Genomic DNA, 72,089 nt, shown 5'->3' with positions numbered 1-72,089 from the left:
TCTATTTATCTCCCTCCTCTACCTTATCCTACCTATACTTATATATTACTTGTCTCTATCACCTCCTTTCTCTCCCTATCTTGTCCCCTCTATCTTTATATCCCTATAGATCTATCTTCATGTATATTTATATCTCATTATCTCTAAATCTCACTTATTCACTCCATCTCTCCCTCCATTTGTCTTACTCTCTCTTTCACTTTCTATCCATATCTATCTCTATCTCCATCTTCACATCTCCATCTCTTTCCCTATCAATCTCTCTTTTTATATGTTCCTCTATCTTTATATATCTTCCTCTATATATGATTAATCTACTTCTCTGTCTCTTCCTCTATCACCGTCTTGAAGTATCTTTCCCTTTCTCTACTTTTATCTCTTTATTTACTCCATCTTTATATATCTTTAACTCTCTCCCCACATCCTTCTCCATAGTGCCTTTATATATCTCTATATCTTCCTCTTTCTCTCTCTCCCTCTCTATCGATCCCTATCTATAATCTCTATCTCCCTTTCTCACTCTCTTGCATTATCTATATATCTATATCTATCAATATTTCTCTTCCTTTATATCTCTCTATCTATTCCTTTTTTTATCTCTCTCTTTATCCCTCTCTAACCATTTTTCTCCATCTCTTCATATATTTATCTTTGTCTTTACCTCTCTCTTTCTCTATATCTATTCACCTCCCTCTCCCTATATCTTCATTTTTTATCTCTATCTTCCTGTCTCCTTTTCAATATCTAGATATGTCTACCTCTTTCTATCCATCCTTATCCTTTAGTTTTTCTCCCTCTCACTTTATACTCCTTGATATCTATATCTCTATTTATGTCCTTGTCCTTTAGTTCTTTTCCATGTCTTTAGTTCTTCATCTCTCTTCACCCTTATATCTCTCTTTATTTGAAACTTAGTATACATGGTCTCCTGAGGGGTTATATCATGTCCTAAGGGGTCATAGAACATCATATGACCCCTTAAGACATAATATGACCCCTAAAGACACCATATGGTCTCCTAAGGGGTCATATGGTGTCCTAAGGGGTCATAAAACACCTTATGACCCCTTAAGACACAATAAGACCCCTAATGACACCATATGGTTTCCTACGGGGTCATAAGACACCAAATGACCCCTTAGGACACCATACAACCCCTAATGACACAATGTGGTGTCCTAAAGGGTCATATGGTGTCCTAAGGGGTCATAAGACACCATATGACCCCTTAGGACACCATACGACCCATAGCACCATATAGTGTCCCAATGGGTCATATGGTATCCTAAGGGGTCATAGAATGTCATATGACCCATTAGGACACAATACAACCCATGACGACACCTAAGGGGTCATATAGTCTCCTAAGGGGTCATAGGACACCATATGACCCCTTATAACACCATATGATCCCTTACGACACAATATGGTGTCCTAAGGGGTCATATAACACCATATGGTGTCTTAAGGGGTCATATGGTATCCTAAGGGGTCATATAACACCATATGAGCCCTTATAACACAAGAAGACCCATAATGACATGATATGGTGTCCTAAGAGGTCATATGGTGTCAGGAGACACTATATGACCCCTTAGGACACAATATGACCCCTAACGATACCTAAGGGGTAATATGGTGTCCTAAGGGGTTATATGATGTCCTAGGAACCTTTACGACATAATATGACCCCTTAGCACACCATACAACCCCTAATGACACCATATGGTGTCCTAAGGGGTCATAGGACACCATATGACCCATTATGACACAATATGGCCCCTAACAACACCTAAGGGGTCATATTGTGTCCTAAGGGGTCATAGGACATCATATGAACCCTAACAACACTATATGGTGTCCTAAGGGTTCATAGGACACCATATAACTTGTAACGACACAAAATTACACCTAACGATACCTAAGGGGTCATATGGTGTTCTAAGGGGTCATAGGACACCATATGACCCCTTAGAACATCATACAACCCCTAATGACACAATATGGTGTCCTAAGGGGTCATAGAACACCATATGACCCCTTAGGACACCATACGATGCATAATGATACTATATGGTGTCCTAAGGGGTCATAAGACACCATATGACCCCTTAGGAGACCATACGACCCATAACAACATAATATGGTGTCTTAGAGGGTCATAGAACACCATATGATCGATAACGATGCCATCTAGTGTCTTAAGGGGTCATAAGACACAATATTACCCCTTAGGACATAATATGACCCCTAACGATGTCATATAGTGTCCTAAGGGGTCATAGGACACCATATGACCCCTTAGGACACCATACAACACCATACCACCCTTTACGACACCATATGGTGTCCTAAGGGGTCATATGGTACCCTTATGACCCCTTAGGAAATAATATGACCCCTAATGATACCTAAGGGGTCATATGGTGTCCTAAGGGGTTATATGATGTCCTAGGAACCTTTAGGACACAATATGACCCCTTAGCACACCATACAACCCCTAACGACACCATATGGTGTCCTAAGGGGTCATGGAACACCATATAACCCGTTAGGACACAATATGACCCCTAACAACACCTAAGGGGACATATTATGTCCTAAGGGGTCATAGGACACCATATGACCCCTAAGGACACTATATGGTGTACTACGGAGTCATATTGTGTCCTAAGGGATCATAGGACACCACATGACCCCTTAGCACACCATACAACCCCTAATGACACCATATGGTGTCCTAAGGGGTCATATAACACCATATGACCCCTTAGGACACCATACAACACATAATGACACCATATGGTGTCCTAAGGGGTCATAGGACACCATATGACCCCTTAGGAGACCATACGACCCATAACAATATGGTGTCCTAGAGGGTCATAGAACACCATATGACCCATAATGACACCATGTGGTGTCCTAAGGGGTCATAAGACACAATATGACCCCTTAGGACATAATATGACCCCTAACGATGTCATATAGTGTCCTAAAAGGTTATTAAAAACCATATGACCTCATAGAACACCATATGACCCCTTAGAACATCATACAACCCTTTACGACACCATATGGTGTCCTAAGGGGTCATATGGTATCCTAAGAGGTCATATAAAACCATATGACCCCTTAGAACACACGAAGACCCATAACAACACGATATGGTGTCCTAAGGGGTCATATGGTGTCACGAGACACCACATGACCCCTTACGACACAATATGACCCCTTACGACACAATATGACCCCTAAGAATATCTAAGGGGTCATATGGTCTCCTATGGGGTTATATGATGTCCTAGGAATCTTTAAGACACAATATGACCCCTTAACACACCATACAACCCCTAACGACACCATATGGGGTCCTAAGGGGTCGTAGGACACTATATGACCCGTTAGGACACAATATGACCCCTAACAACACCTAAGGGGTCATATTGTATCCTAAAGGGTCACAATACATTATATGACCCCTAACGACATTGTATGGTGTCCTAAGGGGTCATAGGACACCATATAATTGTTAGGTCCCAGAGACAACTGAGAGGGGGGGGTGAATCAGTTGTCAAATAAATTCAAACCAAAAACTAATTAACCAACTTGATACTTAATACCGGTAAACCAGTTAAGCATGTCGGTAGACAGTGTTAACAGTAAATTATTATACCGATAAGGATTAATGCATGAAACATAAACATAAAGTCATCCACAACACATAACACCAATATTTGTACGTGGAAACCCTGTAAGGGGAAAAACCACGGTGGGAAACCTTACCCACAATCAGATGATACTATTGCAGATAGTAAGTGTACATAAATGGGGTATGCACATGCAGAAAGGCCAACAGCCTAGAGCTCACTGCTCAAACACAAAATGGGAGTCACACTAACTATAGTTGGATGGTTAAATCCAATAAGAATGTACTACACAAAATAGCATCTTCATATGCTGGATTCAGTACCGGTGTAATGCTGACATGCTTCTACAAAAACCTAGCTTCACCTTCAAATGATGTCTTTGTGTATACCTCTTCTTAATCTCGCATATACCTTCACTCAATTCTTTTTCCGCATTCCACACTTGATCTTACAAATAATATCTTACATTTATACCATACCCTAAGACCAATTTTAGTAGGTTGGCTCTACAAGATATTACAATAAAAAAAATTTACATACAATATAATATCTGATGCAATAACCGATTAAATATGTGTTAGAATATTTAATCTTTACTTAGCTTAGGTTTATTTTTATTTAGTTTAGGATATTCCTTTGGAATTCCTACATGTAATTTGTCCTCTAGTACATGTGTGAGGACAAGTCATTTCTTTTATTTTCCTTTATTAAGGAATATTAGATTTCCTCCATAAGAGGATGTGGACACATGGCACACACATTTTATGAATGGTGGCATTCATAGATTTGGGAGTTACTTTGTAACTCCTCTCCTCATCTCTATTTAAGAGATGCCTCCTCTCTCATTTCTTCTTAATGACAATATTGTAAAGAGCTTCTCTCTCTCTCTCTCTCTCTCTCTCTCTCTCTCTCTCTCTCTCTCTCTCTCTCTCATTTTTAGGCATTGCCTCATTCATAATATCACAAGGGGTTTTTCTTTGCTTTTCCCCTTTCAAAAGTTCTTGTGCCTCCTTCTTCACATTTGGGTGTTGCTCCAAGTTTATTGCTTTTCTCTTGGTAACAATTACTTCATCATAAACTTTCTTGGATTAATTTTCCTTTCCTTGCTCTTTTATTTCCTTTCATGGTATCAGAGCAGGTTTCTAATCCTTGTTTTAAGTTAACATTGATGAAGGTTACCATTCTGTGGAGTTCACCTTGTTGGAGGCATTCTTGAGAGGAGAAGAAGTTCTTTTACTAATATTTTCTATTGTGCAGGTTTTAGTTTCAGATTTTAATTTTTTTTTCAAACTTGTTAACAAGTTTGCCTGCAGGTTTAATCTCCTATTCTAGTTAGTTTTTTATTAAAAAAGGGCTTTGGAAGGCTTGCCGCCAAAGTTCCTCCTTTTTTAGTTTAAATTTGTATCTTTGGAAGGCTTGCTGCCAAAGTTTCTGTTTTTTTTTAGTGTGCATAGTTTGGAAGGTTTACCGCCAAACTTAGTCTCCTTAATTTATTTGGTCGGCTTGCCGCCAAAACTAATTTATCATTAAACTTCATTTCTGATTCACTTGCAGATTTTAACCTTTTTCTTGCTTACAACTATTCTGATTCAATTTGTTTAAATCTGCCATTCAGTCCTAACATCTTTATTTGCAGGTGTTATTGATAAATAAAAAGGATAATCTTTATTCAAACTTAAATTTGTTGAGGATTAAACTCAAACTTAAATTTGTTCTTCTTGTATGTTAGTATCTGTTTTGTTTTTCATAGTTCCTTCAAATTTTATATCTATATATCTAAGTCAGTTGGGTTTCTTAGTCTCAAATTCTTCAAACAATAAAGAAGATTAAAAACACTTTAAAGGAAGTCTTGTCCATTCTCCCAACAGTCTTCTGCAATATCAAACCACAGGATTATTTATTTGTCCTCTGCAATACTTTAAAAACAAGAAGAAGAAGATTACAAAAGAAAATATATTTATTTGGACTTCTGGTACTCCGTTAAATGTTGTAGCATCAGTTCTGTTGGTGTTACAAGCACATAAAACAAAGTCTTCTGTAAAAACTTCAAAAGCTGTGTTTTTAATTTAGTTTTTCTAGTGGTTCCATGTTAGGTTCAATGTGAATTAGTTCTTAGCTTTGCAATCGCGATTTTCTTTTTCAGGCTGTTTAAATTAGGTGGGATGCTTTGAAGAAACACCCATTTGCATTTCTTCACCAGATTTCATAGTTTTTTCCCTTAACAGTTACCTTACAGTCAAATATATATGCAATACCCGGAATAATTTATAAAGAATTGAGGGATTCTTTTGATAGAATCACATTACAGTTCATCACATTGCAATGCACTGAAGAACTCATAAAAAATTAACGGTTTCTTTTGATAAAATCACATTACAGCTACTCAAAAGAAACTGCAAAACTCATGCGGCTTGTTATCCTTTCACTGTAGCGAGAGGAAGGTGGTTGTTGCTCTGTCAAACCAGCCTCACGCGTTCCCCTCCACTTTAGGCTATAAGACAATTCCTCCAGCTACTCAAGGATGCATTGGTTGTTTATCTGGTAGAGGTGCTTAGCATTAGTTTATAGTTATACAGCTGAAATCGCTACTTCTCCTCGGCGCTCTCTTCTTTAGCGAAATAACTTAGTTTGCGGATCCTGAACTATACCTTGTTCCATAGCTTGGTGCCTCCACGCAGGATCAAACTGTGGAAAGTCTGTAACCCAAGCTTCACTGTTTTTTTTATCACCTCTCCAGCTCTCAGCGCCCATAGGGCTCTCTGCGCAGCAACCCTAGAAACTCAGGTGGTGAATTTAACAAATAAATATACATCTAAGCAACCCTAAAAACGAAGCAAAATAAAATGTGAGAACAGGAAAAAAAATGAAGCAGAATATATTTAGCCTTATACTGCATTAAAACGTTAGTTAAATTACTGCGTTTTGTATTCAAACCTGCGTTACCACTGGTTAAATGCTTAGAGCCTAAGGGAAACTAGTTGAGTTAAAAAAAAAAAAAGAATAATAGGTTGGTGTTACCTACCTGATCATTCCTCTGTCATAACGTTTCTTCCCTTTGGACCAGAACCTAAATCTAGCGCCTTAGACCAACTCGGCCAGCTCAACACAGTCATTTTTTATCATTCTTCAGCCACGTTTTGTTTGTCTTCTGCTACATTCTTATTTCTTCTTTGTTTTCCAACTGCCTTCTTTGTTTTTTAATCTGCTTTCTCTGTTAAACGTTTCTTTATAAAGTTTAAAATAAAGTTTTAATATATATAAAAATATATAAAAGTTTATATTTTGTTTAAATGTTAATATATATCTTTTTTTTATATAAAAAGTTTTTAATATAAATTGTTTTATTATTAATATTTTAAGTTTTTAATATAAAGTTTTTTAAGATTTGAAAATAATATTTTTTGTTAAATAGTTTTTTTTTTAAATTGTTATTTTAAAAAAAAGTTATTATTGAATTTTAGTCAAAGAGGTTAAAATTTTTTTTCATTTTAATCCAAGAGGGGATTTTTTTTTCAATATTAAGCATAATTTTGATCATTATTTTTTCTATCATGTCTACATTAATTCCAGAAATTAAATTAAATAGTTCCAATTATCATTCATGGAAAACACATATCTAGTTTATTTTTCATTTCAAACACCTTTTGGATGTTGCGACTGATAAAACCTTTGAACCCGCTACATCTGCTCCTCAAGCCGACCTAGATAGATGGAAGGCTCAAAATGAGGAAGCACTTGGTTTAATTGGTATTTCAATGGTTCCTGATTTGTATGTTTTAATTGGAAATTGTACAAAAGCGCATGAAGCGTGGGAAATTTTAAAAACTACTTATGATAGCTCAAATGAATCCCGAAAAATTCAACTTCAAGATCAACTTGAAGATCTAAGGTATACGGATTTTAAAACTATGGATGAATTCTTATTAAAGTTTGATTCTGTTAATAGTCAATTAACTGGTTTAGGAGTTACTCTAGCTGATTTACATTTAATTCATCTTATTCTTAAAAAATGTCTTCCTCGTCAATTTCAACAATTTATTACGAATATTCATGCTCAACTTGCTATTCCTAGCTTAGCTACTCAATTAACATATGATATTTTTCGTAATTTATTGCATCAAGAGGAAGCTAAATTAATTCAATTTGGTACTCTTAAAAGTAGTGAACATGCTTTTATGTCTAAAAATCAAAATCATAATAATAATTTTAGATCCAATAATAATAAACATAATCATAATCATAATAATAATCATAATAATAATCACAAATCTCCTATTTATCAATCTCATTCTAAATCCTATCATAATAATTTTTATAATAATAATCATAATAATAATCACAATAATCAAAGGAATAATTCTCAAACAAGACCCCATTGCACATATTGTGGGAAAGATGGACATATTACTAATAATTGTTTTAAGAAACAAAATGGTAAAAAGCCCATGAATCAAAATAATCAAAATAATCAACATAAACCTCATTATAAGAAGGGTAATAATAATAATGGTAATTCATCTCGTCATGCATTTACATGTACTTATAATGTTTCTCAACCACTTGAGTGGATTATTGATTCTGGTGCATCTCAACATGTTACTTCTCATAAAGAATGTTTTGAATCTTTGCATCCCGATACTTCTAATATTCCTGTTCAATTAGCTAATAATCATAGTTGTAAAGTTGAAGCTATTGGTGATGTGAATGTTCCTAATGGGAAATTACATGATGTTCTTTATGTTCCTGAATTAAAATCAAATTTGATTTCAGTTCCTAAACTTTGTCAAGATTATAAGATTAACTTTTATAGGGGCGTATGTTATATCATTGATCCAAACACTAATCATGTTATTGCTACTGCTAAAATGGATAGTGATAACTTATTCAAGTTCTATGAATTTGCTCCTCCAAAGTATTCTTTGCTTACTACTGTTGATTTTACTATATGGCATGAAAGACTTGGCCATCTCAATTCTGATTATATTTCATTGATGCAAAAAGCAAATATGGTTGATGGATTGCCTAGTATTGTTTCTTCTCAAATTGTTTGCAATGGTTGCATGAGTGGTAAGATGCATAGGGAACCCTTTCCTCATGGTCAATCTTGGAGGGCATACACTAAATTGCACCTCGTTCATAGTGATCTCTTGGGTCCCATGGAGAATCCCTCCATCCAAGGTTCAAGGTATGCACTTACCTTTGTTGATGATTTTTCCAGAAGAACATGGATATATTTCCTTCATAGTAAGGATCAAGTGCTTGATGTTTTTGTTGAATTTCATATGTTTGTAGAAAGGCAATTTGGTTCTAAAATTAAGATTCTTCGTACTGACAATGGAAGAGAATATGTCGATAATGCATTTAATGCTTATTTGAAATCTTTTGGAATTAAACATGAGCTTACCGTTCCTTATACACCACAACAAAATGGTGTGGCAGAACGGAAGCATAGGACAATTGTTGAAATGGCTAGATGTTTATTGCATGCTAAAAATATGGATTACAAGTTTTGGGCTGAAGCTATGGCTTGTGCAACATATTTAATTAATAGAACACCTACCAAAGCCTTAAAGGATAAAACTCCTGAAGAAGCTTGGTCTGGTAGAAAGCCTAATTTGCAGAATTTAAGAATTTTTGGTTCCATAGCTTATGTTCACAAACCTAAGGAGAAAAGAAAAAAATTAGATGCTAAATCTTCTCCTTTTATTTTTGTTGGTTATGATGAAAATACTAAAGGTTATAGAGTTTACAATCCTATTACTAACAAGGTAAAAGTTGCAAGAGATGTTTGTATTGCAGAAAAAGGCATTCATGATTGTTCTAAAGTGAAGGATGATGAACTTGGTCAAACCAAAGTTGTGCTTGTGGAGGACCAACCTCCTTCTCTTAACCCTACTCCTAATGCATCTCTTTCTATTCCTTCTAGTGATAGTGATGATGATAATAATAACTCTACTCCTCATGACTCTTCTTCTAGTGATGAATCCATTACTTCTAAAAGAAGACCTAAATGGTTTAAATCTTTAATTCAAGATAGTGATGAATACTTAGCTAGAATGGATAAACTTCAAGCTAGGAGAGTTAATTATTGTAATTATGCTTTAATGACTACTATTATGAACTCTAATGATCCTAAAACATTTGATCAAGCTAAAAATCAACCACATTGGCAAAAAGCAATGAAGGAAGAATATGATACTCTAATTTCTAACCAAACTTGGGATTTAGTTCCCTTGCCTCATGGTAAAAATCTTGTTTCTTGCAAGTGGCTTTATAAAACTAAATTGAATGCTAATAATCAAGTTAGTAAATTTAAAGCTAGATTAGTTGCTAGAGGTTTTTCTCAAATTGAAGGCTTAGATTATAATGAAACTTTTGCTCCTGTTGCTAAAATGCCTACAATTAAACTTGTGCTTGCTTTAGCTTCTAGAATGAATTGGCCTATTCACCAAATGGATGTTAAAAGTGCTTTTCTTAATGGTGATTTACATGAAGAAATTTATATGTCTCAACCTCCTGGTTTTATTAAAGAAGGTAATGAACACTTAGTTTGTAAATTAAAGAAATCAATTTATGGATTAAAGCAATCTCCTAGGGAGTGGTATTCAAAGATTAATGAATTCTTTCTTTCTCAAGGCTTTATTAGAAGTAAAAATGATCCTAACTTGTATATTAAACATAGTGAAGATGATATTATAATTATTATCTTGTATGTGGATGATTTGATTCTTACTTCAAGTTCCAATACTTTGATTTCTGATATTAAGTTTCAACTTAATCAAAAATTTCAAATGACTGATTTAGGTCTTTTACATTATTTCTTAGGAATGCAAATTTGGCAAACCTCTAAAGGAATTTTCTTATCTCAAAGTAAATATGCTCAAGATCTCATAGATAAGTTTAAAATGAATGATGCTCATCATGTTTCAATTCCTATTGAATTAGGCACTAAATTAATGCTTGATATGCAAACTCCTCTTGTTGATGCTACTTTGTATAGACAATTAGTTGGAAGTTTAAATTATTTAACTCTTACTAGGCCAGATATTGCTTATAGTGTTGGTTTGGTTTCAAGATTCATGTCTAAACCTCAACAAACACACTTTAAAGTTGCTAAAAGAATTTTAAGATATATTAAAGGAACAATTAATGTAGGTTTGTTTTATGATGCCAATTCTGATTTTACTTTAAAAGGTTTTACTGATTCCGATCTAGGTGGAGATCCCAATGATGGGAAATCTACTTGTGGTTATTGTTTTTTTGTTGGTTCAGGAGCAATTTCTTGGAATAGTAAAAAGCAACAATCTACCTCTCTTGGATCCACTGAAGCTGAGTACAAAGGATGCACTAATGCTTCCAAAGAAGTTTTGTGGCTTAGAAGATTACTTGAAGATTTGGGTCTACCTCAACACGAACCAACTCCATTGTATTGTGACAACCAAAGTGCCATTGCCTTGGCTAAAAATCCAGTTTTCCATGCAAGGACAAAACACATTGCTCTCCAACACCACTTTATTAGAGAACAAATTGAAGACAAGCAAGTTTCACTCCTCTATTGCAAGGGGGAAGACCAAGTTGCAGATATTTTGACCAAGCCACTTTGTAAAGAAAAGTTCCAATTTCATTGTAAAAATCTTGGATTACAACCCATTGAAGGGTTTGATGTAAGCTCCCCAAGTAAAGCTTAAGGGGGGGTGTTAGAATATTTAATCTTTACTTAGCTTAGGTTTATTTTTATTTAGTTTAGGATATTCCTTTGGAATTCCTACATGTAATTTGTCCTCTAGTACATGTGTGAGGACAAGTCATTTCTTTTATTTTCCTTTATTAAGGAATATTAGATTTCCTCCATAAGAGGATGTGGACACATGGCACACACATTTTATGAATGGTGGCATTCATAGATTTGGGAGTTACTTTGTAACTCCTCTCCTCATCTCTATTTAAGAGATGCCTCCTCTCTCATTTCTTCTTAATGACAATATTGTAAAGAGCTTCTTGCTCTCTCTCTCTCTCTCTCTCTCTCTCTCTCTCTCTCTCTCTCTCTCTCATTTTTAGGCATTGCCTCATTCATAATATCACAAGGGGTTTTTCTTTGCTTTTCCCCTTTCAAAAGTTCTTGTGCCTCCTTCTTCACATTTGGGTGTTGCTCCAAGTTTATTGCTTTTCTCTTGGTAACAATTACTTCATCATAAACTTTCTTGGATTAATTTTCCTTTCCTTGCTCTTTTATTTCCTTTCAATATGTCGGCTTAATGCATTTACATCAATAATAAATCATCTCCATATCGTGCCATGCTGATCTGGTAAAGATAAACCTGTCGGTGTAACCCTAGATAACCCTGGACCTATTTGCCGGTAAAAGCAAATATGCAAATATGAATATACCAATGATCAATTCTTCAAAACAAAGTGTCCACATGATGTCTTCGATATTACCAAGTGTCTTCCATATCATTCCAGGTACCGGTGAACATTATATCCTGCCGGTGAACCATATACCAGTAACTGTGCAATAGTTACTTGCTTGCCGGTGAATGTTGCTGGATCTCCAAAGTGCTTGTTTTCAGTAGGTGTTGACATCAATGACAAAACCATACCAAAATACCAACAATATCCCCCTTTGGCATTGATGGCAACACAAGATGGAAAAACCATCAAAGTGCCAAAACAGAAATGCCAAATACCAAAAACCAACAATCTCCCTTAGACAATAATTTCTCCCCTTGGGAGCAACATGTGTTTATCCGAAGATTTATTTCCAATACAAGTCTCTCCTAAAAAGATAATGTGTTTTTCCATAGATATCTCTCCCCCTTTGACATCAAATGCCAAAGTTACAAAAATCAAGTTCATACAAAATACCAACTACTCCCCCTGAGAAGTAGCTTCCTCATCAAAAGACTGGAGTAAAAGATTTGTCTTTTAATTCTGCCGGTTGATGACAATCATCAACTGTCTAAGTCTCTACCGGTGGTGGTATGATTCCAAGCTGATCTTTGAGATATTCAAAAGTCTCCTTAGGCAAAGGTTTTGTGAAAATGTCTGCAAGCTGTTCTTTAGTATTCACATAAACCAGTTTTATCTCCTTTTCTTCAACTTTTTCCCTTAGAAAATTAAGTTTGATAGAAACATGTTTTGTTTTAGAATGTAATACAGGATTTTTAGATATATCAATTGCTGCAGTGTTATCACAATATATAGTAATGGGTTCCTTGCATTTTACCTTTATGTCTTTCAACATTTGTTTAAGCCATAGTACCTGTGTACAGTTAGTTGCTGCTGCAACATATTCTGATTCTGCTGTTGATAAAGATGTACAACTTTGTTTCTTACTCAACCAAGAAACTAATCTTTTTCCTAGAAAGAATGCTCCTCCAGTGGTGCTTTTTCTATCATCCACATCTCCTGCCCAATTTGCATCTGTGTATGCACATAGATCAAAATTTTCATCTCTAGGATACCATAATCCAAGATTTGTTGTGCCTTGTAAGTACCGAAAAATTCTTTTTACAGCTGATTCATGATTTTCCATAGGATTACTTTGAAATCTAGAAACAATACATACTGCATTCATAATATCAGGCCTGGTTTATGTCAAATACAGTAAACCTCCTATCATAGATTTGTATCTAGTTGGATTAACAGGTGTAGATTCATCCCTTTGAGATAATTTGTCATTTGTAGTCATAGGTGTGCTTACCGGTTTAGAGTTCTCCATCCCAAATTTCCTTAGTAATTCTTTCAAGTACTTGGATTGACTCAAAAATATACCTTTATCAGTCTGTGAAATTTGCAATCCTAAAAAGAATTTTATTTCTCCAATCATAGACATTTCAAATTCTTGCTGCATTTTAATAGAAAATTCCTTACATAATCCATCTTCTCCTCCAAAGATTATATCATCAACAAATACTTCAATAATCAAGATGTCATCATTAGTTATTTTGTAATATAAATTGCTATCTGCATTTCCTTTAGTAAATCCAATCTTTAAAAAATACTTATCCAACCTTGTATACCAAGCTCTTGGGGCTTGTTTTAATCCATACAGAGCTTTTCTTAACCTGCAAACCATATCATTGTCATCTGTTAAAGAAAATCCATCAGGTTGTTCAATATATACTTCTTCTTCAAGATCTCCATTCAAAAATGCACATTTAATATCCATTTAATAAACTTTGTAGTCCTTGTGAGTTGCAAAAGCCAAGAATAATCTGACTGCCTCAATTCTGGCTACCGGTGCAAAGGTTTCATTGTAATCAACTCCTTCTTTCTGATAATATCCCTTACACACTAGTCTTGCTTTATTTCTGACAACCTTACCATCTTCATTAAGTTTGTTTCTAAATACCCATTTGGTTCCAATTACATTTTTATCTTTAGGCTGGGGAACTAATGTCCAAGTATTATTTTTCTCAATTTGTCCTAATTCTTCTTCCATAGCTTTAATTCAAAATTTATCTTCACATGCCTCATTGATAGATGATGGTTCAATTTGAGAAATAAGACATACCTCTTCATTTGCCAATCTTCCTCTTGTCATAACTCCTTTAAATTTGTTTCCAATTATCTGATCTTTAGAATGATTCAATCTTACATACCGGGGTGTCTTAGTTTGTTGTTATTCTTCAATTGTTGTGGAATCCTCTGATGATACCGGGGTAACTGGATCTTCATTCTGTACCGGTGGATTCAGTGTAGGTTCATTTGTCACAAATTCTGTTGCCGGTTCAAAGTCTATATACCTTGAAGTTCCTCCGAATTGTTCATCAATCTTTACATTTGTACTCTCAACAATTTTCTGCAATCTCTTATTAAAACATCTATATGCCTTGCTCTTAGATGAATAACCAAGAAATATTCCTTCATCACTTCTAGGATCAAATTTGCCAATATACTCATCTCTTCTAATATAACATTTACTTCCAAAAATTCTGAAATACTTAAGAGTAGGAGTATTACCAAACCATAGTTCATGAGGGGTCTTACCGGTTTCACCTTTGATGTGAACTTTGTTGAATGTATAGACAGCAGTGCTAACTGCCTCTCTCCAATACACATGTGGTAGATTTGCTTCAGATAACATACTTCTTGCTGCATCCAAGATAGTTCTATTTTTCCTTTCAACAACTCCATTCTGCTATGGTGTCCGAGGTGTTGATAACTGTCCTCTGGTTCCATTCACTTCACAAAATGTATTAAAGTCCTTAGATGTGAATTCTCCTCCTTGATCTGATCTTAAACATTTGATTTTCTTACCGGTTTCATATTCAACCATTGCTTTGAATAGTTTGAACTTTCCAAGTGCTTCTGATTTATCTTTGAGAAAAGTAACCCAACACATTCTAGAATAATCATCAATAATTAGCATGAAATATCTATCACCTTGTAAGCTTTTTGTTCTAGCTGGACCACATAAATCAGTGTGAATCAAATCAAGAGCATTATTGGATTTTTCTGGAATACTTTTGAAACTATCTCTAACTTATTTTCCAAATTGACATTCCTTACAAATTGTATTATGAGGTTTCACAATTTTAGGTAGATCTCTTACTGCCTTAAAAGTACTGATTTTTTCCATGCAATCAAAGGTGACATAGTCTCTTATGCCATAACCAACTTTCATCTATATGTGCAATTAAGCATGCCTTTTCACTGTTATTCAAATGAAAGATATTACCTCTAGTCTGATTACCGGTTGCAATTTCCAAACCAGTTCTATTCATGATTTTGCATTTTCCATTTTTAAATTGTAACTGAAATCCCTTCTCAACTAATTGACCAACACTTAAAAGATTATACTTTAAACCTTCAACATAGTAGACATTGTCAGTGTTATGCTTACCATCAAGATATATTGAACCCTTACCTTTGATTGAACAGGCTTTGTCATCTCCAAATCTTACTAAACCTCCATTATATTCTTGAAAGTTCAAGAATTTCCCTTTGTCTCCTATCATATGATGTGAGCATCCTGAGTCAATGATCCATTCATCCTTTGCTTCAACTTTAGCTGCTAGGGCTTGTTCTACCGGTCGAGCAGTAAGTGTTGGTTGATCCTCTGTTATAGCAACAAAAACCCATCCATTATCTGCTGGATCCTCATCAGAATCATCAGTCACACCTTCATCGGCAATGTAACAAGATTTGTCTTTGTTCTTCTTAAATCTGTATCTCTGATATTCAGGATTAGGCTTGTATGTTCTTCTTGCTTCTTCTCTTAGTCTAGCATGTCTATCAGGGCATCTTGAAGCCACATGACTAGTCTTATTATAGTTAAAACATTTAAAGGGTGCTTTACCTTCATACTTACTTCCAACTAGACCTTTTGGCATTTTCCTTGCAAATAGTGCTTCAAGTTCTTCAAGTTCTTCATTCTCCTTCCTGGTTTCTTCAAGTTCTCTTGCATAAAAGGCTCTCTAGTCTGATTTGTCAAATGATGGAGCAGATGATGTTGATGATTGAAAGGCCAAATCAGTATTTATAGTAGCAACAGGACCAAATTCCTCAATTTCAAACACTGAAAGTTTTCCAATCAATGTATCCCTAGTTACTGATGTATTAGGCATTGTTCTCAACTCATTTATAGCAGTAACCTTCATTTTATATGCCGGTGGTAATCCTCTTAAGATTTTTGAAACAATTTCATCCTCACTCAAAGTTCCTCCACAACATTTAATACCGAAAACAATTTCATTTACTCTTTCCATAAAAGTAGAAATCCTTTCATCTTCTTCCATTTTCAGATGTTCATACCTGACTCAGAAGCTTTCAAGTTTTGCAATCTTAACTGTGGAATCTCCTTCATTTAGTGTTTCCAAATGATCCCAAATAGCTTTAGCAGCAGACCTATCTGATAATCACATGATTTGTTGATCTGATAATGCGCTCAAAAGTGCTTCTCTTGCTTTGCAATCATTCTCTTCATCTTTAGCTAAGGTAGTTGGAGCAGTCTGACTAGCTACAATAGCAGTATAACCATTCTTTGTAACTTCCCAGATGTCTTTACCAATGCAATTCAGATGTGTCTCCATCCTAATCTTCCATATCCCATAGTTGGTTCCATCAAGTTTAGGACTGTCCTTCCTAAAATAATTTGTAGACATTGGATCTCCTCAAGTTGTTAAACTTCTGCAAAAGAGGACTAAGCTCTGATACCAATTGTTAGGTCCCAGAGACAACTGAGAGGGGGGGGGGTGAATCAGTTGTCAAATAAATTCAAACCAAAAACTAATTAACTAACTTGATACTTAATACCGGTAAACCAGTTAAGCATGCCGGTAGATAGTGTTAACAGTAAATTATTATACCGGTAAGGATTAATGCATGAAACATAAACATAAAGTCATCCACAACACATAACACCAATATTTGTACGTGGAAACCCTATAAGGGGAAAAACCATGGTGGGAAACCTTACCCACAATCAGATGATACTACTGCAGATAGTAAGTGTACATAAATGGGGTCTGCACATGCAGAAAGGCCAATAGCCTAGAGCTCACTGCTAAAACACAAAATGGGAGTCACACCGACTACAGTTGGATGGTTAAATCCAATAAGAATGTACTGCACAAAATAGCATCTTCATATGCTGAATTCAATACCGGTGTAATGCTGATATGCTTCTACAAAAACCTAGCTTCACCTTCAAATGATGTCTTCGTGTATACCCCTGCTTAATCTTGCATATACCTTTACTCAATTCTTTTTCCGCATTCCACACTTGATCTTACAAATAAGATCTTACATTTTTACCATACCCTAAGACCAATTTTAGTAGGTCGGCTCTACAAGATATTACAATAAAAACATTTTACATATAATATAATATCCGATGCAATAACCGATTAAATATGTCGGCTTAATGCATTTACATCAATAATAAATCATCTCCATATCGTGCCATGTTGATCTGTAAAAGATAAACCTGTCGGTGTAACCTTAGATAACCCTGGACCTATTTGCCAGTAAAAGCAAATATGCAAATATGAATATACCAATGATCAATTCTTCAAAACAAAGTGTCCACACAATGTCTTCGATATTACCAAGTGTCTTCCATATCATTCCAAGTACCGGTGAACATTATATCCTGCCGTTGAACCATATACCAGTAACTGTGCAATAGTTACTTGCTTGCCGGTGAATGTTGCTGGATCTCCAAAGTGCTTGTTTTCAATAGGTGTTGACATCAATGACAAAACCATACCAAAATACCAACAATAACCCCTAACGACATAAAAATGATACCTAACCATACCTAAGGGGTCATATGGTGTTCTAAGGGGTAATATGACACCATATGACCCCTTAGCACAACATACAACCCTTAATGACACAGTATGGTGTCCTAAGGGGTCATATGGTGTTCTAAGGGGTCATAAAACACCATATGACCCCTTAGGACACCATACGATGCATAATGACACCATATGGTGTCCTAAGGGGTTATAATATACCATATGACCCCTAACAACACTGTATGGTGTCCTGAGGGGTCATAGGACACCATGTGACCCCTAACAACACAAAATGATGCCTAATGATACCTAAAGGGTCATATGGTGTTCTAAGGGGTAATAGGACACCATATGACCCCTTAGCACACCATACGACCCTTAATGATACAATATGGTGTCGTAAGGGGTCATAAAACACCATATGACACCATACGATGCATAATGACACCATATAATGTCCTAAGGGGTCATACGACACCATATAACCCATTAGGACACAATAAGATGCCTAATGACACCTAAGGGGTCATATAGTGTCCTAAGGGTTCATAGCACACCATATGACCCCTTAGGACACTATACGACTCCTTACGACACCATATGGTATCCCAAGGGGTCGTATGGTATCCCAAGGGGTCATATAACACCACATGACCCCTTAGAACACAATAAGACTCATAATGACACGATATGGTGTCCTAAGGGGTCATATGGTGTCCTAAGGGGTTATATGATGTCCTAGGAACCTTTAGGACATAATATGACTCCTTAGCACACCATACAACCCCTAGCGACACCATATGGTGTCCTAAGGGGTCATATGGTATCCCAGGAACCTTTAGGACAAAATATTACCTACAACCCCTAGCAACATCATATGGTGTCCTAAGGGGTCGTAGGACACCATATGATCGGTTAGGACACAATATGACCCCTAAGAACACCTAAGGGGTCATATTGTGTCCTAAGGGCTCATAGGACACCATATGACCCCTAACGACACTGTATGGTGTCCTAATGGGTCATAGAACACAATATGACCCCTAATGACATTGTATGGTGTCTTAAGGGGTCATATTGTGTCCTAAGGGATCACAGGACACCATATGACCCCTAAAGACACAAAATGACACCTAACGATACCTAAGGGGTCATATGGTGTTCTAAGGGGGCATAAGATACCATATGAGCCCTTAGCACACCATACAACCCCTAATGACACCATGTGGTGTCCTAAGCGGTCATAGAACACCATATGACCCTAAGGACATCATACGATGCATAATCACACCATATGGTGTCCTAAGGGGTCATCGGACACCATATGACCCCTTAGGAGACCATACGACCCATAACAACAAAATATGGTGTCCTAAGGGACCATAGAACACCATATGAGCCCTTAGAACACCGTAGAGCCATAACGGCACCATGTGGGGTCTTAAGGGGTCATAAGACAAAATATGACCCCTTAGGACATAATATGACCCCTAACGATGTCATATAGTGTCCTAAGGGGTCATAGGACACTATATGACCCCTTAGGACACAATATGACCACTTAGGACACAAAATAAACCCTAACGACACCTAAGGGGTCATATAGTTTCCTAAGGGGTCATAGGATACCATATGACTCCTTAGCACACCATATGACCCCTAATGATACCATATGGGGTCCTAAGGGGTCATATGGTATCCTAAGGGGTCATAGAACACCATATGACCCCTTAGGACACCATACAACATATAAAAACAACAAATAGTGTCCTAAGGGGCATATGGTGTCCTAAGGGGTCATAGGACACCATATGACCCCTTAGGACGCCATATGATCCATAACAACACCTTATGGTGTCCTAAGGGGTCATAAAACACCATATGACCCATAACGATACCATATGGTGCCTTAAAGGATCATAAGACACCATATGACCCCTTAGAACATAATATGACCCCTAACGATATCATATAGTGTCCTAAGGGGTCATAAGACACCATATGACCCCTTATGACACAATATGACCCCTAACAATGTCATATAGTGTCCTAAGGGGTCGTATGGTGTCTTAAGGGGTTATAGAACACCATATGACCCCTTAGGACACCATAAGACCCATAACGACACCATATGATGTCCTAAGGGGTCATATGGTGTCCTAAAGGGTCATGGGACACCATATGATCTCTTAGGACATAGTATGACCCCTAACAAAACCTAATGGATCATATGGTGTCTAAGGGGTCATACGATGTCCTGTCACCCTTTACGACACAATATGACCCCTTAGCACACCATACAACCCCCAATGACACCATATGGTATCCTAAGGGGTCATAGGACAACATATGACCCCTAACAATACATAAGGGGTCATATGGTGTCCTAAGGGGTCATAGGATACCATATGACTGCTAACAATCCTAAAGGCTCATAGATCACCATATTACCCCTTAGGACACCATAAGACCCATAACATCACATGGTGCCCTAAGGTGTCATATGGTGTCCCAAAGGTTCACAAGACACCATATGACCCTTTAGGATACAATATGACCCATAACAACACCTGAGGGGTCATATGGTGTCCTAATGAGTCATATGATGTCCTATGTCCCTTTAAGATACAATCTGACCCCTTAACACACCATATAACCCCTAACGACATCATATGGTATCCTAAGGGGTCATATGATGCCATATGGTATCCTAAGGTGTTATAAGATACCATATGACTCGTTAGGATACAATATGACCCCTAACAACACCTAAGAGGTCATAGGACACCATATGAACCCTTAGGACACAATATAACCCCTAACAACACCTAATGGGTCATATGGTGTCGTAAGTGGTCATATGACATCATATGACACCTTAAGACACAATATGACCCCTTACCACACCATACAACTCCTAACAACACCATATGGTGTCCTAAGGGGTCATAGGACACCATATGACCCGTTGGGACACAATATGACCTCAAACAACACCTCAGGGATCATATGTTGTCCTAAGGGGTCATATGGTGTCCTAAGGGGTCATAGGACACCATACGATTCATGATGACACCATATAGTATCCTAAGGGGTTATAGGAGACCATATGACCCCTTAAGACACAATATGACCCCTAACAACACCTTAGGGGTCATATGGTGTCCTCAGTGGTCATATGATATCTTATGACCCCTTAGAACACCATACGAACCCTAACGACACAATATGTTGTCCTAAGGGTCATAGGATACCATATGACCCCCTAAGACACCATACGACCCATAACAACACCATATAGTGTTTTAAGGACTCATATGGTGTCCTAAGAGGTCATAGGACACCATATGACCCTTTAAGACACAATATGACTCCTTAGCACATCATGTGACCCCTAACAACATCATATGGTGTTCTAAGGGTTCATAGGACATGATATGACTCATTAGGACACAATATGACCCCTAACGACACCTAAGGGGTCATATGGTAAAGTTAGAGGTGAGGATAGGTATGACAGAGAGATGGCATTTGGGAAAGAGAGAATTAGAGAGAGTTGGGGGTAATTAGCGGTTGGGAGGAGAGGGGGGGGAGGGGGGGGAGAGGTGAGAGAGAGGCTGAGGATTAGGGGAAGAGTGAAGAGAGAGTAGCAGGGATTGGGTGAGAGGATGAGAGGGGAGTATCAACAAGAGGAAGAGAGTGGAGGTGAGAGGAAGAGGGGGGAGAGATGGGGAGAGAGCCCCCTAATTACCCTCTCTCCAATCCATCTCTTTGTTAATACTTCCCTCTTCCCCTCTGCTCCCCCTAATTTTCCTCTCTCTATCACTCTCTTCACCTCTCTCCATGGATCTCCCTCTCTCCTTTTGTTGATACTTACTCTTCTCCCTCTCTTCTTATCCGATAATTACAACCAACTCTCTCTCACATTATTTCTTTCCCTCAATTACCCTTGATCACCTCTCTCCTCTTATGGGTTTATAGATACTTCCCTCTCCCCCTCTCCCCACCCCCTAATTACTCTCTATGTCTCTCTTCACCTCTTTCCCCATCTCTCTTCTCTCTTTGTTGATACTTTCCCCTCTCCCCCTCTCCTCCTATCCCCTGATAATCTCAAACTCTCCCTCTCATTCTCTCTTCACCCCAATCATCCCTGCCTCTCTCTCTTCACCTTCCACATAATTACCTCTAGCTCTCTCTCTCACACTCTCTCTTCCCCCCAATTAATCTCTCCTTTTCACCTCTCCCCCCCTCTCCTTTTTTTGATACTTCCCTACGCCTCTCCTTGTCTCCTCTGAATTTTGTTGCTAGAGATGAGAAGGAAATGCAGAGAGACTAGTCTAGATCTTAGAGAAGAGAGAGTGACATAGAGGAGGAAATTATGAAGAGATAGAAATATAAGCACCTTGTAGAGCTCGAGAGAATGAATGAGGTATTCAATGATAGTTAGAGATATAGGTCTAGAGCGAGATGTATAAATACGGACAAAAGAGAAGGAGGAAGAAACAAGCAGGTGGAGTGATAGGTTTAGAAGAGAGAGGTGGAGAAAGGAGCAAACATAGATAACATGGTTAATCAAAATTTATCAAACTCAATAAAATTCATAAATTTTCTATTATTAATTACTTATTTAGTTTATTTTGAGATGATTGTTACAAAAATTCATGCAATGGGGAAATCATATGAAAAAGTCATGAGTTTTTTATGTTTTAAAAAAGAAGGATGAATTTAAATGAATTATAATTATTTTTGAAAACAAATAATTGAAAATCTACCTATTCCATATCATAGAGCTCTTAATTACCTTTCCAACGCCTATAAAAAATCAAAATTTTGATATAAAACGCAAAAGTTATGCCCAATTTACTAAAATATATTTTTTTATTTTTTCAAAAACGTATATCCGATTTTAAAACATAAATTTTTCCCTCCATATTTTCATTCGGGTTTGCTTTGGGATTTGGCTTGGAAGTGACAAGCCTGGAAAGTCAACTGAAAAAACGTGTTTTTCAGTATTCCTTGATTTTCCAGACTTTATATTGGTGGCTGATGACTTTTTATAGCCAAAATTGATAAAACAAAAAGGGTTTTTTAAGGACATTCTCAGCTTTCCAACAATATAAGGCTTGTCTTATTTCGACTTTAATAAATAATTATTATTTATTTTCTAATTGAATTTTGACAAAAGTCCTGATTGATAGATTGATTGAAAAACACTCATACTTTCAAACCGTATAACATTTTTTGAATCCAAAACATGTGTCACATCCTATGCTTCGTCTACTATAGGTAAAAAAAATTTAAAAAAATGAATTTCATAAGGTTTTGACCAAGTTAAGGTGGTCAGATGTAGGAGTTTCTGAATTTCTGAAACGCTGTAGTAAAAAATTCATAAATAATTATTTACCTTATAAAAAAATACGTGTCACATCTGGACATGAGTCTAATAATTATATTATAAATCTTGTAAAAAAATATTATGATTTGATTGTGATTAGGGTGGTCAGACATACACCCACTTCTTATCTTTTTCCTTAAATTTTAGTACCATTGCATTGAAATTTGAAATTTTCATCAAATAAGATTGTTTTTTTCAAAAAACAACTAGTATCTTAGAAACTATATTCAATTTTCTATAGATTCTCTTCTTACATATTTTAAAAATAATATTCATAACTTATTCAATTTTTCATGTCAAGTTGCATAACTCTGATTTTTTGAAATTTCATTGCCACTTAAGCGCCTGTTTTGGCACACCATGATCCTGCACATACCCCTAATCCCTATTAACATTTCCTCCAATTTTATATTCCCTGACTCATACTCTGTCCTCATGTCCCATCCTCCTAACTTTCCCACTTTCACTCTAAACTCTCATTACCCCACCCAATCACTCTTCTTAATCATTTGCACATTCCCAATCATCTTGATTAGAGATGGGTCAACTCTTTGTCATAAATGGATTTCCCATCTCATCCTCCAATCTTAAATTCTATCGACTTTGGTTCATTCAAGGAATTTCAAATTCTTAGAATATTTTCATGCCTGCTCTTCCCAAGGAATTTTTAATTCCTTTATCCTCCATTCTCCCCACACATCCTACTATTTGGAAATTTGTAATTCCTCTTGTCATCTCTCAAGGAATTTTATAATTTCTTTCCTCTCTTCCCAAGGTACTTGGGGAACTCTTCCCCGTATATTTGAGAAGTGTGGAGACAATGAATGCTCTTATGGAAAATATCTGGGATCTCTCATTTGTCCTCTCAAATCCTCTCCCACACACTTTCAATCCTATCCTTCCATTCCTCTTCAACCTTGGCCATCTATTTTGGGCCCCTCTAATCTATAAATTGGAGTCTCCCCTCCTCTCAAATCATCCACCTTTTTGCACATTGTTATGTTGTCACTTTGAGCAACAAATCCATCTATTGCATCCTTATTATGCCCAAATATTATATCATATAAGCCAAATCTATCATCCATCACATCTATCCAATATCATCATTATTGTTGTGTAGTGGAGAGAAATCCACATTCTTCAATCACAAGGAGCAAATCTAGTGGAGATTTTGGGTGCACACTTTCACTTCTCGCTCAATCGGAGGAGGTGGGAGGTGAAACAAGTTTATATTTATATTTTTATTCTTTCATTGTTTTTGATTGCTTATTAATATTACATGCTTGTGATTTGGCTTACCCTGGAATCCTCGTGCTTAGAATTACACGTCTAAATTTGAAATAAAATATATTATTGTTCTACACTTCATTCTTTGCACTTAAAAAAATTAATTTTTTAAAAAATTATTTTGGAGCAAGTTATGTGATGTGCATGGATTGTATCTGATTTTCAAGATGTGCCCACTTCGAAAAATCATTAAAAAAATGCTTAACAAACAATTACAAAAAAAATACACAACTTCTAGTACTCAACCTTAACTATCTTTCTACCAAAGGGTTTTTCAAAATACTAAATGCAACTACAACTTATTTGACATGCACACTAAACCCTATGTTATGTTTTGCTGAAAAAAATAGGAACACTTTTGTGTGCATTAAAGATTTGTCTCCCTTTTGAAAAAATTCAGTAGTTTAGAAACTAGATTCAGAGTACTAAAATTCTTGTCCTTATGGTATCTTCAAATTTTGAGTGCACAAGTCTCAAATTGCTCCTAAAAATTCAAATTTAATTGATTCAAAAAACATTAAAAAAAAAAAAAAGGTGGCAACTTATATCCCCCTTTTTGTTTGTGCCATCTTGGTGCACTTAACACAATAGTTTATTGAATTTTCTAATGCAAAAGATTTGGCAAGAGCTAAACTTGGCGCTAGCCAATTTTTTTGCATTGGGAAATACCAACCTTTTGGTTTGGATTTGCCTTGAGTGTCCATTCATGATGCCATTTACGAGTTTTATGAAAAGGAAAAAAAAACATATACTTTTGGCCATGCTCTCCATTATGTTTGCTTGTATTTCAATGCAAATAAAAAATGCCAAAGTGACATTAATCTCTCTTAGTTATCTAGCCATAGAATTTATTTCACATTTTGATTATATTAAAGCTTTCATCTTTAATTTATTTTGTCAGTGTGTCTGTTTTTTGTTAAAAACTAACATGTTCTATTTTGGGTATACTTTTTACTGATTCAATGGATTTTGAAACAAATTACATTTTTAGAAACTAGACTCCATTCTGCACATATTAAATTTTTTTAATTTTTTTTAATTAGTTTTCAATAATTTTAGGGGGGAGCATGCTCAATTTTTTTTCAAGATGTGCCCGCTTTGAAAATTAGTAAAAAATAATATATTCATTAAAAAATTATCCATAAAATATGACATACACTACATGGTGTTAGCTAATTTCTCGCCGAAGCAATTTTCAAAATTCTAAAAAAAGTTATCTTTTTAGGGGGGCACAACAAATGTTATGTTTTTTGCATGAAAATAAAACCACTTTTTCAAACCCTTAATCTCTACCATTTTCAAAAAAAGTTAGTAGTTCAAAAAGTAGAATCAGAGAGCTACAACTCTTGTTCTTTTTGCATCTTCAAATTTGGATTGCAACTATGTTCCATTTTGTCGTTGATATTCAGACTTTGTTGATTTTAGAAAAAAAGTGGCATCTTAAGACCCCCTTTTGGTAAAACAGATTGGTGCATATACCCCTCAACTATGCGTTTAAAATTTTAACCTTTCTTTTAATTGCGGTCTTCAAATATAATTTTGCATCACATGATTCCACGTGAGGTTGAATTCTTTGTTTGGCATAGTATTTATTTTTATGACCAATCTAATTTCTCCATGTCAAAATCTTAAATTATTCTAACATCAACTTTTTAATCTCCTCATTAGTGTTAGGACATTCTTACAAATTAATCTCCCATTTTTCTATGACCTAATTCCTCCTCAGTAATAATTTTGGGACAACAATCCTTATTCTTGTTATCGATGTTTTTTAAGTAGCTTAACAAATTATCAATAACACTTTTATTGGGAACTGTAGACACCCAAATCTATCTACTTAGTTAAATGAATACTTAGTATTTGTTTGATTAATTAATCATCGATCAACAATTAATTAAATTAATACTTAATTAATTCATCTTAACCCTCGTCTCCTATTAATTGAGTAAATTATTCAATTTATTTGATTTACATCATTGAACCATGTTCTAACAATTAATTAAATAAATAAAGCATTTTTTTCAATTAACCCCCTCTCTTACATTTAAATAAATTAGCATTTATTTAAATCCCATCTCTTACATTTAAACAAATAAATATTTATTTAAATTCTTAAATCCCTGACCCACTTGCACTTTCTAGAAAATGCAAGTTGCACACGAACCCTTCTTCTAATCATGTCTAAACCCCTATTATTACCTAATAACCCTCTAAGTGTTTGCACATTCCTAAACTAAGAGAGTAGAGAAGAGTCACTTCTCAAAACATTTAAGGCTCTTACAAAGCCTTAAAGGCCTTCTCCATTCCACAACTTAACCCACATGGGTCTTTGACCAAATTAACCCACCTTTGACCCTTGGTTAGAGACTTATCCTTTCTCAACCATCCATGGTAACCCTCAAGTCCCCTTGAGCCTTAAAGGCTTTGACCAATCTAACTCCTTTAACCCTTGCACATTCTTTTACCCCTTGGATAAAAGATTTATTCATTAACCTAACCTTAACCTTACCACCCATGGTAACCATCATGTCTCTTCAAGCATTTAATGCTTTGTCCCTCTCCTCTTAAGCCTTCTCTTGTTGACACTTGGCAACATGTGATTGGCTTGAAGGGGAGCACATGGATTGAGGATCACCACTTCCTCAAGCGGTCCTAACCCTTCCTCAATCAACTCAATCCCAACCCTTCATTTGTCTAGTTTCTCTATAAATAGGGCTCATTCATTCATTGTTGAAGGTTAGTCACACAAGAGAAGAGTTATCCATGCAACTTTTATTTGTGTTATGTTTTAGCTCTTCCACTAGTTAGAGTTGCTAGTTTACATTAACACTTTATTTACATCATCACTCAACACTTGACCATAATCGAACATCTCCCATCCTCCATTTGACATCCCTTTTGTGCTAAGTGCTCAAACTAAGGGTATACTTCACGTAGTAACAAGATATCAGAGAGGAGGATAAGGAAGAGTCTGTTGGCATTATGTGAACTGGCATGGCATTACGTGAACCGACATGAAGACATAATGATATTGTATGTTGTCATTGATGTCAATATGAGACATGGTGTGAACCGACACATGTGATAGGTGAAGAGAGAGGAACCGACATATGTATGAACCGATTTATATGCCAAAGTGAAGCGGCATATTTGTTCAAGGTGAACCGGCATGTAGTTATGGGAACCGACACATGGAAGCATTGTATGACTACCGGTTGGTAGGTAGCTTCCACTTCAGGGTTTCCAGTTCGAGTACCTCAAGTTTGTGTGACTCAATTGGTGATCTTTGTTTGATGAGTTAGCAGTATGATGGAGGACATATCATGTTGCCACATAAGCTCTGTGTGCGTGAAGGATCTTGCATGAAGAAGACTATTCCTATCTACCTCAAGAATGAGCGAAGTCTATCAAATGGTGATAACGCGTAAAGGGTTATCAGCCGCCACGAAATCAGTGGATAATGGACAATGGAGAATGTCTTGAGATCGATTCAAGATTGTTGCATTTAATGCAGTATGATTCAACGGTCAGGATTGAACCGTTTGAATTACTTAACCTAATAGGTTAGGGTTTAGGGTTTTTGCTACCGACCTATATGTTTCCTATAAGGTCGATGTTGTGTTTCTTTCTGAAGTTGTTGGCAAAAGTTGTGAGTGTGTATCCAAGAGAAGTGATACGTGATTCTTGCCAGACCAAAGGAGAGAAGAGATATCTGCAAAGTGAATGTGCAGAAGGTGAAGAGGAGCCTAAAAGGATCTGCATTAGCATTTTGTGTTGTTAACAGATCATTGTAATTCCTGTTGATCTTTAACCACTTCAACAGTTGTAAAATCCCCTAACAGGGTAGCCTTAACTTGCTTGATTCAAAATCCCTTAAATTGGGTGGTCTTAACCGACTTAATTAAAATCCCTTAACCGGGTAACTCGAGGCTAATGATTATTGAGAAGCTAGAGAGCTTAGGAGATCCTTTCAGCTATTGAGTTCTTGAAATCCTCTAACAAGGTGACCCTACAGGGTTTAACCCTTAACCGGGTATCCCTTAACCGAGTGATCCCTAACAAGATTGGTTCCTACCAGAACCTATTGTAATGTCCTTAACTGGACAAGGCTCCTAACAGAGCAGACTTCTAAAGAGTTCAAAAAGCAGCTTGTGGGTATTCATCCCCACCGTGGTTTTTCCCAGTTGGGTTTCCACGTGAAAAATATGTGTGTCATGTGAAATGCTTTTGTCTTGTGATGCTTTGTTTTACCTGTTAATCATATGAAGGTTCTATGTTTTATACCTGTCTATAAAACATATTGAACTCACTGTTGTGAAGATTTGACCGTTAAATTTACCTGTTTAAGCACGAGAATATAATGATACAGTAGTATTGAGCTAAGAGGGTAGCTTATTGAGTGACCGGTTCATGACTGAGTGAGTTGTACTGGATGTTATCGATTGCACTCTATTTTACCAGTATCCCTGCTTGTCAGTCATTTGGGGTATTTGCTGTCAAACCGGTTTTGGACTGTATTTGTGTTTGTACTGATTCACCCCCCCCCCTCTCAGTATCGGTTTGGTACTCATGGTTCATCATTGAGTTATCAGAGTCATGACATCAAGAGCATCATGAGAGAAGTATTAATAATTAATGTGTTTATATCTCTCATATGCTCTTATGTTTAATCTTCCTTGGTAATGATTTTAAATGGTTTAGTTCTATGTTGACAATTAATCTTGACTAATTGTTTTATTGCGTTTCAAGAACATACCAACCTTAGCTAAAAGGAACGCATATGAGATCATTGATATGAACTTTGAGATTACTCTAGTGATTAGATATTTTTGAATTCTTTCTACTTGTCACCACTTGTTGTTTGACATGATAGTCCTCCAAACCTCACAACCATAGAGGATAACTGAGACAACCAACAAACCAAAAAGGATTTTTTTGGTCTTTCAAGATCCCATAACTCCACTTCACTACACTTGTTCAAAAGAAGGTAAGAAGCTCTCCATCCTCCTTGACTCCTCTTTGTTCTACATGTTTATTAGTTGAGCCTATTGTGAAAATCAATTCATAGGTACTTGTACTCATCCACTACCTCCAAAATTTTTCCCTCAAAGATAAACTGTTGCTTCTTCCTCTTCCAAATAAAAGATCACGACTTTGGTCTTCCTGATGTTCACTTGCATCCCAACCTCTTGACAAAAGAGCTCTAAAGGTTTCATATGTTCTCTCAAACCTTGGACATATTTTGCACTTAGAATAAGATTGCCACATACAAAAGCGATTTTGGCATGTAGTCTGCTAGTTGTACACCCTCTCCAATGGTATTGTTTAACCATTCTTCAAGTTTATCGATATATAAACCAAACAACACAGGGAAAGAGGATACCCCTGCTTATTTCTAATATTGCCACCAAATCATTCAAAACCCTCTTTACTTCTAATTTTAGCTCTAGCTTGCTCATAAATCTTATGGACAACCATTCTACACTCATTTGAAATCCCAAGTTCTTCCATTCTACACCAAAAGTCATCCCTAAGAAGAGTGTCATTTAAAGTTTTTCTGCAATCAATGAAACAACAAAAAGCCTCTCCACCTTGGTCGTTCTAAACCTTTTCAATGAAGTGCCTAAGAGTGATGGAGTGATCAATGGTAGAGTTTCTTGGCTTAAAGTCAACCTGCCCCCTTACTCTTTATCCTTCTTGAGCTTTAGCACTTGCTAAATTCATGGTACCTTATTTGATATTTTCTATTGAAAAATGTTTCATTGAAGTGTCAATTATATGAGGGTTACTTTTTTCATGTGCTCGTTCATATAAGAGCTTCACATAATCTAACCAATAGACATCAATAATATTGTTTTCTATTTATTTTCTCTTTTCTTGTAGCTCTTTCCAAAAAAAACTCTTAGAATTATGTTCCCTTAAAGAATTTCATTCCTTCTTGAAATCGCTTCTTTTTTAATTTTATCAATTTTTTATATTTTAACTTCTTTTTTTAATAATATTTTAACTTGTTTTCTTTGGTTGACCCACTCTCTTTCGAGGACAGCCTATCTTCATGAGACATTTGCCTATCGTTTCTCTTCCAACTTCAAGTAATATGTTACCGATAAATATTAGCTATTGGTGTATTCTTTCATCAAATCCAGGCCGCTCTGATATAGAAAGTTTCATCCATTTTGCAGTTCTAATCTTGCATCCATGGCTTCCTCTTCTTCGTCTCTCCATATGTTTGGCGAACACGAACACCAACAGGGAAGATGGACTGCATCTTCGAAACAATATGATGCATTCATTAGCTGCCGAGGCCCTGACGTCACAGAAACCCTTGCTAAACAACTGTATGAGCTTCTTCAGGCTAGAGGGTGCCGTGTATTTCTAGAATGTGAAGAGAAAGAATGGGGGGCTTCTATTCCTTTTGCCATTCGCGATGGCATTTGCTCATCCGCTGTGCACATACCCATTTTTTCCAAAGCATATGCAGAGTCGTCATGGTGTTTAGAGGAGCTTGTTCTAATGTTAGAACAATTTGACGCCCTGTTTATTCCCGTGTTTTACGATGCGGAACCGTGGGAGCTTCGCCGCATCGAGAACAAGGATTCAGCGTATGCTGCGGCATTTTCTGGTTATGAAAGTAGAGGATGGAAGCTTGATAAGCTGGAGGAATGGAAAACAGCCCTCGTGTCTGCTTCGGAATTCTCTGGATATGAATATAGCCAGAATAAAGAGTAAGCTTAACACTATGTGCTTTGTATTGATTACGATTTATCATATTTTCCATTTTTCTCCACCACATGATATTCATTTTACCATAGTAGAATGACTTTCTAAAGAGATTCTCCGTTTTGGCTCTCAGCAATTTGTGTGAAAAGATTGTGTCTCGTGTCCTGCAAGAAATTGAAAGGAGGATCACCCCATTACAATTTGCAAATTATCCGATTGGACTCGATAAAATGGTCGAAGATTTTGAAAGATCTTGTTTAGAGACACCAAATACTGAGGTCAAGATGGTAGGGATTTTTGGAATGGGGGGGTCTGGCAAGACCACCCTGGCAAAAGAATTATTTAGCAGGAAGCGTTCAAGCTACAGCAGCGCAAGTTTTCTCTTTAATGTGAGAGAATCACATGCCAGAAGTGATTTGCGTTCCTTGCAAAGTAAGCTCTTAAAAGATCTCTTTCACGATGATAGGCAACCGGAGCATCGTTTGGGAAGGGCAACACATCAACACTCTCTTATTGTCCTCGATGATATCGATGATCGGGACCAATTAGATGCCCTGTTGCCTGAAGGTATGCTAGGCCCTGGTAGCCTTGTAATTGTTACAACTCGTGACCTCGGTGTGTTAACGGCTGCAGATGTCACTACAAGTTACATGATGAAGCCAATGGATCCGCTTACTGCTGAAGAGCTCTTCTGTAGACATGCTTTCCACGGAGGGGATCAAACCCCTGAATATAAAAAATTGGTTGAAAGCTTCGTTGATGTCTGTGGAGGTTTACCCCTCTCACTTCAAGTTTTGGGCTGCCATGTACGTGATAGGAATGGGGTTTATTGGAAGTTACAATTGGAAAAGGCTAAGAAAATCCCGCCGAACGACATAATGCAAAAGCTTAGAATCAGCTTTGATTCTCTGGATGAAAAGGAGAAAGAGATATTTATAGATATTGCCTGTTTCTTTTTTGACAAACCAAAATATGTGGCTATGGAAATATGGATGGCGTCCCAGTGGAGTACAGCTGAACGCTCAGTTCAAACTCTGGTAGATAAGTGCCTTGTTGAAGTAGAGCATTCGGCAAAAGGAGACTTTTTTATAATGCATGATCAACTCCGCGACTTGGGAAGACATCTGGCCGATACAGTGGGTTCTCCTCGGCTGTGGCAGCCTCAGCTTCTTAGACCTTTGGTGCGCTGCTTCTTTGTCTTTAAAATTAATTTAGACCTTTCTTCGGGACAGAGTATACATTTCAGAATGGTAGTTTGGTGAAAATTGTTTTACCTTTAAGTATTTTCATCTTTGTTTTTAAACAGGTTGTTTTGTTTTTCTTTGTTATAAATTAGATCTTCCTTTGGGATAGAGTACACATTTCAGAATAGTAATTTGGTGAAGATTGTTTTACTCAAGTGTTTTCATCTTTGTTTGTACCCAGTTATTTTGTTTTTCTTTGTTCCAAATTAGATCTCCCTTCGCCACAGGGTATACATTTCAGAATAGTAGTTTGGTGAATATCGTTTTACTCTCCAAGTATTTTCATCTTTCGTCTCTATTGAAAGTGGGGTGTAATTTTAGTATTCAGCATGGATGTGCTCTTGATCAGTCACATAACTTACGGAACAGTTAACTCTTTTTTACACGTTGTTAACAGCCATTCACTAGCCTTGCATTTTTCTCACAACTCTATATTATCCACCAAATAGTGGATATTGCTGTATTGTTTCACTAGATCTAGCTGCAAACGACTTTGTAAGCTTGCATTAAAGGCCTTCTCTTCCACATCTCATCGAAAAACTGTGGAATATACAGGAAGTGAAGAGTTCGAGTGCACTGCCAAAATTATATGATGGGGAGGAGATACAGGAAGTGAAGAGTTCAAGTGCACTGTCAAAATTATATGATGGGAAGAAGGTAAAAAAGAGGAAAGCTCTTTACGAGGTTGCAAGTAATGAGGTGGGACTTGATGATCTTGTAGAAGATTTTGAAAGGCACTGCCAGCAAATGGCTGACAAGGTGAAGGGGTTGAAGAACAACATAATTGGCATATTCGGAGTAGGAGGGTCTGGCAAGACCACTGTTGCAAAACAAATTTTCAGCCGCAAGCGTTCTTTATACAGTAAATCGAGTTTCTTGTTCGATGTACGGGAAGCATCTGCAAAAGATGATTTGACTTCTTTACAGACTAAGCTCTTGAATGATCTGCTCTCTGAAAATCAGCCCAAATTTTCCAGTACCAATGAAGGCATCAGCTATATCGAGAGTGTTCTGGAAAGAAGCCCCATTTTCAGTTTCCTTACAGTTATAGATGATGTTGGTGACATCAGCCAATTATATGCTTTATTGCCCAAACAGACTCTCACTTCAAATAGTCTGGTCATTGTCACTACCCGGAAAGAGAGCGTTCTGATAGAGGCTAAGATAAAAGTTCGTTATGAAATTAAAGAAATGGATCAAAAGCATGGCCGGCAGCTCTTCTGTTGGCACGCATTCCGTAGACCAGAACCTCAAAGGGGATACGAATATTTAGTTGAATGCTTTGTGAAGGTGTGTAAAGGTTCACCGGTGTCTCTTCGAGTATTAGGCGGGCACGTTTTTGGTCGGAGCAAGAAGTTTTGGAAGTTAGAATTGGGTAAAGTTAGGAGAAGGTTGTCCGGTAAAATTAAAGATGTACTCAAAATAAGCTACGATTCACTGGTTGAGGTGGAAAAACAAATTTTTATTGATATAGCATGCTTTTTTACAGAGAAAGATCAAAGTATAGGCATAAGAATATGGAAGGCTTCTGGGTGGAATGCCGAAGATGCACTTCGGATACTGAGAAATAAACGTCTTGTTGAAGTGGTGAGAGAAGAGTGCTGGAATGAAATCAATAATGGAGTGTCACCTACTTTTGTTTTCAGAATGGATAATCACCTCCGACACTTGGGAAGAGCAATGGCAAATGATGGACAGAATCAACGGGTCTGGAATCCCCAAGATCTTAAACACTTGGTGTGTTGCTTTCGCCCTTAAGATTGATGCTCCAGCTTGCAAGTTCTTAAAGCTTTTGGAATGTTTAGCTTTAGCTTGATTCATCCTTTTCTAATTGCAAAGATGACATACTTTAAAATGGCATGCAGGAAACAAAGTCATTCTCAGACATCCTTAAAGAAGCCGATGGACGATGCTATAGATCTTTTAATTCCATTCGGAACAAGTCAATTACATATTTTGTAGAGAATTCAAGGACAAATTCAGGGACATCACCTACTTTACGATGGCTTCAGCTTAATGGAAAGGATAGCATTCCTTCATGGGTTCCTCTGCAAGATTTGGAGGGTTTAAGGGTTCGAGGAAGATTATCCCTGAGTTTGTGGCACCAGCCCCAGGTATTTACTTCTTTATCAAAATGATTTTGTCCATATGTATTCATTATCATTGAAAAATAACAGTTGGAAACAAAATAACCTTAAATTACAGGTCCCTTCTCAGTTAAAAGAGCTCGTTTGCAAGTTTATCGACTGCCATTATATGGAAAAAGCTATGCTTCGGAGAAATTGGGAAGGATTTTCGAAGTCATTAGGAATGTTAAATCTGCTGGAAAGTCTGGTCCTACAGATAGAGTCGCAAGGAAACAGGAAGGATATTGTAATTGAATGGAGTTCCTTTGAAGAATCTGTAGGAAGACTTAACTGTCTTAGAACTTTGGGTTTGTTGGGTTTGTATATAAATGGGGAAATAGTTTTAAGCACTAGCAGGATAACTGATTTATGGCTTGGCCTTGAAGCCATAACTCTGTCTCACGTAGGGCTCACATCCAAGGTCTCAATTAGTGGTCCTGGTCTAAAATCTCTTAAGCTAGAACATATGGAAGATCTAATCAAAGTGGATTTAATAGGGGTAGAAACATTGAAGTGTCTGGAGTTAATCCAATGTGATAAGTTGAAAAAAGTATCGGCCAATGATCTAACCCAACTTCAAATGTTAAGTATAGAGAAATGTTGGGAGATAGAAGAGTTACCAGATCTTAGTCATTCCAATTTGCTGCAGAGGATGAGGATCACGTGTTGCGAGGAGCTCCAAAATATAAGAGGTATTCAAGAATTAAGCTGGGGGAAGAGCATTACCATTACGTGTTGTCCGAAGCTGCAGAGTATACCAGGGTTCAAATACTTGAAGGGATTGCAGTATATGATTCTTTCGGATGGTGGTATTCTAAGTTTCATTAGTGAGTTGCAGGTATTGAATGCGAATGTTTAAATTCTCATTGCTTACTTGTTCTAATGCCATTAAATAAAATATTTCTAAATCTTCTGTTTTTATCTTGATTTCAGGAATTGCCGTCAGAATTTACAGTTGTAATGGGGAAAGCAGCCACATCCTTCCCGAAGGCAGATGAAATAACGGGTATAGCTGATGCTTTATATGAATTTCAGTCCAGAGAAGAAGCATACAAAAAGATCATTTTATTGTCACAGAAAACACAACAGTTGTTCGGTGCAATCATTTTATGCGCTATGGTCCGCAGCGATGATTATGGTTCCAATTACATGGTTGAGGGCATCCCTGGTCAAACTATAGATCTCAGTTGGGCGGGAGGAAAACGGATATATATGATAGTGGTAACTGGCCGAAGACAAATATCCAGTACAAAAATTTTCGGCTGGATGCCAACCTCTTGTAAAATAGAGAAGGGGTATTTGCTTGCAGTGAACGAAGGCCAAGAATTGAAAACCTTAACCATATTGAAAAGGCTAACTGAACAACTGTGTAAGACTGATGCTTTTAATTAGTCTATTGAGGTTGAATGAATGACTCTAAAAAGTACTGATACAGGCAAATGAAAGCAAACGCCAAAGCAGTTTGCTTGAGATCCTGAATGTTTAAAACAGGTTGATGTATTATATGCATTGAGGAATTTGTTTATTGTTCAATTTTTAAATTTTTGAGAAAGCTCTTTTCTTTTTTGAAATGTATTGAACAAGTTTGAATTAATGGAACTTTATTTTATTTGTATCAAATTTATAATCAATAAATTTTATTAAAATTTAAAAAAATTAAAAGGTTGCAGTTCAATTAGTTGAGTACAAATAGTGAGGGTCAAGATTGTGCTGTGTATCATTTTGATGGAGTGGATATTCCTAGTCTATGGTTTTCAACTGAAGAAATATCAGCTTAGACTTGTAATTCGAATACCAATAGATTGCAAAATATCAATCTAAAGATGATTAGAAACCTCTAACAAAAAGAAATAAAAAGTTTAGCAAGATATAAAGAAAGAATTATTTTTAGTATATCTTAAATATGAGAAGGTTCCAAATTTTGATTGACTAGTTTATGTTAATGAAAACCACTACTCATTAATATGTGTCATAAGTTTTGACTCTAAACCGTACATTTGAATCTTGATATAAATATTATAATCTATGAAACCGCTCATTTGGATCTTGACATAAATAGTATAATTTAACACATTAAGAAAAACACTTCCAACTTGTCAAAGGATGAGTTAAAGAGACTCTATAATGAATGGTTCATAAGTTACAACACTTATTGAAGGTTTTGCAAATTGAATAGCAAAAAAGTGAGTTTGATCTTTGGGGAAATTCCGTGGATAAATAATGCTTGGGTTGGAGTAATATTAGTATTAGTGGCCTCTTGGGAAGTCTTGTTGTTTCACCCTTGTGAGCATCACCTAGATGTAGTGAATGTTGAGTGGACCATTCAACCTCATGATAGATGGATTTGCTTGAACCACTCGCTACTCATGAAATGGGTCAAAGTTTGACTCAAAAACTACATAATTGAAACCTAATATATTTATAATAATTCGAGACACTATAGAAAATACTTTGTTACCATTTATGTTATTATTTTCTTTTATATTTCTAACAATATTGTTAAGTGACTTTTTCTTCACAAGTTCATGGTGTTTCACTTAGCATGAAGGGTTGATATTTGGTTTGGGTTAACACAATAAAACTCTAGACATAAAAATGACATTTTGACAAAATCAATAGATTAGTGATACATTTATAGTTGTTTTTTTGGCCTCATCAATGTTTATGTGCTAAGTGATAGTTTGGAAAGAATGATGTTATAAATTTGAATGGTTAATTATAGATCATGTTTTGATTGGTTTCTTTGTGGTGACTTGAGGATAAAGATCATGCTCTACCAATAAGATGGTGCATTTAAGACTCTAAAGTTTTGTTTTGTTTTAAAATTTGTTTGGGATTATTGAATATCTATATTTATAATGGTGGCTTCATACATTGCATCCTTCATTTATGTGATGTAACTTTTGTGAAGTCCTAAAAAACTTGATTATGCTATGGTATCTAAGCACACATTTACTATTTTACATGTGGTAGGTAGTTGATGAAGGTGTATAAGTAATAGCTAGAAAGAATAAAACGAAATCTAAAACAATATCAAACCTCTATACTAAATCAAGCAAATACCTTCAACTTGAGCATTAATAGGATCCATTAAATTATTACTTTACCTACCAAAATTAGATATCTCCTTTGTTGAGTGGATTTGTTCACATATGAGTGATGTAGTTGCTCTTTAGATTCTTCAATATCTAGATAGAATGTACTCGTATGTGTGTGCTTGATGTGGCTTCTTGGCATGTCTAGATGTTTGGTGGATGCTCATGAATGTGATATTTGTTGAGTGCCTAAGTGTGAGACAACGTGAGTATGAGAGCATCTAGGAGGTGAGAGATGTGGTAATGAAGGATTAAAGAGCTCAATTTATAGGTACTTGGGTGAGTATATGAATAGCTAAGATTAAATACACATGCAATTATGACTTCATTTCATGTGCAAGAGCCCCCCTTTAATTTATTCAAGCAATTATAGTTGGAAATTTTATGCCCATCAATTGATGTATGCTCTCATCTCTTTCCATAATTCAATTGTGCTCTTACAATAAAATTATGAGAATGATATGAGCTATTGAGACATTTTTTACATCGAGGTCTCTTCAACTAGTTGAAATGGAACCTTTTATTTTCTTTAGTATTAATGTTGTTTGTTTTATATATGTATATTTAAATATTTTGTGTTGATTGGTAGGATCCTAAGCTTGGAGGCTTAATCATACCTCAATTTATTTTCATAATATCCCAAGTTTGTCTTTCTCTCAACTTCTTTATCCCTTCATTTCTACTTTGCCACACGTATGAGCATAAGTTCATACTCTCGCAAAAGTGGAGGCTAAATGCAGTATCATAAATTGTAACCCCTTTATAATTTCATACTCATTTTTAGGTCCTCTCTTTAGTGTGCTTTCTCATGGCTCATTTCAAACCTATTTGTGGCCCCATCCTATCCTACTGTTGTAAAATGCTCAAATTAGGACCTACTTTAGCATGACATACCTTTACACTCATGACTCCCCTTTCAAAGATCTTATTTTGGTGGGACTGTGTTCAACTTTGAATAGTGACCTTACAAGTGTCCAAAATTGGCACCATAGATCCTTTTGGGTGCCATAGACCCTTTTGGGCACCATAGACCTTTTTGGGAGCCATAGTCTAAAAAGTTGTCCCACCAAAATTCCCTTAAATTATAGCCATTCTTAGTATCACCCTTCCCACTTTTAAATTCGATCTTGATTTATATACTAGACCATTTGAAGTCACCCTAAATGTGCAAATACCTTGAGAACCCTATATAAGGAGATAATTTATCATTCCCAAATCATCGATTCACAAGTTATAATTCTAATTAAAGAGTCCCAAATCCTTCATTCAAGAGCAGATGTGAGTATAATGAGTATCAAGCTACAAGAAATTACCTTCAAGAATGTTTTCATGAGTGATTTTGTTATGATTTATTCATGTTATTGCATCAACACTTGGAGAACTTATCTAAAGAGGTTTGCATAACCGCCATTATCAATCCTAAGGTAATAGCATTTCAATTTAGATTTAGTCTCTGCCCTACTAGGTGTAAGCTCTATTTTTTCATTGTTATAGTAATAGTGGAGGTAGAAACATCTACACAAGGTTTGACTGAGGTGATCCCCTATACAACACAACCATTTTCAAATCCTATCTATATGTAGGTTATAGATCTGATAGCTAAAGGTAATAGAATTGTGTAGAGAAGACTAAGACACATAGTTTTAGACTCTAAACAAGTGAGAACCCTAGGACTAATCTAATTGTCTTCATAGTCTGACACCTTTTAAATAAATTTTGGAGGGAGTGATCCATAGGGAATTCTAATCCAAAATTTGAAGCCTTAGTTGACAAAAACATCTTTAGGACTAAGGCTCCTATCTTAACAATTTGACTTTTTCAGCTCCAAATTTCAGTGACAGGTTCTTTGTTGTAACTCATTTTTAGATTTGTACTTTTGAGTTGACTTTTAGCTATACATATCTATCTATTTATGTTTAATATTGTCAAATTTGTATCATTTTACCTAGTCATTACATTTTCACATCAAATCAAATCAATAGAGAAAATAATTGTACATAACATTCAACACTCATTTGGGACTGAACTTGTATCTTGTTGACCATTTCCTCCAATGAAGCATATTTGTTTGAATAGATTGGTTTATGTCTCTAGGCTAGGACTCCATTTTATTACATTCCAAACCCTAACTCTAAACATTAAAGCCCAAACCCTTAACACTAAATCCTAAAGTTCAAACCCTACATCTTGGACTCTTAACACTAAACCTTTAACCCTAAAGTCTAAAGCCTAAGTTTCATAAACCCTAAATCATATAGAAAAAACCCTAAACCTAAAGCCCAAACCATAATCCTTAAAATTCAAACCCTAAAACATAGACTATAAACCCTAAACACTAAATAGTAAACCCTAAACTCCAAACACTAAACTCTAAAGCCTATTTAGCCTAAACCCTTAAATTAAAACCATAAACGGTCCCAAATCTTGATACTTAGCCAAAACCTCGCCATCATCATTATCTTCAATGGGTTCCTCTTATGTAGGTCCATCCTTTGGTATAAAAGTAGGCATAAAAGGTCTAGATTGTGATGAACCCATGGTTTTGCTTGTAAAATGTCCCTTGTTCTCTGCAGCTTTGCACTTCATCTTTGAGTGTGCTGCATATGATGATATTCATATGCAATATGAGGACATTTTGAAAGGATTTCGAAAGAGATATTTGAAGAGGCAAAACTTCACAAAACCACTAGCTTATTGATCAAGATCCACAACAAAATAGTTGACGATAAAAAGATCTTGAAATTAATTAACGATGCTACTCGTGATCTTTAGATTGATGATCTCGGAAACATTATTGAAACTCACTAATTCATTCATTCATTCAAGGTGACGTGAGATGGAGCCTTCTTCTGGCACCGTCTACCCAGCCCTTAGGATGCACTGACATCTTATGCATACATTACATGTTATATATACATTAAATGTTATACATACATATAACTACATGACAACGTCTACCACATCCTATACATACAATACATGTTACCCATACATTACATGTTACATATATATCTAACTGTATTCCTGCACTAGTGCATGCTAGGGGCTAGGTAGACATTGCCCCTTCTTCTAGATGGGACATAAACTCGTTGCAATCAAAATAATTCCAATTTATCGATCTCCGTCAACATAAAATAGAATTTAAATGTCAGGGAAAGCGCTTTTTGCGTAATTGGACCTTTCCCCGCCTAATCTAATGACAAGTAGTTACTTTGTAAGGACCCCACGAAGGCAAGCTTATCGTGTACGCCGCCTTTTCACTCGTTTTTCGTATATATAATGGCGACAAAAAATGGATCTTGTCAGTTTTATCGGAGAATTAAATTTGTCAATGACGTAGGTATTCATTCATGGAGTCCACAGACAGCGAAGGCCAACGCGTTTTGCGGGTCGTTGTATTTTAGAATATTTCATAAGTATACCCTACCACGCTTTCAATGGGCCCTCCTGTCATTTTCACTGATAACATTGTTTGTCTTACTCGTACTTCCGCTTCTCATGCCATGTCACGTCGACAGAGACGCAGAAATTATAAATGCGGTTCTGGATTTTTTATATATTGGTCATTTCTCATTCTTATTTTTGTAGGCTGTTATTTTCATTTATTAAGCCGATAGGCTTTCAGTGAGGGCATTTATGCCCGGAAAATTGTCAGCCTTCCGGCCATATTTTTTCCGACACACTTTCCGAGCATATTTTCATTTTTCCCGGGCACTTTTTCTAATCAACGTTTTCACATTTTTGGATACATGCAGTTGGCGGTAGTCCCACTTCATTGCATTTATTTTTACATATAACTTGCCAACTCATCACAGAGCACATTGATGGTGAATTAAATGTATGTTTAATCTGCCAGACACCTGAGCTTAACGCAAATATTTGGGCTTTTCGGTTGTGCCCTCCACACGGAAAGTCTACGAATTCTGCAATGCCTTGCGAAGACCATGTAAGCCCATTACTGGATTTTATGAGTTTATGCAGAACACCATAGTAAAAATCTTATGTCTGGCTAATTTCATTTTCGGTTGAGGTCGTTGCAAATTTTCCCCTTTTTTTCATTTCATTTTCTCGAAAAAAATTTAATCTCTATCAGAGGCCTGCATATGAGGTACCGAAGTGTCTAAAAGGGCACCCAGAAAGCTCTGCATAGAAGTTTCAACAGATTAGGGAAGATGAAATTTTTATTTTTGTTTAGTGACAATCTGAGCATTTTTGGGGATTTATTTTGGCCCTGTAAATAGGCATTGTTCAGCACTGGAAATTTAGAGTTTTTTGTGCATGTATATATTGTAAACTGTATTTTAGGGACTTTATTTGTTTTCTTACAATGAGAAAATTATAGGGCTTGTTTGCTTCTTCCAACCATTAGAGTGGTTTGGCATTAGGGTAATTTGTATTTGTTGGTGAAGCACAATTGTCTCCTTAACCGAGAAATGACCCATCTATCCCTCGAGGTCGATCTACTATATATATATATATATATATATAATTTTTTCGTCTCACTCAGAGATAAATATTTTATTTAGAGTGCCCTCACATTGGTAAAGCATCGAAGAACGATGAATATTACGTTTGTAAGAACTTTAGATGCTGGCTTTACTCTACTCGGAATCACGGCTACAAAGGGGAAATAGGGACTCCTGAAATTGGCTAATACGACTCAGAGAAAGGTAGGAAATCCAGGAAATTATATCCCATCAAAGCAAGCGGATCGGGTGAAACGAACAAGCATTCTAAAAGCGGGTGTTCTAAAAGCCCTCCCGAGCTAGCGCTCGGAAACTCCATCAAAACTAATGGGTGCGTAGGACCGGACCTGGGAGCTTTTCCTGCTCATTTATCATCCTTTTGGCAGGCTATCTCATTCTCCATCGTACCTAGGAGCGGCACCTTAACCATATCCTTTTTAAGCAGTACGAGTTTTAGTTCGATTGGGTGATAGAGCTGGAGCGAGTGAGGATTCTAAAATTTTGTTGTTTGTAATTTGTATATGTTGTTTGTAACTTGTATATGTGCAATGTATTTACATTTCTGTGAAGAAATTGTTTGCGCTCCTAGTACCACACAAATATGACATTAGTAGACAGGTTTTTAGTGTAGAAAATGAAAAAATGGTGCACAAAGCACTTTCCGAAATAATTTATTTCTTGGGATCTTCACATTTAATTATCAGGCCAAAACTTCACATAGGACATCGCAAGAGATAATGCCACAATAATAGTTTCATTAAAGATTTAAATAGTCGTCATCTCTATGGATATTCCATTTCCACTCTATCTGCACATATTAAAGTGAATCAATTGAGATATTGCTCTTGTACAAATATGTTATTGCAGTTAACATGCAGAATGATAAATTTAAAAACATCATCTAACCTATAATTTGGCTGGAAATCAAACGAAACGTGAAATATATTCCACATGATGTTGGTAAGTTGTAAATTGTCTACGCCAAGTTGTGTAGACTGGTAAAAATGTATATTTAAGCCGATTCTGAAATAATTTATTTCTTGAGATCTTCACATTTAATTATCAGGCCAAAACTTCACATAGGACATCGCAAGAGATAATGCCACAATAATAGTTTCATTAAAGACTTAAACAGTCGTCATATCTATGGATATTCCATTTCCACTCTATCTGCACATATTAAAGTGAATCAATTGAGATATTGCTCTTGTACAAATATGTTATTGCAGTTAACATGCAGAATGATAAATTAAAAAACATCGTCTAACCTATAAATTGGCTGGAAATCAAACGAAACGTGAAATATATTCCACATGATGTTGGTAACTTGTAAATTGTCTATGCAAGTTGTGTAGACTGGTAAAAATGTACATTTAAGCCGATAGGCTTTCAGTGGGGGCATTTATGCTCGGAAAATTGTCAGCCTTCCGGCCATATTTTTTCTGACACACTTTCGGAGCATATTTTCATTTTTCCCGGGCACTTTTTCTGATCAACGTTTTTCACATTTTTTGATGCATGCAGTTGGCGGTAGTCCCACTTCATTGCATTTATTTTTACAAATAACTTGCCAACTCATTACAGAGCACATTGCTGGTGAAATAAATGTATGTTTAATCTGCCAGACGCCTGAGCTTAACGCAAATATTTGGGCTTTTTGGTTGTGCCCTCCACACGGGAAGTCTACGAAATCTGCAATGCCTTGCGAAGACCATGTAAGCCCATTACTGGATTTTATGAGTTTATGCAGAACACCATAGTAATCTCGGTATGTTAAAAATGATTTGCAACAATATTTTCATTTATAATGCTGTAAAAATCTTATGTAACTTACTCATAATCTATTGCTTGGAAAATGCACAAGGGCTTTTTTTTGTGAATGATTAGTGTTGTGAAATGTTCTCCATTTAAACTTTTGGAACCAAAATACAAATTGACAGGAGGTTTTTTAAAGATGCATTAAAAAATAATAAGGTTTAGTTGTTGGACCAGTTTCATAAGTACCTCCTGTAGAAAATTAGTGCAAGAGTTTTAAGCTATTTACAGAACCAAGTAAATATTTAAGCCGATAGGCTTTCAGTGGGGGCATTTATGCCCAGAAAATTGTCAGTAATGTCATTTTAGGTTTTCATTTTCTTTGTTTGCTTGCTTTTCACTGTTTCACCATTCTATCGCTTGCTCATCGTGTCTAAGTTTTCTGTTTTCGTTTGAAAGTGAAAAGAAATAGAAGATTGGGCTATTATCATTTGTCAATCCTCCACGAAGTTGTAGTTGAAGGTAAAAAGAAATAGAAAATTGGGCTTTTATCATTTGTCAATCCTCCACGAAGCTGTAGGGGAAGGTAAATCTCATGTTTCCGCACTTTTTGTTTTTTATTATCCATTTTTCATTTCACAGTGTGTTTGTGACTTTTAGGGTGAATTACTAGTTGTTCTTTTTGTATATGCATAGATAGAAAAGAGCGAAAGAATAGTATCTAGGTTTCTAGATATGCTATGCGACACCAATATTATGCTGCATCTCACAGTAACGGAAATATTTTTTTGTGCACTTTGACAGTTGAATAGAAGACGACATAACACCTGTAGATGGCCGCATCTTTCCCCCTCATGTGAACATTTTTTTTTACAAAATCTTTCCAGGTATGGTTTCAATGGAATTGTTCATCATTAACCAGATATGTGACTATTTTGGGGTTTATGTGAATAAGGGTTTTGGGTTGGCTGTAAATGGCATTTGTTTGGTTCAAACCTTGTGTATTTATAATGGCATTCTAAATAGGATTTACTGTTTGTATATTTCGAAATATAATGGCGTTTTGAATAGAATTTACCATTTCACCCATAGCTACATATTTAAAAGGATTTTGGCAGTGTTGCAAGCTTTTACTGGTTATTGCTTTATAATGACTAGAGGATTTTGATTTGTGTAACCAAGCTAATTTTTTTTAAATCACTTTAACGTTTCTCAAATTTGTTTTCAGCCCCCTCTTTATAGTGATCATTGTGTTGTGATCTTAATTTGAAAACTAACTAAAATTAATTTTCCCAAGGATACAAATTTGAAGTTTTTCCGAGTTGATGAATATTTTTTCCATGTTGTAATCCGCATAACTCTTAAAAGTTGTATCATCTCTCTGTTTTATTGCTTTTTTATAGGTATTTTATTCTGACTTAAGTATCTGCCTGCATTCTTTTGGTTTCTTCCCATTAATCTCTGTTCTTTCTTTGCAATAGCCAAGAAATTCATTTTATTTACTTGTTTCCAACAAAGAAACAAATACATGTTCCAAGAACCTTTAGAATTTCCTATAGAATGTTTAGAAACTCTTCTAAATATTTCCTGTAAGATGCAAATTGGTAACCCGAGTTTTACCAGACTCAGAATATTGCAGCAAACTCTTTTGAATTCAATATTAATCAACAGTTTATAGTAAAGGACAAATTTGCAGACTTAAGATTTTGAGATTTTATTGAAAAGTTGCCAGAATATCAATACAATTATACTATAGGTTTAACTGTCTGATTGTCTATTTTATAGTTAATTTTACTTCTTCATAACTCTTTGTACAATCCTCTGTCAAAGTTCCTATTGTTTCCCACGACTAAATTGGTTCATTTCAATTCTCAAAACTCTACTGCCCATTCACATACTCCCCTTTCTCTGGTTTTAGCACTGCTAACTCTGTTTGCTGTGAGCTTCCACCTTATTTTCCACACTATAAATGTCTCTTCATTTTGTCTTTGAGTCGCCCTTCTTATTTGCATAGATAAATGAATCTGCATGTGTACATGCATAGCCTGAAAGAGGGGAGGAGCAAAAAAAGACATATCCACAAATGTATCTATATGTTAGTGTAAATACATATATACATAGATACACATGCATATACACATATATATGTACACATATGTACACATGCAGCTTCATTTATTTATGCATGCTGATCTATGCATACCTATGTATTTCCATAGTTTTGTGCATCTATATATCCATCTGCATACATACATATCTATGTATATGTATATATATACATACATATTTGTGTTTCTACATACAGCTGCATATGGATTTCTATGTTTGTGCATGCAGATATATAGCTCTATGCTTATGCATGTGGCCATATATACATACGTGCTTTTGCATCTATATATCCATGTGCATACATACATATCTATATATATGTATATGAACATATATACATACATATTTATATTTATGCATACACATGCATATGGATTTCTATATCTGTGCATTCAGATATATAGCTTTATATATGTAGATATACCTATATCTACCAGCTTTAGTCGGGGCAATTATCCCCGAAAAATAGTCATTGTCCCTTTTTTTTGGGGGGGCGATGAGGAACAACTGAAATTTTTAGCGGTGACCTTATGGGAATGCAACTTACAAGGTTCATGAGTAATAGATACATTGTACTTAATGCAATGGATGCACGACAAAATATGCCGCCACAAAATTCCTTGCATTCGCAAACTCCTGCGGTTTGGTTGCGCCTGCGCATACTTACAAAAGCAAATTCCCATGCTCTAATTAATGTACCCCACCTTTTCACGGTCATTTGAATTTTCTCTCTATTTCCTCCTCCTGCAAGAAAGCCATCATTCGGATTCACTGCTTTGTTGCATTGTATCAAGTTGTACGTGGTGCATTCTATGTGGATTCCTAGCAAAAAAAAAAATTGACATTGTTTTTGAGTTGGCTTGAACATTGATGGGTTGTGCGTTGAACATTGATATGATTTTCCCTGCCTGCACTTCAGCCTCGCTTGTTGCTCTGTTCGTCTTTCACAGGTAGAATGTATTCCTTCGGGATTGTGGGTTGCAGTTTGATTTTTAAATGTATGATATAATCTTGACTGCTTCACACTGATTAGAATACATCAAAGGTGTGACTCATTTTCCAAAAGGTTATTGAAGAATCAACTTTCCTCGTAGTTTTTTGTCTCTTGCCTCTAGCTCTCTTTACCCTTTTTCCAATTGTGACCTCTTTTATTGGGCCTTGTAGGCAAGCTTTAAAACTGAAGACCTGGCTCAACTAAAAGTTTTGTATTTACTGCCAACCTTGTTTGGGTTGACTAGGCGGAGTTAAAAACTAACAAGCAACTTAGCTAATAGATTTCTATTTTCCACCTCTTCTTTGGTCAACTAGGCAGACTTTAACATTCAAAAACCAGCTTGGTTGATAATTTTTTATTTGTTACCTCCTTTTTTGGCTGTCTATAATTTGTATTTTGTTACCTTGGAAAAATAGGGAACAAATCATTGGATTTGTTGGGTTGTTAAAGTCTGCATGTATAATTTGCATATATATCAAGCTCAATATTTATGAATGTTTGTTTTTTATGTTGCACTTTCTTTTGGAGGTTTTATTTGAATATGCTATTCAACCTTTCTTTATGCTGCTTATTTTCCTATAGGCATTGTCTGCTCTCACAAAAGATCACTTCCTCCAATTGTGAAGAGAATTAAGCAGTATGACATCTTCTACTAGCTCTCCTTGTCCATCACAACAGCCTCCCCCAGATACTTTGGTAAGATAATCCATTCTATGTTGTCGCAAATTTAAAGATATGACCATTCTTTTGGGTGTTTCAGCAATTAAAAAAACATCACTTGTATACATGTTTTGTTGCATCCACAAAGGTGTCATCATTCCCATGTTCCATAGTCTACGCATATATTCTATCCACCCATTGACAAAAAAAAAAAGCTCCCAAACACATTACCTTATAGAAATATAGAGTGCCACATCCTTTTATTCAAAACTGCTCCACCACCTTGTAATACGACTGACATTCTATTATCTTGTTGCATGAATAGATATATAGAATGACACCAAATTGGATATATATATATATATCTCACCAAACATAGTTTTCTTTTATCGTGTCGGCATTGCTTCTATTAAACTTCCCTCCTCTATCAATTCAACCTTGTTGTCCTCTCCTTGTAGGGACTTAACGATCACCTTGAACTTACCCCATATGCAATCTGATCTATGAATGCTGGAGATGATATCCCTTCACCATTGCTGCAGCTTTTGTCATTTGAAAAAATGTTTGGTGATCCAAATGACAATGACAGATACAAAATAATATTGTCAGATGGCATGTATATGCAGATAGCCATTTTGCCACCCAAGTATGCTGACTTATTGCATGCAGAGACGTTGAAGATAGGCTCTATTCTTTTGTTGACAAACTATGCTTGTCGATATGTTTGGAACACAAGGTAGCTTCTATAATGTGTTTTCCCTCATCTTTTGTTGACAAACTATGCTTGTCGATATGTTTGGAACACAAGGTAGCTTCTATAATGTGTTTTCCCTCATTTATGTGAACCTCTTTCAATTCTATTTACAAACATATTTCTTGCAATTGAGCATACCTCCTTCTCGATTTTACAGGTCCATCATTATATTCACTCTTGATGTGAAACAAACGGATTGTCATTTGCTTGGAAAACCTCGATACCTCTTTAAAGAACAGGAAGAGCAAATGTTGGGCCGAGAAACCCCACCCTCCACTAAATGTGCTCTTAAATTCGGTGCAGAGTTGCCTTCCCCACAAAATCCTCCCTCTGAAAATATCAGCCCTATTAAAAGCTTGAACCCTTACCAGAACAATTGGACCATAAAAGGCCGCGTAACAAATAAGAGGAAGATGCATCAATATAACACGCCAGAGCGTAATGGCCAAGTTTTTAGTTTCGATATTATAGACGAAGAGGGTTGTGAAATTAGAATCACTTCCTTTGACGAAATAGCAGAACTGCACTATCACCGAGTTGAAAAAGGAGCTTCATATGTTCTTTCCAAAGGTACTGTAAAAGAAGCAAACACAGTATACAATAAGCTGAACAGCGACCTTGAGATTATCTTAACTGAAACTTCAGTTTTGAAGTGATCTACCCCTGATGTTGTTCAGACTGAAATAAAAACATGCTTCACCCCTATTGATGAAGTTCTCACCACTGCCAACAATACTTTGGTTGATGTTCTTGGTGCTGTTGTTGATGTTAGAGAGATTTCTGTGATTCATAGGAAGGATGGCTCTACAGTAAACAAGAGAATAGTAAAAATAAATGATATGTCAACTTTGACAATAGATGTTAACCTTTGGGGCCCGCCGTCAGAACAACTAGGCAGTGACTTGAAGAATATGCATGCATCTGGAACATTTGTCATCCTTGTTGTTCAAAATGCAAGGGTTGGTTATTTCAACGGAAAAGTCATTAATACTTCAGCGTCTACAATTTTTGAAATTGACCCTTCTATTCCTGAAGTAGACCCACTCCGTTTAAGAGGCGCTGTACAAAAATGCCTTGATCCACACTCTTCAGCAATCCATAGCAAAAAAAACCAGTATCAAAGAATGTCGATTGCATCCATCCTTCAATGTCTTAGCATTGTGCCAGAAACTATTGAGACTACTATTACAGCTGTCTTGTGCTACATAAAGGAAGACCAATTTTACTATACAGCTTGCCCATTACAATTCAACGGTAAAGAATGTAAAAAGAAATGTAGTAAATTAGCTGAGAATTTGTGGTTCTACCCTAGGTGTTAAACACAATTCTCTGAATGTAATTACAAATACCTCTTGCAGATGAAACTATAGGATCATATAGGCAGTGTTTGGGCTAATGCATTTGATGAGGTTGGCACAAAACTCTTGTCTCTGTCTGCAAAGGAACTATACATGTTGCAATATGACTTGACAACAGAAAAAACACCTCACAGCATACTTAATAAAGCTATGTTCAAGCACTATAGCTTTTCAGCTTTGGTCTCTATTGACACATACAACTCTGAGCATAGAGTAAATGTCACAATCAACCAAGTGAAAAGGCTCAATTTCGAAGCTGAGTCCACCTACCTACTTGCAAAGATTGCTCGAATGGGTATGCCCGCATGCCTCTATAATGTCGGGGACAAAAACTAGGACTTCTCTTTGTCTACGTCCACTATATAAAGCTTAGTTTTTTGGCATTTACAAACAATTTCACAATATTTTTTTCCGCTGCACTTGCTTGCAGTTATTTCAAACATTGAACCACTACATATAACCACATATTACTGTTGTTATTTTGCATTTTGAGATGACTTGTTCAATCCTTTAACTGATATGTTTTCCTACCAATGAAGGTTGCCAATTGTTGTGTCTCCTTTTATTCATAAAAGCACTACAAACATATGATGCCTTTATATTTCAGTATTTCTATACATAAACACATCTCCACACTTTTAATCGCAATGTGCATGTCTATGGATTTCCTTTTCTATTCAAACTGCAATTCTATGTACTCTGTGTTACCACCTCTTCCACATTTACATAACAAGATTAAAGTTCAAACCATGACTATGCTAACTACTTCGAATTAATCTTTATATGTTTGCATTAATCTGTTTGTATATATACAAACACACATATATATATGGATGTGCATCTGGGCATATATGCATATGTGCATACACAAACACACACACATATATATGTATTTCTTTCTCTACATAATTGTCTGCATATGCACATATGTAAGTATATACTACTCTGGACTACATGTATGTATCTCTCTATTCCACATTTACATAGCAGAATTAAAGTCCAAACCATGACTATGCTAGCTACTTTGAATTAATCTTTATATATTTGCATTAATCTGTTTGCATATACACAAACACACACATATATAGATGTGCATCTCAGTATATATGCATATGTGCATATACATATATATATATATATGTGTGTGTGTGTTTCTCTACATAAGTGTATGCATATGCACATATGTAAGTATATACTGCTTTGGCCTGCATATATGTATCCATTTATCTATATATGTGTGTGTGTGTGTGTGGGTATATATGCATCTGTGTGTATGCATTTACATAGAGATTCTCCTCTGTCTATGTATTTCCATGTCCACACATATAACTATATATTGTTTTTTGCCACATATATATCTATATACATACATATGCTGCAATCCCCTTCATGTTCAGCCGGCGGAAGAGGGTGGAGAACCATTGGAAGGGAACTGGGGTTCTACTGGCTGAACCATATTCACTGCCTTTCATGCATATAACACCACATGTTTCTTCCATTATACACTTTTGTTATATACTGCCTTGCAAGCATACTTCACAAGACTTTTGCATTCTAAAGCTTTGTCCACTTGTACATTGCCACCATCATTGTTACAACTTCTAAAAGGAAGATACCATAATAGGATTAACTACCATTTGTCAAGTTTGCCCGTTGTCTAAAATGCTTCCTCCCATTTTTGTTTTCCCTTTATCTTTGGTATCTCCACAGTTTTAATCGCAATGTACATGTCTGTGGATTTTCTTCTCTTTTCAAACTGCAAGTCTATGTACGTTTTTCAACCACCTTTTCCAAATTTACATAACAGAATTAAAGTTTAAATCATGACAATCCTAACATCTTCGAATTAATCTTTATACATTTGCATTTATCTGTTTGCATGCACACAAACACACATACATATATGGATGTAGATCATACACTACGTTTCATGCATATCGGACTGCATATTTCTGCCATCATACACTTTTATTATATATTGCCATGCAAGCATAGTTCAGAGGACTTCTGCATTGCAAAGCTTTGCTAGATTGCACGTTGCCACCATCATCCTTGCAACTTCTAAATGGAAGACACCATAATAGGATTAACTGCCATTTGTCTGGTTGGCCCATTGTGTAAAATGCTTCCTTCCATTATTATTTTTCCTTTATCTTTGGTTTGCTTGCCTGGACATAACGACGAGTATTATTTTCATACAAATTTCATCTTGCAATGCATTTTTTTGCTGTAATAACTATTCCACTAAAAGGTTCTTACATGGTGTTTAGACACCCACAGTCAGCCTTCCAATTATAACCCAATAAGTTTAGCTTCACACTGATTGTTCATGCCCATTTACATTCTGCTTGCATTCTCTCATCTGCAGTCTGGAATTTCATCTACGTTATTTCACATTAGGCTACAATTTAAACCAACTTGTCGACTACAACTTTATTGCATTGTGATTGAATCTTGCCAAATAAAAAATAAGAATTGTTGCAAATTACTCAATTATAAGTTTGTTATATTTTAAGCACTTGTTGAAAAATTAACTTCCCTCTCAAATAATCAATTACTAATTTAGTCTAGACATATGGGATTTTCAACAAAAAAACAGATATTAAAAACACGGTTGCCCACATCTATGCTTGCTACCATCTCTTTTCAAATTATTAGTTCTAAAAAAACCTCAAGCCCACCCATAGGTTCAGCGTGTTCTTTATGGCCCCTATACATTTTATAATTGTCATTTACGTTTCCTTAAGGAATCAACATCTACGTTAAGTGTTTTGGAAAAAAAAAATTTATTTCCTTGTTGCTTATCTTTGTTTATATATATCTTATATTAGTTACTTTCTTCAAACATTTGGTGGTCAAATGGCATGAGATTGGCATTCTAAACTGCATGTATTCCGCCTTCTTGAAATAAATCTTTCTACATATATATATCTCTTTGTATACACACACACATGCACACACATATAGCGGCACCCACACACGTGCGCACCCACGCACACAGACACACACATACCCATATATATATATATATATATATATGTATGTATGTCTGTCTCTTGGTATATATACATATGTGTATATACATATACATATATGCTTTAGCATACTTGCCTGCCTGCATATGCACATATGTAAATATATATTGTTCTGCACTACATATATGTGACTATTTACCTATTTATCTATATATGTATATCTATGCAGGTATATATACATGTGTGTATGTGCACATACATATGTATGCTCATCTATCTATGTATTTACATATGCACACATGTAGCTATATACTATTTAACACTGCATATATATGTATATACATAACAAGGTATGTCCATATGTCCAGCCACTTATCTAAACAACCCCATTATTATCTGCCCTTCCACAAATGCACTGCACCATTTAGGTGTACCCTTCTATCCCATTTCTATTCATATGAGTATACACCCACACCCATACATACCCTTCCACAAACGCTCTTCACCGGACTGCGCCCCTTCTCATTAGGCTATCCCTACAATTGAATTGCCTTCGCTTTAAATCAGCGGAGGAGGGTGGAGAACCATTGGAAGGGACCTGGGTTTCTACCGATTGAAGGCTCTATAATACATTTCAGATTCTTGTACCACAAATATGCTCCCAACCATATGTGTCGCCCACTCAATAGCGCTCCACCTATTAATTCCCCTTTATAGCTTGTCATTCTAACACACCGCCATTGTTGTATTTCTCTCAGATCTCCAAAGAGCCAGCTCCACAAATATCAGATTTGAAAAAAGCTAGAAAGAAAGAGCAAAATAGGATCTACCATGCAAAACATAGAGACGAAATTTCTATAAAGCGGCAATACAAACGCCTTAATCAAAACATGGATTCCAATTTTTTGCAACCATTGCCAAATCTGGTTGCAGCCGACTCTTCGGGTATCCCCATACCTCACATATTGCCACCCTCATCTAAAAAACATCCATCAGCTATGCTCCAGCCACATTCAGCTGTGCTCACCCAGTCAGCCGCACAATATGAACAACCTTGCAAGCAACCTTTACCAATTGGTCAGCAAACAAATGCTGCTTCTATTGCTATGGTGACACCAATCTCAGAACATCTCAGATCTTCTGCATTTACAGATGCATTGGCTTCTTTCTGGACAAAAATAGATAGCTTGTCGCATCTACACATATGTTCAACTTGCAAAGAAAAGTATGTTGGTATGCATGTCAAATTAACTCAACCTGTTGTCATTTGCGCAAGATGCTATAACGAGAAGGGTGTTCACTGATTCTCTATAGCAAACAATATGGACCCTGGCGAACAACCCATGGTTTTAAAACGGCTCTCACAAGTAGAAGAGCTGCTTATGGCAAGGATTGCTCCTGTTTTGCAAGTTAGCCATGCCAGGGGTGGTCAATACAAATATATAGGGCACACCATTAATTTCCCACAAGACATTTCAGAAATAGCAACTACTTTGCCACGCAGATTCCAACATTTGGAGATTGTGATTATTCAAAGGACAAATCTCGAAGGAAAACAATATGACTGTTATGTCAACAAGTTCCATGTTATGGATGCATTGAATTACAAAATTCAACATGACCAGTACTACAGTGATGTTATCATTGATGATGCAGCTGTTGATTTATTGCCACAAACATCTACCGATATATCTGAATTTTTACATACCCTTCCAAATACCTTTGATCTGCAGCCTCCTTCACCAACACAAGAACAACTCTCTAATTATGATGAAGTTGAATTGCACACCACATCATCATTCATCCCAAAGCTGCCATGTTCAAGCCCTGAACTAGATGTCATTAAAAAGATATTGCACCTAGATAAGGATGATCAAAATGTTGCAGCTTGGCCTGAAATAAGTTGCTTACCCATTAATGAATACAACACTGAAGGCTTGTTTGCTATGGCTTTCCCAACATTGTTCCCAAGTGGATCCGCACTTCCACTCCAACCAAGGACAAAACATGTCCACTTGCACGAATATGCTTTGCACTTGATAAGATATCATGACCAAAGATTTGGACAGCATGTTAGGTTCAGATATTATCTCTACAATCTAATTATGAGACACCGTTCCCAACAGTCGGCTTGAGTTTTCCTACAGACCAACTTAGAAGACTCCATCCCAACTATGCTACAAGCTTTGTGTGAACAGTTGCAGTCTACACCATCCGATCAATTGCCAAACCAATTAATGCGTTTTGTAGCTTCATTGCGAGGCACAAGAGCCTATTGGAAAAGATCCCGCAAGGATCTTACTACAATGATACACCAATTGGGAGCACCTACATTGTTCTTCACATTAAGTGCAGCTGATACCAAATGGCCAGAGCTACATAAATTGTTTCCAGCTAACTCTTCTTCAGAATTCCAAACCACAAGGAAGCAATTTATACAAAACATTGTCCACAATCCACACATTACAGCATTGTTCTTGCATTTTAGATTCACAATATTCTGTGAGGAGATTATTGACAAGGTTTTGAAATCAAAAGACCATTGGTAAAGGTACGAATGGCAACATCGTGGGTCCGCACATATACATGGCTTTTTATGGTTGCCAAATGCACCTAATATGGACAATTTAGACTGGTCTAACTATGATGTCGTGCAATCAGCTAAGTCATTTTCTGATAGGTATGTTACAGCATGGAATCCTCACAACCAAGTTGCCCGAGCCAATAGACTGCACACTGCTTCTCTGTTTGATCCATGCATGGCTGATACAAACCAAATTCTATCTGCTGACCCTCTCTCTGATTATGAGGAACTCGTCAATGTTGTTCAACGGCATACAAAATGCTCTACTCACACTCGCTTAAAAAAGAAAGGCTCAACCCTTCATTATCGGTATAGAGCCCCTTGGTCTGAGCAAGATTTTTCAACACTAATTGTTGATACTGATCGTAAGCCATCTTATGAACCAGCAAGAAATGACAGTCGTTTAAATATTCACAGCCCAATCATGTTGGCAATATGGCGTGCAAATGTTGATTGCCAGCCTGTTTGTTCCAAAATGGCTGTTGTACAATATATCTCCAAATATGCTTCAAAAATAGAACAAAAGTCAGAGGGCTACGTCGACATGCTAAAGAAAATAGTTGCTACAACTAATACACAAGATACCATCTTGCTAGCATACCAAAAATTCATGATGGGGATAGTTGCTGATTGAGACATCAGCGAACAAGAAACTTGCCATATGTTGTAAAAACTGATCTTGATCAGTTGTAGCTGGCATTTTGTCTCCCTTAATGTTAGCAGGAATGCGTTCCATCGTATTGCTGATCAAAATGACAATGCCGAACTTTGCAAATCTTATATTTCTGCTTATATGGAAAGACCTATTGAATTGGAAAGAATCTCGCTCATACAATCAGCACAACAGTTTTCATACAACAGCCAACGTAAGAAGCATAAATGGCAAAAACTCCAAAAACAAGCAATTGTCAATGCCTACCCACAATTTAAAACCTCTCCAAATGAGGTTGATGACAACTTTGAAGCCTATTGTTGGAGTGAGCTGCTCTTGTACAAACCCTTTCGTCATATTTCAACAGATATAGGTACATCACCGCGCCAAATCATTACAAATTGGAAGCTATTGTACATGCATGGTTACACACATTGGCATATTTATGGAATAGAACAAGAATGCACAACAGAGAATGATGCAGACTCTGATGGTGATGCTTTCTTGCATTCGCAGAATGAAGACCAGTATGAATGGGAGTACCTTTCGCAAATGGGTGCTTCTAACAAAATCAACATAAATGATCTCCAAATGTTGGGTAGGCGCGATTACGATATTAACTTCGATTGGAGTGAACCCTATCCCGCTGATCCACTTCATGTTACTGCTGTTGGCTTCATTTCCACAAATAAAATAAATTGCAAGCCTACCCTTCTCCAGCCATCTTCTCCTATCACTGCTACATTCCCCATGGCAGCAAAACAAAAACTTGCACTTGACCTCATTCTTGCCCATTATGCATCCCATCAACCCACACCTCCACTCCGGATGATTATACAAGGCACTGCAGGCACTGGCAAATCATATTTGATACAATGCATTAGAAAAAGACAACCTTTCCACAAATCTAGAGCACAATCCTTTGCTTGTATTTGCCCCAAATCTAGAGCTGCTGCATATATACTTTCCATCTAAAATACCCACCAGGTAACATTATGTTTAAGTATATTTCCTCCTCAATTTCAACTATGTCTTCCACACTACTACAGAAAATTTACCATTTATCAAAGTTTCTAAATTTATGTTCTTATGTTATTGCTTTCAATTTCCAGATTTAAACAAATGGCCCTTCCATCACTTCGGTTATCTAATTCCACAATCAATTCCTCTACATAATAGCGTCGTTTCACCCCAGGTAAGCAGCATTAAACTAATCCTCTCCTCTACAAGTTACAATATTCATATTCTCTCCACCTTTCATCTACAATTTTTATATACAATTTCTTGCAACCAATTACTCACTTCGTTTCGTTGCTTCCCCCCTGCAGGATTCATTCAATAGAACTAGTTCGCAAATTGTTTTCGCATGTACTGTTCAATTTCTTATCTGCTGCTACATTCACTTGCCAAATACTTAGTGTTCTTAACGCATTCCACTCTACAAGCTCTTCCCGCCCGTTTGTGCTGGCCTATCGGCGCACCGTTGCAGGCACTACTCGTGCAACTGCTAGTTTAATCTGTCAATTCTAAAGTAGGTACTTGGATTTATCTCATATTATGATAAACTGACTCAAAAAAAAAAAAAAAATAAAAAAATAATAATAATAATAATATTGTCTATTCTATATAATTGACACCTCAATTTAATGTGTCTTTTTCTCATGGTGTGCATTTTATCATATCTCATTTTTGAAAACTTAAAACCTAAGCTTCCAAGTCTCATTTTATTTTTTTTCTCATGGTGTGCATTTTATCATATCTCATCTTTGAAAACTTAAAACCTAAGCTTCCAAGTTTGTGTTCTTTTGCATGCCCCACTTTTTCCTTTTAAATTTGAATGAATGAATTGTTTTTGGGTGGTCTCAAGGATCACATTCAACATGATGTACACATATTTAGTCCTATCTTTTATTTGAGTCTTTTATTTAAGTACACAAACTAGAGGACAAGTATTCAGTTTCTAGAAGGCAAGGGGTTAATGGAATAAAGGAGAAAGGATTCTAAACACCTTCTCTTCCTTGACTTGTTAGGATAGCATCACAATAAATTGAGGAGAATATAGAAAAATGTTATGTTTCAATTGTAATAGCAAATATAGTCAAGGACATAAATAAATTGAAAAGGAAGTCTTCTATGCTAAAGGTTCAGATGAGCAAGAAGAGGAGGAACCAATATTAGAGGGTGAAAGGGTGTCAGATGAAGAATCACAAGATCTCAAGCCAATCATATTTTCATGCACTCTTAGGTTTTATTGCCCCACAAAACCTTAATGTAGTGGGTTTCTTAAAGAATGTGAGAGTAATGGTATTGATAGAATTAGATAATACTCATTATTTCATCAACCAGATATTAGCTATTCATCATAATAGTTATATATACCCAGCTCCCATGTCTGAAGACTTTATTGTAGATGGTTGTATTGTATTTTAGTTTTGGAAAATATTACGATATTAAATTATCTATGGGTGAATATCATCTTGATTGCCCATTATTTGTTATATCCATAGGTTCAATAGATATTATTTTGTGAGTACAATGTCTTAGTACTTTGGGAACAATTGAAACAAACTTTCAAGAGCTATTCTTGAAATTTCAATCAAAAGGAAGGATAGTGGAGCTAAGAGGGTTGCTTGAAAAGTCCCCATATATGGTAAGCTCTCATCAAAATGAAATTTTTCTTAATAAAAGAGCTGATGGATTTGTGGCCCAATTATTTCCTTATAAGCCTATATCAATTGAATGATTCTACCAACCCAAACTTATAAGAAATTATAGATCATCGCTCAATGGCTTTTGGAGATATGCCTAAAGGAATTCTCCTATGAGAGATCATGATCATTCAGTACTAGTGCCAAGAAGAAATATGCCCAACATCATGCCTTATAGATACCCATATATACAAAAAAGTGAGACTAAAAAGATTGTTCAAGAGATGCTAGAGGTTAGAATTGCGAGGCATAACTAGAGTGCTTACTCTTTTCCTATGGCAGTGGTGCAAAACAATGATCAAAATTGGTACATATTCTTAGACTACAAAGTTCTCAATATTTACACCATGATTGATAAGTTTCCTATTCCAACCATTGATGATTTATCATATGAATTGAATGGAGCTATGTCTTTTACAAGTTTTAAGCTTAGATTGGATTACCACCAAATTGGAATTAAGGAAGAAGGTATTCTCAAGACAACATTTAGTATTCACGAGTGTCATTATGATTTTTTGGTGATGCCTTTTGGTCTTACTAATGCACCATCTACATTTCTAATTTTGATGAAACCCATATTTAAGAAAATTTTGAGAAAGTTTGTATTAGTAGTATATGATGATATTTTGATTTATAGCAAGACATTGGAGGAACATTATTTGCAACATGTTGATCCAGCATTACAAGCTCTCTAAGATCACTAGCTCTATACTAAGCCTTCCAAGTGTTATTTTGGTCTTAAAGAGATGGGGTACTTTGGACATAGTTTTGCACAAAATAGTAAAGATGGAAATTAAGGCTATAGTGGAATGGCCTTTCCCAAAACCATTAAGAAATTGAGCGATTTCTTGGGATTAACTGGATAATATAGAATATTTATGAAGAAAAATGGTCATATAGAAGCATACTTCACAACCCTATTGAAGAAGGATTATTTTCAATGGAGTGTGCTAGATAATGGATAATTTGAGAGATTGAAAGAGGATATACATACTTCTCTAGTTCTTACTACTCTAAAATTCACTAGGGATTTTATTATGGAATGTGATGCTTTCTAGATAATGGTTAGGATCATTTATCGTGTAGGAGGGTCGACCCATTTTTTTTAGAGTCATCAACTAAAGAGTGAGAATCAAATCAAACCTATTTATGAGAAGGAAATACTATCAATTCTTCATATATTAAAAGAATGGAGGTCATATCTAAAGGGAAAAGCACTTCAAAGTGAAGACAAATCATGAGCCAAAAATATTTTTTAATAAACATTATCTTTTGAAGATATTTAAAAATAGGTCACAAATGTATTTATGTATGACTTTGAGACCATATATAAAAAATTAAACAAAAATATTATGGAAAATGCATTATCTAGGAAGGATGAAAAAGATGAAGCTTTATGACCTATGCCATTTCAATATTACAAGTAGATTGAGTAGTAGAATCCAAAGCGGAGTGGCAAACATTTGATGTTGCTACAAGTAATCTCATTCAATAGCTACAAAGTGATCCTGGTAGCTTAGATAAGTTTAGTTGGAAAGGAGATACTTTGTGGTATAAAGAGTGATTATATGTATGTGAGAATTTCACTCTCAAACAAAATATTCTCATATAACTTCATGAGTTTCCAATAAGCAAATCATTCAAGATTTTTGAAGACATATCCTTGAAACAAGCAAGAGTTTGTTTAAGGACTGAAAGAGGATCTTCAAAAATTTGTGGCCAAATGTCTTGTTTGTGTAACATTGTAAATTGTTGCCCTTAACAATTTCATGTTATTTTTAACATATATTTTAGTGTATGGGATTGATCATGAGAGAATGTGCTTGTCTTAGGACTAGATTAGTAGTATTGGTCACACCCACTAGTTTCTAGCGCTTTGAAACGCCAAATAAGGGAGGACACTAGTGTCCTCACAATTTGGCCCCAAATTTGAATGTTTGAATGTTGATTTCTAGCCCTTAACAATTATGACCTTGTTGTAGGCCTTTCTTGAAAGATTATTATGAAAAGGCATAAGTCACATATAAATGTGACTCCCTTCCTCATTTGAAAGTCTAACTATCACTCATACAACTAGAAATAATTATCATGATCCATCTTATCAAGCTATCGCCATGATCAAGAATACAATGATCTTCTATCAAGTATCATCTATTATTTATTGTTTGTGTTATTATCAATGATGTACTAACATCTTCCAAAACTCCATGAGAGTAATTCATCATCAACTTACATGAGACTCAAGCAAGATTTCCATGCCTAGAGTAACCATTATTGCTTTGTTAGTTGTTTTCCTCTATTTCTACAAGAGCACACTATTGTTATCATTTTTCATTTTTATTGTGGAGGTGGAAACACCAACTTGAGGTTTAATTGAGGCAAGCCCCTATACAAAAAAACATTTAGCCTCTTTCATGTGCATAGGTGTAGATTTAAAAGAATGTGATTATGATGGTGGTACAAACCGATGAAGCATGTAATGATAGATAGTATCAGACTCCAAACAATGAAAAACCCTAGGGAACTAGTGTTGGGTGCTTGTTTTTGGACACTTTTGCCCTAATTTTTTTAAAAAATAACCAAGATCTAGGTTGATTCCATTTTTAGCATTGGCTCCCATTAGAACAACCTTTGGACACAAGCGCAGGTAGTATTTTATCTATACCCAATTAGCTCTAGATTTCAACATTTCCAAATCTGACTTCCTTTTCTATATTTTTGTTTTGTATCTTCTACGCTCAATTAAACTTGTTTAATTTCCAAATTTGTCTTCCTTTCCTATATTTTTGTTTTTTATCTTCTACACCTAGTTAAACTTGTTTAATTTAGCCTAATTCATTGCACACCCTCAACCAAATTACCAACCACTAACAACAAAATAGTGATGTAAGTCTAGGTAACTTGGCTCTTCCTTATGGGCAATAGCTAGGCCCATTCACATCTCTAATATTGCATGAGAAGAATTGACTAAGGTTAATGAATTGGTTAGTACAATTATCATCACCTTTCTTCTACTTCTCCTCTCTTTTATTCTTCTATATCTATACAATTTTGGAGAAAGTAAGATTATCCAACCATGTCAAATCTCTTTCTACAAAAAATTGATGCACTTGACAAGCTTTCTAGTAGTGATAATTTTTTTTATTCTAGATGGAGCTCTTGATGAATTCATTTTGATTGACACAATTTATGTTTTCGATCATAAAACTGAAATTGTGAAATTTCCAATTGTTGTGCATCTTTGGCAGGCGGTTCCCAATCACAAACTAATCTTGTTATTACTGTTTGATGTGTTAAAAATTTATTTCAACCCTCCAGTTACACTCTAAAATTTTTAAAACAACTTACTCAAAATAATAACATTAATCCAAATGTATTGTAGTCACCTCATTATCATGCAATCACTCATACATATAAAACTAGTAATAACAACAAAAATGAACAGGCGTCAAATATTCTTCCTCCTTCTCAACCTTTTCTTCCACATCCCATCTTTCTCAACATGTTGATAAGAGTATGATCTTGTAGGTTGGGGGTAAGGTTCAGGTGAATCCCACCCAAGCAGGTTAAAATTCCACCCCTACAAGACCATATTTGTCTTTTTGTCAAGTTGAAAGTCACTCAGGAATCCAATCAAGGATTTGCAAATCCATCCCTATGTTCCTCAAGGAAAATCTAGTCACAGAGAATCAAATTTGACCAAAAATAGAGCAGATATAGTCAAGTTTATAGCGGATAAGATTCAGACGAATCCACTCAAATATGTGCAATTGGGACCCTATATTCGAAAGTTCATTCCTATTTGTTCAAATCTACCTAACTACAACTCGAAGATGTAAATCAACTATAACAACTAAATTCATTAGCTTAGATTCATGACATGGGTCCTACTAGACATGCCAAAAATGTGTGCATGCAATTTTTGTTCAATATGTGAATGGTTTAGAAATAAAACCAAAAATAAAATAAAATAAGAAAACACTTAAGATTAGGCGAAAGAGGTCAAATTAACATGAAATACCACAATAACGAAGTATATCAAACCTCTTGTTGCAACAACTTGTCTAAGATGTTCAATTGGATGTGTGCTCACTCAAAAATTTTACAACGTTATGACACTCAAATGACAAAGGAGCGAGAAAGATAAAAATTGCTAAGTTATGGATATATAGGATTGGGGATAAGATTGAATAGGTGGTTGAGATGGAGATCAAGGGTGAAGGATGGATTTAATCTCTCACCTCATAGGATAGTGCCAAGTGGCACCATGAGGTGAGTTGAGAGGGAGATGGAAGATTGAGGGGAACAAAGGAATTAAAAATTCCATTTAGGTAGTTGAGGGGACATGACCCATGTGCTTGATGTTGATGGGGGGAAATTGTTTGAGGATTTGAAGTGGGTCAACTCCACTTAATTAGGATTAGAGAATATGCAAATTATTAGGAGGGGATAAGTAAATTTGATGGATGATATCACATGTGAGAGGTATATTTAATAAATAGAAATTATTTATTTAATTTATGGGAAGATGGGGACTAAATATGAGGGTAAATAATTAAATTTACCTTAAGCTAGAACCTAGGAAAGATAGAAGAAATAGACAATATTAATTAAATAATAAAATATTATTTACTTAATTAATAGAATATTTTTAATTAGTATAAATGATAGCAAATTAGATGAAGTAGAGGTAAATTGACCAGAGGTGGTCAATTTTAGGTGTCTACAACTACTTGGCTAAATGAGCATCTCATATTGATCAAAATTGAAATGCTATAAATTGGAGATCTATATTTTCAACCCATTCTTTATAATTTATTATGCTCTTCATAATGAATTAATTTGATAGTTTATCTTTGTGCTTAAGTTATATGTACTTTGATTTAATGAATCTTTTCTATATTTGAAGTACGGTGTATTTATGACAAACCTCTTTGAATTTATTTTGTATATTTGAAGCACGGTGTGTTTATGACAAACCTCTTTGAATTTATCTTCTATTGATTTCAGTGATTGATATTACTGATGTAATTTTTCAAATTGAAAAAATTGAAGTATTGTGTGAAGATTAACCTGTACCATGAATTAATTTTTCAAATTGAAAAAATTGAAGTATTGTGTGAAGATTAACCTGTACCATGAAAAACAACTCAATTGTGTGTCGTCTTTTATCTGTACAGTCTCAACACTCAACATGCCAACTTTAAAATAGACTGCGTTTTATCAAATGTAGGGTCCGAGCATCAATTTTCTGTTGAATGGAGTGCGATCCATTGACTGCTGTTGCACCATGTGAATCCTCAAAACAGTATAATGTATTCATTAACCACAGAGGACCTGATGTAAAACATAATCTGGCCATCGGCCTTCACGGATCATTTCAGGAAGCTAACATTGATGCATATCTAGATATTAAAGATAATGAGCTTGGAGATTCAATTCCTTCCAACATAAAGAACGCCATACTCTCTGCTTCAGTTCATGTAGCAATTTTATCAGCAAGATATGCGCAGTCTGCATGGTGTTTAGCTGAGTTAACTCTGATGTTACAAACCGGGGCTACAATTATTCCGGTATTTTATAATGTCAAGCCTTCAGATCTCCGCCATAAGCTACGAAGATCATACCGAAAGGCATTTTCCAGATTCCGAGAGAAAGGTAGATATCTCAATCAGTTAGAAGAGTGGAAGGGATCACTCGAAGCTGTTTCGTACTACATGGGCGAGGAGGTCATCTGGAAACCCAATCTGTAAGAAATTTCCCACTAATGGTTTTCAGTTATATGCGAGTTTTGATTCTGATTTAATTCATTGGTTCAGTCTTACAATCATTGTTTAGTTGAAGTTTTGCTTTTGGTTTATATTTCAGTGATACAAATGAGCTTCGTAATCGCCTTGTGTTCAAAGTAGAGAAACTCTTGGTAAAGAGAAGCGTTCATTTAGAGCTTGAAAGAACCGTGCAGGAAAAGAGAAATGTTCCTTTACAGGTTGCAAGATATAAGGTGGGTCTCAATGGGCTTATAGAAGATTTTAAAAAGAGTTGGTGTCAAAAGAGCCGGGAGAGGAATGGGTTTTTTGGCATTTATGGCAGCGGAGGTTCTGGAAAAACCACCTTAGCGAAAGAATTTTTCAATCGCAATTTTTCAGACTATGAGCGATCAAGTTTTCTGTTCAATGTTCGTGAAACATCTGATAATGGTAAACTAGCTTCTTTGCAAAATAAGCTCCTCACAGATCTGTTCCCTACTTGGAATCAGAAAATTACTAGTATAGAAGAAGGAAGAATCCTCCTCAAGTATAGTCTTCAAAATTTGAGTTCCTTCATTGTGGTGATAGATGATGTTGATGACCTGAGACAATTAAATGCACTAGTACCCTTCTATAACTTAAATAACAGGAGTTTAGTAATTGTCACAGCCCGTGAAAAGTGCGTTTTGACAGAGGCCGATATTAGTGTTCATTATAAGATTAAACGAATGAAACCACAGCATGGCATAGAGCTCTTTTCATATTATGCATTTGACAAGCCAGATCCACCAATTGAATATTTTGATTTAGTAAGCCGTTTTGTGGAAAAATGTCAAGGTTTGCCTTTGTCTATTCAAGTTTTGGGCTGTCATGTTTCTCATGGGATCAAGAATGGTTCGATGCTAGAATTAGAAAACGTCAGAAAGACATTGGATATAAAAGGTTTACTTCAATTATGCTATGATACTCTGGAAGAGGAGGAAAAGGAGATCTTCCTAGATATAGCATGCCTTTTCATAGAGAAAAGCGTAAAAATAGCCAAGAGATTATGGAAGGCTAAGGGATGGAATGCTGAACGTGCACTTCAGACCCTGGAAAACAAATGTTTTGTTGACGTGGTGCCGCAAGGTTTTGATGAAGAGCCACCCGCTGATGTTTTCAGAATGCATCATGAACTCCGTCAGTTGGGAACAGAAATGGCTCGTGAAAGACAGATTCGTCGGCCGTGGCGTCAAAATGATAAACTTTTGGTGAGCATTTTGCTAGATATGGTTCATGCTCCGATCTGGGAAAGCAGTTAATTTCTAAGAGCTTATAAAAACATTTAGTTGCTGGTTGATCTATTTTTTGTAACAGCAAAATTTATGGAATTAAAAATGTAATGCAGGTTTTAAACAACTTCAAAAAAGTTCTTCAAATCAAAGATGAAAGCTTTAGATGTCTCAATTCCATTCGGGATATGTCTATTACATATTTTCTGGAGAAATCAAGGACGACATCTGCTTTACAATGGATTGAGTTCAACAGCAAATCCATTCCTTCATGGATTCCTCTCCAAAATTTGGAGGGTTTAAGCATTACAGCAGCAGGGATACCCAAGAGATGGTGGCAGGAACATAAACAGGTATATGCTCCGTCCATTAAATTGTTAAATCTGGCATAGAATGCCTCAACAAATTATAGAATGCCTCAACAAATTATATTTTTGTGGGCATTTTTTATCATAAAAGCATTAGATGTTTATAACAAAAGTAGTTGTAAATTCCAGGGCCCTCAGAATCTGAAAGAGCTGCTTTGCGAGTTTACAGAGCTTCATTGCACGGAGAAAGAAGTTCTTAAGAAAAACTGGAACAAGTATTCGATGTCCTTAGGAATGTTAAGTGGACTAGAAAGTCTTATCCTAAAATTAAAGTCAAAAGGAAAAAGGACAGACATTGAAGTTGAATGGAGTTCCTTCCTAGAGTCAGTCATAGAACCAGCCAGTCTTGTAACCTTGGGTTTGTTTGGTTGCTGTATAAAAGGGAATATACATTTAAACAGTAGTAGGCAGCCAGCTGATACTACTTTTCTGGGATGTCTTGAAACCATAACTCTAAATAATTTGAGGAACACATCCAAGGTTTCAATTATTGGAAATTATTGCCCCATACTTAAATGTCTTAAGATTGAATCAATGGAAGCTCTAGTTGAGGTGAATTTAGAAGGGTTAGAAAGATTGAAATGCCTGAAGGTGTTCGAGTGTCATAAATTGAAAAAACTATTGGGCAGTGGTATGCTGGAACTTGAAATGTTAAGCATAGAATCCTGTTCCGAGTTAGAAACTTTACTAAATCTTCAAGGTTTGAGATCCCTGAAGAGGATTAGGATTATGTTTTGTGAGGTGTTGCAAGCTATCAATGGTATGAAATGTTTAAGTTCCGTGGAAGATGTTACCATTACGGGCTGTTCGGCGCTGTCTAACTTAACAGGTATTGAAGAATTGAAGCGACTGAGGGGAATGATACTTTCAGGCGGTTCTATGTGGAAATGTGTTAGTGGCTTCGAGGTATTGAATGCTGATAACTATATTTCCCATTAGCTTGTACATTATTCACATTGAATTTAGTTGCTCTAGTGTCATTATTAAAATATAGAAATAAATGAAATATTTCTATATGTTCTGTCTGTGATTGTAATTGTGCTTTCTTTTACTTTGTTGTCGAAACTAATTTATAGATGGTGGCTTAATTTCAGCGCCTGCCGTCAGAGTTTACCGTTGTAATGGGGCGGCCAGCCATGTCATCATTGAATGAAGATGGAATTTGCAAGGTAATTTCTACAGTGGATTCTCACGATAGATTTGAGTCTAGAAGAGAAGGGTACCAGAAGCTCCGGTCATTACAGAAATCTCAACAGTCATTCGGTGCTATCATCTTATGCGCTATGGTTGTCAGTAAATCTCCAGCATATATGGACAGAGAACCTCAGTTCGGGGGAACAGTACCTCTCAGTTGGGGAAGTGATGAAAAGTTGGTATATACCATTGTGGTTACTGACCCGAATGAAACATCCATTGTCTCAAATGGTATTCCAAGTTACTGTTGGATGCCAACATTTGAATTAATAAACAGACGGGGGTGCTTGCATCCTGAGGTGAGAGGAAGAATAGTGGAGGGTTTTATAATAGGATTGAACAAAGGCCGTGAATGCGAAACATTACCAATATTGAAAATACTAACTGATCAGCTATATACAGCTGAGGTTGTAACTGATACTGATACTGATTATGATTCTGATTGGGGGGATAACTCATAAGGAGGTGGAGAGCTGCCAATAAAAAGCAAATGCAAAGCCATCTGCAAGGGTATGCAATTTAAGATATTACATTTTTCTTCCTTTATTAGCGGATTTATGAATTTATGTTTATATATATATATATAAAATAAAAACCAAAAAGATATTATAAAGGGTGGTGAAAGTTTTTCAGCAAAAAACCATGTCTTCAGTTAAAAACTTACAAAACAAGTACAATAGACAAGGAAAACTTGAATATGGTAACATAGTTAGAAAACAAAAACTTAAAAAACTATTGGGTTAGAATATCATAAACTTGAAAGCGTAAAAAATACAATATATTCATGAGAGGAAGCTAAGTGTGGAATAACACTTCCAATTTGCTAGAACAAGAAGAACATACACAACATAACATATTGAGTCTTTAAAATATTGGCCACTACAAATTATCATCACCCTAAATAGTTTACATTTTTCTTCCTTTATTAGCGGATTTATGAATTTATGTTTATATATATATATAATAGAAACCAAAAAGATATTATAAAGGGTGGAAAACCACGTCTAATAGAAACCAAAAAGATATTATAAAGGGTGGTGAAAGTTTTTCAGCAAAAAACCATGTCTTCAGTTAAAAACTTACAAAACAAGTACAATAGACAAGGAAAACTTGAATATGGTGACATAGTTAGAAAACAAAAACTTAAAAAACCATTGGGTTAGAATATCATAAGCTTGAAAGCGTAAAAAATACAATATATTCATAAGAGGAAGCTAAGTGTGGAATAACACTTCCAATTTACTAGAAGAAGAAGAACATACACAACATAACATATTGAGTCTTTAAAATATTGGCCACTACAAATTATCATCACCCCAAATAGTTTACATTTTTCTTCCTTTATTAGTGGATTTATGAATTTATGTTTTTATATATATATATAATAGAAACCAAAAAGATATTATAAAGGGTGGAAAACCACATCTTCAGTTAATAACTTACAAAACAAGTACAATTGACAAGGAAAACTTGAATATGGTAACATAGAAAACAAAAAATTTAAAAACCATTGGGTTAGAATATCATAAACTTAAAGGTTAGATCATCATACACAACATAACATATGATCTTTTGTTGGGGTGATGATAATTGGCCACTACAAGCAAAATTGGTATAAATTGTTTACCCCTTTGTATTCTTCATTGTATTGACGTGATTTTCCAATGTAGAGTGGGCAGCAAGCAACACACTTCTTCCTTTCTTCATCCATTTTTTCCTTTTGAAGCTATGCTCTGATCTATTATTTTATCTCCTTCTCTACAAGGAATATATCCCACGCATTAGCTGTTTCTTTTGTTACCTCATTCACTCTGCCTACCATCAGTGCTACATGCTGGTGAGTAGTTGAAAATACTGATCGGTTAGCCTCAGAGATTAATTGATCTATCTCTTCAGGTGAGTTGATTGGATGTATAGCAAGTAGTTTTTCAATCTTTATCTTCTTATCAAGCTCAACAATAGCTAGCCTTCTAGCTTCTAGTCTTTTGTACAGATTTGTCGGTATTTCATCAACAACTTGCATCAAAAATTTCTTGTAAATAGCTAAGTGTAAGATTACATTGTTTTCTACTTTCTCCTTGTCATTAGCCGATAGTGTGGCAGAATTCAGACCAACAAATGTGACATAAGTTCTATTGGATTCAATCAAGAAAATAACAAAGTGCAGTGCACAAGCTTACAAAGCTATTGATGATACAATCTCAATTTTGAAAATGATAGCACCCAAGTGTAATGTGAATAATAAAGATTCTTTAAATCAACTTGACACATTGTCTAAGTATATTACTGACAACATTGTGACAGTTGAACAAATAAATGAGGAAGCATTCAAAGAGAGAATTGAGAAAGAAAAACATAAATTCTTTGAAGAGGAAATAAAGAAGTGCATGAGACAATTTGACAATCTCCCCCTTTGGCATTGATGACAACACTTATGAGAAAAATCCAAAAAGTGTCGTCCAAAAAGAATCTGCCAAAATTTGTCTTACCAAAAACTGTGTGCCAAACATATGTGCTCCCCCTGAGCTGATGGTGTCTTCTGCTAAGCATTTTTCTCATTACCACTACTCCCACTTTGGCATCAATGACAAAGGTTGTTAAAGTGTCAACTGAGTGTGGTTTCCAGCTTCATCCCTATAACCGGTTGGTTACAATCTGAAAAAGGTCTGCCAATACCAGATTTAGGCTCTCAGTGAACCGTTCACTGTCCTTTAATGCGGCCTCTGTCCTCTGAATTATACCAGTGAGGTGTTGCATTTGTTGTTCCGGTGTTTTTTGTCCTTGAACCAATGCCTCAGATATCTCTTTTCTCAAGGAGGTGAGGTAGTCCAATTTTGGACTAAGTCTCTATTTCAGATCTTTTGCCTTTCCTTTTATTCTTTCTTTCTCTCTTTCAAGTTTTTGAAGTTCCTCCTCAAAACCTGTTATTTTCTACTCAAAAACTGATAATGGTTCAGATGAATTAATGAAATTGTCAGCTAATTTATTTATTTCTTCCTATACCATACTGATCTTCTTGTTTATATCTACTGTCAAAATTTTTGTTTTACATGTATCCCTGTACAAATTTTTAAACTCTTTTAGTGTTTTACATAGTGCCAGTAAAAGAGTGTCAAATTGTCTCATGTGCTTCTTTATTTCCTCTTCAAAGAATTTATGTTTTTCTTTCTCAATTCTCTCTTTGAATGCTTCCTCATTTATTTGTTCAACTGTCACAGTGTTGTTAGTAATATACTTAGACAATGTGTCAAGTTGATTTAAAGAATCTTTATTATCCACATTATACTTGGGTGCTATCATTTTCAAAATTGGGATTGTATCATCAATAGCTTTGTAAGCTTGTGCACTGCATTCTGTTATTTTCTTGATTGAATCCAATAGAACTTCTATCACATTTGTTGGTTTGAATTCTGACATGGAAGAACCAACAATCTGTATTCCGCTGATGTGAGTAACTTCTTTGCTTGTAGTGACCTTTGGTAGGTCAGTTTGTGTTTGCATTTCTCTAAGCAAAGGTTTGAGTTTCTCAGCTGTTGCCGGTGGCACAGTCTCTGCATGAACCTGTTCTTGTGAGAGAGCCTGTTTCTCAATGTTGTCCACTGTCGGTTTTTCTTCTGTGTAGCCTGTTGTCGGTGGCTCAGTAGATGAATCATTATGTACATCTATGGTTTTTGCCTTTCCAGTGTCCGGGGTCACTGTAATGTTTTCTACCGGTGGCTCTGTTGCCACATATGATTTCCCATTTGACTCCTTACCTACCACAATATTGACTTTTTGAGTGTCAATGTTCATTGTATATAACACCTCAGAATTAGGATTTGTATCCTCATGTGGTGTGTCCATACTTTCAGTAGCCGGTTGATTGTCAGTAGTAACTACCGGTGGAGTATCTAGAGGTGGTGGGGATAAGTTGTCAGTTATTTTTATACTGGGTGTTCCACCAACCTTACCTTTTCCCTTATCCTTTTGATATACCTTGATGGGTTTAGGGCTTCGATACTCTTCCTGCTTCTCCTTCTCTACAAGGAATATATCCCATGCATCAGTTGTTTCTTATGTTACCTCATTCACTCTGCCTACCATCAATGCTACATGTCGGTGAGCAATTGAAAATACTGACCGGTTAGCCTCAGAGATCAATTGATCTATCTCTTCAGGTGAGTTGACTGGATGTACAACAAGTAGTTTTTCAATCTTTATTTTCTTATCAAGCTCAACAATAGCTAGCCTTCTAGCTTCTAGTCTTTTATACAGATCTGTCGGTATTTCATCAACAATTTGCATCAAAAATTTCTTGAAAATATCTAAGTGTAAGATTCCACTGTTCTCTACTTTCTCCTTGTTATCAGCCGATAGTGTGTCATATAATTTGTTAATGTTCTTCAACTTTCCATACTCTGTTATTTCATTGAGAAGTTTATCAATGGGAGCAATAGTTTGTTGAGTCTTCTTCTTTGGAGTTAATTTCTTTGCTGGGGGTTTCACTGCTTGTTGCTTCCATCTTGTTTTTCTAGGAGAACGTGAGGGTACCGGTGAAGTTTTTCTCTTTCTTTCAACTCTTTTGAATACAGCTGGTATGCTACTTTCTGAAGAAGTTCCAATCGATGAAAGGTGAGTTTCGGTTGAAGTGCTTCTAACTCTTTTTTAGTAATACCAGTTCGTTTTAGTACATCTTCCTTAATAGCTTTTGCTTGTCGGGTTCCTTTTCTAACAGTTGTCTCAACCTTCTTA

General features: G+C 35.9%; 3 protein-coding genes across 5 annotated transcripts; all 3 read left to right on the top strand.

Moving 5' to 3' along the window:
* Positions 1 to 30,715: 30,715 nt before the first annotated feature.
* LOC131050209 (disease resistance protein RUN1-like) lies at positions 30,716 to 36,209 on the top strand. Its single transcript, XM_059220053.1, has 6 exons — positions 30,716 to 31,303; positions 31,432 to 32,479; positions 33,098 to 34,279; positions 34,408 to 34,656; positions 34,748 to 35,506; positions 35,602 to 36,209. Exons 1-6 carry the CDS (start codon positions 30,777 to 30,779, stop codon positions 36,058 to 36,060), a joined length of 4,224 nt encoding a protein of 1,407 aa, XP_059076036.1. The 5' UTR covers positions 30,716 to 30,776; the 3' UTR covers positions 36,061 to 36,209.
* A 5,167-nt stretch (positions 36,210 to 41,376) lies between these two features.
* LOC131875513 (disease resistance protein RPV1-like) lies at positions 41,377 to 67,905 on the top strand. 3 transcript variants are annotated; one of them, XM_059220050.1, is made up of 9 exons: positions 41,377 to 41,709; positions 43,754 to 43,997; positions 44,444 to 44,570; positions 44,789 to 44,871; positions 64,012 to 64,527; positions 64,647 to 65,775; positions 65,913 to 66,149; positions 66,294 to 67,070; positions 67,259 to 67,905. In XM_059220050.1, exons 5-9 carry the CDS (start codon positions 64,037 to 64,039, stop codon positions 67,817 to 67,819), a joined length of 3,195 nt encoding a protein of 1,064 aa, XP_059076033.1. In that variant the 5' UTR covers positions 41,377 to 41,709; positions 43,754 to 43,997; positions 44,444 to 44,570; positions 44,789 to 44,871; positions 64,012 to 64,036; the 3' UTR covers positions 67,820 to 67,905. The 3 variants fall into 3 exon arrangements, with proteins under 3 accessions (XP_059076033.1, XP_059076034.1, XP_059076035.1); XM_059220051.1 differs by lacking the exon at positions 44,444 to 44,570 and having other exon boundaries at positions 43,754 to 43,944; XM_059220052.1 differs by lacking the exons at positions 43,754 to 43,997; positions 44,444 to 44,570.
* Positions 48,251 to 54,138, top strand: LOC131875315 (replication protein A 70 kDa DNA-binding subunit A-like). Its single transcript, XM_059219396.1, has 4 exons — positions 48,251 to 48,483; positions 48,659 to 49,094; positions 49,179 to 49,562; positions 53,593 to 54,138. The coding sequence occupies exons 1-4, from the start codon at positions 48,251 to 48,253 to the stop codon at positions 54,136 to 54,138; spliced, it is 1,599 nt and encodes a 532-aa protein (XP_059075379.1).
* Positions 67,906 to 72,089: the final 4,184 nt, after the last annotated feature.

The sequence above is a fragment of the Cryptomeria japonica genome, chromosome 4 (assembly GCF_030272615.1).
Source record: "Cryptomeria japonica chromosome 4, Sugi_1.0, whole genome shotgun sequence".
Taxonomy (NCBI): domain Eukaryota; kingdom Viridiplantae; phylum Streptophyta; class Pinopsida; order Cupressales; family Cupressaceae; genus Cryptomeria; species Cryptomeria japonica.
This window is presented reverse-complemented; position numbering and strand designations above follow the sequence as displayed.

Coding starts and splice junctions, on each gene's coding strand:
- LOC131050209 (XM_059220053.1), top strand. CDS start 30,777: ATGGCTTCCTCTTCTTCGTCTCTCCATATGTTTGGCGAACACGAACAC. Junction 34,280..34,407: donor CCCAAGATCTTAAACACTTG/GTGTGTTGCTTT, acceptor AATGGCATGCAG/GAAACAAAGTCATTCTCAGA. Junction 35,507..35,601: donor GTTTCATTAGTGAGTTGCAG/GTATTGAATGCG, acceptor TCTTGATTTCAG/GAATTGCCGTCAGAATTTAC.
- LOC131875315 (XM_059219396.1), top strand. CDS start 48,251: ATGAATGCTGGAGATGATATCCCTTCACCATTGCTGCAGCTTTTGTCA. Junction 49,095..49,178: donor CTGTAAAAGAAGCAAACACA/GTATACAATAAG, acceptor GATGTTGTTCAG/ACTGAAATAAAAACATGCTT. Junction 49,563..53,592: donor CACTCCGTTTAAGAGGCGCT/GTACAAAAATGC, acceptor TATTTCTCTCAG/ATCTCCAAAGAGCCAGCTCC.
- LOC131875513 (XM_059220052.1), top strand. CDS start 64,037: ATGGAGTGCGATCCATTGACTGCTGTTGCACCATGTGAATCCTCAAAA. Junction 65,776..65,912: donor GTCAAAATGATAAACTTTTG/GTGAGCATTTTG, acceptor AATGTAATGCAG/GTTTTAAACAACTTCAAAAA. Junction 67,071..67,258: donor AATGTGTTAGTGGCTTCGAG/GTATTGAATGCT, acceptor GCTTAATTTCAG/CGCCTGCCGTCAGAGTTTAC.